General features: G+C 33.4%; 4 protein-coding genes and 2 long non-coding RNA genes across 6 annotated transcripts; 3 read left to right on the top strand and 3 right to left on the bottom strand.

Annotated features, from left to right (window-relative positions):
• Positions 1-23,259: 23,259 nt before the first annotated feature.
• LOC126671298 (uncharacterized) lies at positions 23,260-25,622 on the top strand. Its single transcript, XR_007638967.2, has 3 exons — positions 23,260-23,463; positions 24,975-25,050; positions 25,535-25,622. It is a non-coding gene; the product is annotated as an uncharacterized LOC126671298 (long non-coding RNA).
• Positions 25,623-30,641: 5,019 nt separating this feature from the next.
• On the top strand, positions 30,642-33,049 carry LOC130014613 (uncharacterized). The gene is made up of 3 exons (XR_007638962.2): positions 30,642-30,890; positions 32,402-32,477; positions 32,962-33,049. It is a non-coding gene; the product is annotated as an uncharacterized LOC130014613 (long non-coding RNA).
• Positions 33,050-43,033: 9,984 nt separating this feature from the next.
• On the top strand, positions 43,034-46,321 carry LOC126673664 (sec-independent protein translocase protein TATC, chloroplastic). Its single transcript, XM_050367891.2, has 4 exons — positions 43,034-43,357; positions 44,087-44,370; positions 45,387-45,677; positions 45,974-46,321. Exons 1-4 carry the CDS (start codon positions 43,072-43,074, stop codon positions 46,181-46,183), a joined length of 1,071 nt encoding a protein of 356 aa, XP_050223848.1. The 5' UTR covers positions 43,034-43,071; the 3' UTR covers positions 46,184-46,321.
• Positions 46,322-46,394: 73 nt separating this feature from the next.
• On the bottom strand, positions 46,395-48,666 carry LOC126673663 (uncharacterized). Its single transcript, XM_050367890.2, has 4 exons — positions 48,555-48,666; positions 48,365-48,458; positions 47,525-47,734; positions 46,395-47,215 (listed from the first exon to the last, which is right to left on the bottom strand). The coding sequence occupies exons 1-4, from the start codon at positions 48,627-48,629 to the stop codon at positions 46,500-46,502; spliced, it is 1,095 nt and encodes a 364-aa protein (XP_050223847.1). The 5' UTR covers positions 48,630-48,666; the 3' UTR covers positions 46,395-46,499.
• An 810-nt stretch (positions 48,667-49,476) lies between these two features.
• On the bottom strand, positions 49,477-53,414 carry LOC126675087 (protein DETOXIFICATION 14-like). Its single transcript, XM_050369667.2, has 7 exons — positions 52,993-53,414; positions 51,645-52,189; positions 51,481-51,567; positions 51,060-51,116; positions 50,718-50,956; positions 50,087-50,292; positions 49,477-49,986 (listed from the first exon to the last, which is right to left on the bottom strand). The coding sequence occupies exons 1-7, from the start codon at positions 53,221-53,223 to the stop codon at positions 49,927-49,929; spliced, it is 1,425 nt and encodes a 474-aa protein (XP_050225624.1). The 5' UTR covers positions 53,224-53,414; the 3' UTR covers positions 49,477-49,926.
• Positions 53,415-57,181: 3,767 nt separating this feature from the next.
• LOC126675086 (protein DETOXIFICATION 12-like) lies at positions 57,182-66,620 on the bottom strand. Its single transcript, XM_056104905.1, has 7 exons — positions 66,220-66,620; positions 59,706-60,250; positions 59,502-59,588; positions 59,357-59,413; positions 58,629-58,867; positions 58,238-58,443; positions 57,182-57,668 (listed from the first exon to the last, which is right to left on the bottom strand). The coding sequence occupies exons 1-7, from the start codon at positions 66,493-66,495 to the stop codon at positions 57,573-57,575; spliced, it is 1,506 nt and encodes a 501-aa protein (XP_055960880.1). The 5' UTR covers positions 66,496-66,620; the 3' UTR covers positions 57,182-57,572.
• Between the last annotated feature and the right edge of the window lie 5,469 nt (positions 66,621-72,089).

Genomic DNA, 72,089 nt, shown 5'->3' with positions numbered 1-72,089 from the left:
GATCACACAGCACTATTGCCGCCCAATAGTAAGCATGTTTCAATGAATCTAAATCGGTTTCAACACTGTGAATAGTTCATGCGATTTAAATTCAAAATAAAATAAAGCATTTGCAAATCATGTAAAGCAGTTCGCAATATTTTTAATACTAATATTTAGCAGTATAAGTTAAAAACACACTCACAGTACTCGCTTATTCCAAATATAAAAATATCACCCGTTGAAATATCAAAACCTTCGTTCGCCGGTTTCCGCGACAAAATTCGCTGGATCTAATTTAGAGATTAATCATTAATAAATGTATTAACTCTAAATTCTAGGATATACTCTAGACCGACTCAATCAAATAAACCACATAATCACATAACCAAATTTTATTCCAACTATCTCTTTCCGCGTCATCGTATTTTCTATACGATACACTCTATTCACATTAGTTTATTTAATTCATAAATAAACATAGAATTATAATTTCATTATAATTCTAACACATATTCAATTCACATAGTTTTCTAAAAATTCATTTTTAGAAAATCTCAACAAATATACCACAATTCAAAAATATCCACAAAAATATTTTTCCGTAAAATATTTAAAATAATTATTTTGACGGTTTTTAGTGAAAAATCACAAAATTCACTTTTAACACGTAAAATTGCCAAAAATCAACTTAAGGCAAAACGCATACCAAATCACATTTCACACTTATAAATTCATCACGTGAATTTATTCACCATTTTCGAGGTCCTAATTAATTAAAATTGGACACTAGCGAAAATAAACACTAATAATTCTACGGGGTATTACATTCACCCCTCCTTATAAGAAATTCGTCCTCGAATTTCAAAACAAACTATTACCTTGAGCAAACAAGTGGGGATATCGTTTCCGCATATCCGCCTCTGTTTCCCACGTACATTCCTCAATTGCACGGCTCCTCCAGAGCACTTTTACCATAGGTATCTCCTTACTGCGGAGTTTCCTAATCTGGGTATCCACAATTTCTACAGGTTCCTCCTCATATGATAGCTCCTCGTCTATCTCAACCTCCTGAGGTTGAATAAGTCTATGAGGGTCAGGAATATACTTCCTAAGCATCGACACGTGAAACACTGGATGTACCTGCGACATCTCAGACGGTAATGCTAACTTATAAGCTACCGTTCCTATTCGCTCAATAACCTCATAAGGTCCTGCATACCTCGGCGCTAGCTTTCCTTTCTTTCCAAATCGGATTACACCTTTCATAGGTGATATTTTAAGAAACACAAAATCTCCGACTTGAAATTCTATATCCTTTCTCCTCACATCAGCATAGCTCTTTTGCCGACTAAATGCAGTTTCTAAACGTTGCTTAATCAACGGCACTTTCTCAGACGTAATCTGTACTATTTCAGCTCCTGTTAACTTTCTTTCTCCAACTTCTTCCCAACAGATTGGAGATCTACACTTACGTCCATACAATGCCTCATACGGTGCCATTTCGATACTGGAATGATAACTATTGTTATATGAGAACTCTACTAACGGTAGATACTCATCCCAATGGCCTCCGAAATCTAAAACACATATTTTTAACATATCCTCCAAAGTTTGGATAGTCCTTTCAGACTGTCCATCTGTTTGGGGATGAAACGCCGTACTGAAATCTAAACGCGTTCCTAAAGCCTCTTGCAGACTTTGCCAAAATCGGGATGTAAAAACTGATCCTCGATCTGACACAATTGACACAGGAACTCCATGTAAACTGACCACTTTGTCAATATAAATCTGTGCCAATTTCGCTGCCGTATAGGTAACCTTGATCGGAATGAAATGAGCCGACTTTGTCATTCGATCAACGATAACCCATATCGAATCAAAACCTCGTTGCGACTTAGGCAATCCAACGACAAAATCCATGGTTATTCTTTCCCATTTCCATTCTGGTATTGGTAATTGTTGCAAAAATCCAAATGGTCTCTGATGTTCCAACTTCACTTGTTGACATATCGGACACTTAGCAACAAATTCCGCTATATCTCTTTTCATACCATTCCACCAATACATCTCCTTAACATCGTAATACATCTTGGTAGAACCAGGATGAACACTATACTTAGATCCATGTGCCTCCATCATAATCCTCTGTTTCAATTCCTCTACATTTGGTAAACATACCCTTGTACCAATTTTCAGAATACCACCTTTCAAATTATACTCAGAGTTCATTCCCTTTTGAACTTCTGCAATAACATGCTTTAGTTGAGGATCCGTTGTCTGAAGTTCCTTAATCTGATCATTCAATGTAGGTTTAATCGTCATTTGAGCTAATAAACTCCCCAAATACGAAACCTCTAATTGAACTCCTTGATCAAACAACGAATGCACTTCTCTAATCATTGGTCTCTTCTCAACTAAAGTAACATGAGCTAAACTTCCTGCTGATTTTCTGCTCAACGCATCCGCTACTACGTTAGCTTTGCCAGGATGATACTGTATCGTACAGTCATAATCCTTTAGCAACTCCATCCACCTCCTCTGCCTGAGATTTAACTCTCGTTGATCAAATATGTATTTCAGACTCTTGTGATCAGTGAATATTTCGCATTTTGCTCCATATAAGTAATGTCTCCAAATCTTTAATGCGAAAATCACTGCTGTTAATTCTAGATCATGGGTTGGATAATTAACTTCATGCTTTTTCAACTGGCGAGAAGCATAAGCTATAACTCGTCCATGTTGCATTAGTACACATCCTAACCCGATCCTAGAAGCATCACAATAGACTGTAAGTCCATCACTACCAGAGGGTAATGCCAGAACTGGAGCTGTTGTCAAACACTCCTTCAGCTTCTGGAAACTCACTTCACATTGATCAGTCCAAATGAACTTCGCGTTCTTCTGAGTTAGCTTAGTTAATGGTGCAGACAACTTAGAAAAGTCTTGCACAAACCGTCTATAATAACCAGCTAAACCCAAGAAACTACGAATTTCTGTTACTGAACTTGGCCTTTTCCAATTCATCACAGCTTCAATCTTTTTAGGATCCACCTTAATCCCACTTTGAGATACTACATGTCCCAAAAATGCTACTTCTTCTAACCAAAATTCACACTTCGAGAATTTAGCATAAAGCTGATGATCTCTTAAAGTTTGTAACACAATCCTTAAGTGTTGCGCTTGCTCCTCCTCTGTGCGCGAATAAATCAAGATATCATCTATGAACACTATCACGAATTGATCTAGAAACGGTTTAAAAATCCGATTCATCAAATCCATGAAAGCCGCTGGTGCATTTGTCAATCCAAATGACATCATCAAAAATTCATAATGACCGTATCTTGTTCTGAATGCAGTCTTTGGAATATCATCATTTCTGATCTTCAACTGATGATAACCAGACCTCAAATCAATCTTCGAAAAGTACCTCGCTCCTTGCAATTGATCGAATAGATCGTCAATTCTGGGTAAAGGATACTTATTCTTGATTGTGACCTTATTGAGTTGTCTGTAATCTATACAGAGTCTCATAGATCCATCCTTCTTCTTCACAAACAACACAGGTGCTCCCCAAGGTGAGACACTTGGTCGTATAAATCCACGATCAATCAAATCTTCTAATTGAACTTTCAACTCCTTTAGTTCTGCTGGTGCCGTACGATACGGAGGTATCGATATTGGACTTGTACCAGGAACTAGATCAATACAGAATTCAATTTCTCGATCTGGTGGTAATCCAGGTAACTCTTCTGGAAACACATCAGAATACTCCGAAACTACTGGTACATCATTCACACTTCCAACTTCCTTCTGAATATCTCGTACCAGAGCTAAAAATCCTTGACATCCTTTACTTAACATCTTTCTCGCTTTCAAAGCCGAGACTAAACTCTTTGGGGTTTCCAACTTCTCTCCCCGAATAGAGATAAGTTCAGTTCCAGGTGCATGGAACGTCACTATCTTCTCTCTACAATCCACATTCGCATAATGTCGCGACAACCAATCCATTCCTAGGATGACGTCGAATTCTAAGACATTAAGCAATAACAAATCCGCAAGCAATTCTCGCTCTCCAATTAACACAGGACACGACGGATACACTACAGTAACGTCTATGCTTTCGCCTACAGGTGTAGCTACTAACAATGGGTTTTGCAAAATCACAGGTTGAATTCCTAATTTTAATGCAAAACTCGACGATACAAATGAATGCGTAGCACCGGGATCAAATAAAATTGATGCATCATGCGAAGATATTGAAAATATACCTTGCACTACCGCATTTGACGCATTCGCCTCTTGAGGATTATTCGCAAAAACTCTAGCCTGACCTCCGCTAGCAGTTGCTCCAGATCCTCGTCCGACTGTGGTCCTTCCTCCACCACGATTACCAAATCCATATCCTCTTCCACGTTGTCCATTAAACACATTCTGGTTCTGTGCCTGCCCAGACACTGCAGGATATACAGGTCTAGGTTGTTGAAACACTTGTTGAACAACACTAGCACTTGAACCTTGTGGTCCAGACATAGGACATTCTCTAGAGTAATGACCTTGTTGTCCACATGTGTAACATCCTCTAGTTGCCCAATAGCATGCTCCAAAATGCTTTTTCCCACAAGTTGGACATAGTGGTACCGTTCCTCCTGAACTCCGTCCACTAGAAATTGATCCAGAGGTACTAAACCTCCTATCTCTTCTATATTTCTTAAACCCCTTACGATATGGTCCAGCGAACCTATTCGTATTTGAACTCGCAGTTCCTTCTCTCACTTGCTCACCAGGAACAGTGATCCTTACAAATTGGATCAAAGTAGTTTCCATTTGGCGTGCACTATCGATGATTTGAACCAGATCCTTACTAACATCAGATAGAAATCCAATATATTCGGGTCCTAGCCCCTTAATGAACCTTGAATTCACCCTATCTCTATCCAACATCAGATCAGGTGTGAATTACCTCAATCTTGTGAACTCCGTCACATACTCCTACACCGTCTTTCCCATCTTATTCAAATTCAACAACTTCTCTCGATAATTCTCCGTTACTGAAAACGGCAGAAAGAATTCCTTAAATCGAGTGACAAATTCATTCCAAGTCATCTCTCCCATACTTGGTTGAATATGCCCTTGAAACCAATCCTTCGCAGATCCTTTTACTGACATTTCTACCATCAGTATAGACTGTCTTTCACTAGCATTAAGACGTCTAGCATTCATTTCTACTTCCTCTAAGAAATCTAATGCATCGTTCGATCCATCAAACTTCATGGGCTTGAGCCTCATGTAATCCATAACGAGATCACGATCAACATTATCACCAACTCTCTGCTGTTGATAATCCAACTGCTCTCTGTGCATATTTTTCACTTCCGCTTGATTCGTTTGCATGGCAGCTATGCCAGCTAAAAATTGTTCGAAATCAAAGCCCGGAATATTAAAATTTGGCCCACGGCCTCTACCACGACCACGTCCACGTCCACGACCACGACCTTCCCCTGCTGCGGGTATCGCATCGTTATGAACGGACTCCTCATCATGAGCGTTCTCCTCATGAACATTCTCATCATGCTGATCAGCCATTCTGATCAAAGCACGTCGTCTATTAAGAATCTATCTAAGCGTTCTAATCGTATACTATCGCAACTAATCACCACAATCACACAATCTAAGCAAACATACAGACTCACTCCTAAAGCGAAGCTGAGAATATTTAAAAACAAATGATGACTTAACGAATGACATGACAGAAAAACTTATATGTTGCAGTAGACTCTATATTAATCTATCAATCCTTAGCTAGATTAATCTAATGCCATGATACCTAGGAATCAACAACATCATAGGGTTCCTTTCACATATTAGTATACCACCTTTAGTATCAACCACTTTTCGACTATCACTCAGTCAGTGGAAATGATACCAACTTTCATTACTCCTTTCACATATTAGTAATGGTTTAAGACTATAAACCATCACTTTGATATCAAACTCAACAATGGCCCACTTCACGACCATTGCTCTGATACCACCTTTGTCACGACCCGATCCTCGGCGTCGAGACCGGCGCTAGGGAATGGGAGTGGTTGCTCCGAAACCCGTAGCAAGCCTTAAAAATAAATTAAAAATCACTTAAATTTTTTTCGCGGAATTCAAATTATTTTCGAACATTTTAAAATCGCAGTTTAAAACATTCTTATAAAAATTACCATTTAAAACATGCACATAATTTTCTCTTTAATTATTGCATTTTAGTTTCAAAACCATTTCTCTATGGTTTATAATGCATCTCATCATGCATACCATCTTACTATGGTAATTACTGCATTTCACTATGCAGGCCATTTCTCTATGGACTTAACTGCATTTCATTATGCAGATGCGCTCGCCGCATTTTATACTCGTGCAGTCGCTCGGACTTTCGCACATCATTCACATATTACATATTATCATAGTTTAAGCGTTATAATAAAATATAAAGCATAAATAAGTCCAACGACTACTAAGGTATCACCGTTCATTAATCTAACTACTGCAACTCTAGACACGTAAAGGAAAGTCATTCTCACTTTATTCAAGCCAGGGATTTCCGGAACAAGAAATTGGAAATCCACACCTCAAACTACTCGCCTGTAAAAATATTAAATTCAACGGGGTCAGTTATAAAAACTGGTGAATGCGTACAACATGTACTAATAAACATTAATATGAAAGCAATGCATTCCAGATTACCGATTCATATGAAACCCTAACCATGATTCATGTTCCTCTATGCTTTCAAAACAGGAAACATAAATATTCCACATCATTTCATCATATTCGGGTTAACCTTTTATGGCCGTATTTATTCATTTCTTTTTGTACTCTAACCCGTCAAATCTGATCATTCATCTTTTACGTATGTGAAGGTCTTTAGACTCTTTTCACCATACAACAGATTTCGGCAGTACATATATACCGTCGCCATTTCACTTTTTATAAGGTTCAACCTCTCAGATCTCGGCAGTTTCTCTTTACTGCCTTTGGTCGTCTATATTCCGTTGCCTCTGAATATCTGTTCACACAGAGTCTAGGCCGTCGCCTGACTTTCCAGGCCGTCGCCAGGATTCACACAGTATATTCACATGCAACCCATTCTAAATGCAATACCGGTGATCACACAGCACTATTGCCGCCCAATAGTAAGCATGTTTCAATGAATCTAAATCGGTTTCAACACTGTGAATAGTTCATGCGATTTAAATTCAAAATAAAATAAAGCATTTGCAAATCATGTAAAGCAGTTCGCAATATTTTTAATACTAATATTTAGCAGTATAAGTTAAAAACACACTCACAGTACTCGCTTATTCCAAATATAAAAATATCACCCGTTGAAATATCAAAACCTTCGTTCGCCGGTTTCCGCGACAAAATTCGCTGGATCTAATTTAGAGATTAATCATTAATAAATGTATTAACTCTAAATTCTAGGATATACTCTAGACCGACTCAATCAAATAAACCACATAATCACATAACCAAATTTTATTCCAACTATCTCTTTCCGCGTCATCGTATTTTCTATACGATACACTCTATTCACATTAGTTTATTTAATTCATAAATAAACATAGAATTATAATTTCATTATAATTCTAACACATATTCAATTCACATAGTTTTCTAAAAATTCATTTTTAGAAAATCTCAACAAATATACCACAATTCAAAAATATCCACAAAAATATTTTTCCGTAAAATATTTTTGACTCGGGGCTCGGCCCCCCCTTATTTTCTGCCAAAAATATTTCGGCACTAACTGCTGCCAATGAGTTTAGGACTGAGCCAACATGCTCTATCCCCTCTACTCATATTCCGTTCACCATATTCCGGTGGTTTTGGCCGGAAAACTCAAAAACGCTAAAAACGCTTAAAAATCCATTTTAAGCCATTTTAACACCGAAATTCACCAAAAATAATTTCAAATACATTTTTAATTTCCATCTTGTAAAAACAGCAGCCCATAATCTTTAATATATTATTTTCCATTATTTTAACCATTAAAACCGAAATAATGATTAATAACCAAAACCGATTATTAATCCTTCAAAACACTTCAATTAAATCACTTAAATTCCATAAATAATTATCATATGTATTTCCAGAAATTTTTCATGAATTATTTCTGTCCAGAAATTAAAATGACAGTTTTACCCTTTTTAACAATTTTAACCGAATAAACAATTATCAAAATTTAAACCCGGTTACTAAATCGCTAAAAATTAACCATCAACCATTTAATTAATATCAACCACAAATGTAACTCATCCAAAAATAAAATTATTTCCAGAAATTAAAAAAATCCCTTTATTTACCATTTTTAAGCTATTTTTAAGCTTTAAAACAATTAAAAATCGAAACCCAACTAATTAAATTAACACCCGAAATGTTTAACATTTTTAATCCACAAAAATTTCACTTTAAAGCATATATAAATCTCAACATATAGATCAGACCAGAAATTAAAAATAATTAATTTAATTTCACGGAAAAATTATTTAAAACCGAAACCCATTAAAACAATTACTAAAACTAGTTAACTAACCATCAAACAACAATTTTAAACCATCCTAAGCATGTTTCTAGAACTCAACTAACATCAGCAAATAAAAGTAAGGTTTTGAGCTTGAGATTTCACCTTGATTCAACATGCAATTATAGATTAACAATCTACACGATATTCCCGACAATTTCCGTTAAGAAACTTTTGAGAGAAAATAAAAGAATAAAGCTTGGTGTTGTGAGTTATGGTGTATTCGGCACCCACAAAAATGAAGAAGAAGATTGAAGACTTGGGCACCAAGTTTATGTAGAGAAAATATCTAGATATTTATTTAAAGTTTCAATTATTTACAAGTTTGCCATTATGGCATTCTTGTAAATAATTCGAACTCTAGGAGCAAAATAATCTCAACTTTACCAAATATTCAAAAACATTAAATCATATCATATGGGCTGAATTTAAAATATTTTTGGGCCTCTAAAAATATTTAAAATAATTATTTTGACGGTTTTTAGTGAAAAATCACAAAATTCACTTTTAACACGTAAAATTGCCAAAAATCAACTTAAGGCAAAACGCATACCAAATCACATTTCACACTTATAAATTCATCACGTGAATTTATTCACCATTTTTGAGGTCCTAATTAATTAAAATTGGACACTAGCGAAAATAAACACTAATAATTCTACGGGGTATTACATTCACCCCTCCTTATAAGAAATTCGTCCTCGAATTTCAAAACAAACTATTACCTTGAGCAAACAAGTGGGGATATCGTTTCCGCATATCCGCCTCTGTTTCCCACGTACATTCCTCAATTGCACGGCTCCTCCAGAGCACTTTTACCATAGGTATCTCCTTACTACGGAGTTTCCTAATCTGGGTATCCACAATTTCTACAGGTTCCTCCTCATATGATAGCTCCTCGTCTATCTCAACCTCCTGAGGTTGAATAAGTCTATGAGGGTCAGGAATATACTTCCTAAGCATCGACACGTGAAACACTGGATGTACCTGCGACATCTCAGACGGTAATGCTAACTTATAAGCTACCGTTCCTATTCGCTCAATAACCTCATAAGGTCCTGCATACCTCGGCGCTAGCTTTCCTTTCTTTCCAAATCGGATTACACCTTTCATAGGTGATATTTTAAGAAACACAAAATCTCCGACTTGAAATTCTATATCCTTTCTCCTCACATCAGCATAGCTCTTTTGCCGACTAAATGCAGTTTCTAAACGTTGCTTAATCAACGGCACTTTCTCAGACGTAATCTGTACTATTTCAGCTCCTGTTAACTTTCTTTCTCCAACTTCTTCCCAACAGATTGGAGATCTACACTTACGTCCATACAATGCCTCATACGGTGCCATTTCGATACTGGAATGATAACTATTGTTATATGAGAACTCTACTAACGGTAGATACTCATCCCAATGGCCTCCGAAATCTAAAACACATATTCTTAACATATCCTCCAAAGTTTGGATAGTCCTTTCAGACTGTCCATCTGTTTGGGGATGAAACGCCGTACTGAAATCTAAACGCGTTCCTAAAGCCTCTTGCAGACTTTGCCAAAATCGGGATGTAAAAACTGATCCTCGATCTGACACAATTGACACAGGAACTCCATGTAAACTGACCACTTTGTCAATATAAATCTGTGCCAATTTCGCTGCCGTATAGGTAACCTTGATCGGAATGAAATGAGCCGACTTTGTCATTCGATCAACGATAACCCATATCGAATCAAAACCTCGTTGCGACTTAGGCAATCCAACGACAAAATCCATGGTTATTCTTTCCCATTTCCATTCTGGTATTGGTAATTGTTGCAAAAATCCAAATGGTCTCTGATGTTCCAACTTCACTTGTTGACATATCGGACACTTAGCAACAAATTCCGCTATATCTCTTTTCATACCATTCCACCAATACATCTCCTTAACATCGTAATACATCTTGGTAGAACCAGGATGAACACTATACTTAGATCCATGTGCCTCCATCATAATCCTCTGTTTCAATTCCTCTACATTTGGTACACACACCCTTGTACCAATTTTCAGAATACCACCTTTCAAATTATACTCAGAGTTCATTCCCTTTTGAACTTCTGCAATAACATGCTTTAGTTGAGGATCCGTTTTCTGAAGTTCCTTAATCTGATCATTCAATGTAGGTTTAATCGTCATTTGAGCTAATAAACTCCCCAAATACGAAACCTCTAATTGAACTCCTTGATCAAACAACGAATGCACTTCTCTAATCATTGGTCTCTTCTCAACTAAAGTAACATGAGCTAAACTTCCTGCTGATTTTCTGCTCAACGCATCCGCTACTACGTTAGCTTTGCCAGGATGATACTGTATCGTACAGTCATAATCCTTTAGCAACTCCATCCACCTCCTCTGCCTGAGATTTAACTCTCGTTGATCAAATATGTATTTCATACTCTTGTGATCAGTGAATATTTCGCATTTTGCTCCATATAAGTAATGTCTCCAAATCTTTAATGCGAAAATCACTGCTGCTAATTCTAGATCATGGGTTGGATAATTAACTTCATGCTTTTTCAACTGGCGAGAAGCATAAGCTATAACTCGTCCATGTTGCATTAGTACACATCCTAACCCGATCCTAGAAGCATCACAATAGACTGTAAGTCCATCACTACCAGAGGGTAATGCCAGAACTGGAGCTGTTGTCAAACACTCCTTCAGCTTCTGGAAACTCACTTCACATTGATCAGTCCAAATGAACTTCGCGTTCTTCTGAGTTAGCTTAGTTAATGGTGCAGACAACTTAGAAAAGTCTTGCACAAACCGTCTATAATAACCAGCTAAACCCAAGAAACTACGAATTTCTGTTACTGAACTTGGCCTTTTCCAATTCATCACAGCTTCAATCTTTTTAGGATCCACCTTAATCCCACTTTGAGATACTACATGTCCCAAAAATGCTACTTCTTCTAACCAAAATTCACACTTCGAGAATTTAGCATAAAGCTGATGATCTCTTAAAGTTTGTAACACAATCCTTAAGTGTTGCGCTTGCTCCTCCTCTGTGCGCGAATAAATCAAGATATCATCTATGAACACTATCACGAATTGATCTAGAAACGGTTTAAAAATCCGATTCATCAAATCCATGAAAGCCGCTGGTGCATTTGTCAATCCAAATGACATCATCAAAAATTCATAATGACCGTAACTTGTTCTGAATGCAGTCTTTGGAATATCATCATTTCTGATCTTCAACTGATGATAACCAGACCTCAAATCAATCTTCAAAAAGTACCTCGCTCCTTGCAATTGATCGAATAGATCGTCAATTCTGGGTAAAGGATACTTATTCTTGATTGTGACCTTATTGAGTTGTCTGTAATCTATACAGAGTCTCATAGATCCATCCTTCTTCTTCACAAACAACACAGGTGCTCCCCAAGGTGAGACACTTGGTCGTATAAATCCACGATCAATCAAATCTTCTAATTGAACTTTCAACTCCTTTAGTTCTGCTGGTGCCGTACGATACGGAGGTATCGATATTGGACTTGTACCAGGAACTAGATCAATACAGAATTCAATTTCTCGATCTGGTGGTAATCCAGGTAACTCTTCTGGAAACACATCAGAATACTCCGAAACTACTGGTACATCATTCACACTTCCAACTTCCTTCTGAATATCTCGTACCAGAGCTAAAAATCCTTGACATCCTTTACTTAACATCTTTCTCGCTTTCAAAGCCGAGACTAAACTCTTTGGGGTTTCCAACTTCTCTCCCCGAATAGAGATAAGTTCAGTTCCAGGTGCATGGAACGTCACTATCTTCTCTCTACAATCCACATTCGCATAATGTCGCGACAACCAATCCATTCCTAGGATGACGTCGAATTCTAAGACATTAAGCAATAACAAATCCGCAAGCAATTCTCGCTCTCCAATTAACACAGGACACGACGGATACACTACAGTAACGTCTATGCTTTCGCCTACAGGTGTAGCTACTAACAATGGGTTTTGCAAAATCACAGGTTGAATTCCTAATTTTAATGCAAAACTCGACGATACAAATGAATGCGTAGCACCGGGATCAAATAAAATTGATGCATCATGCGAAGATATTGAAAATATACCTTGCACTACCGCATTTGACGCATTCGCCTCTTGAGGATTATTCGCAAAAACTCTAGCCTGTCCTCCGCTAGCAGTTGCTCCAGATCCTCGTCCGCCTGTGGTCCTTCCTCCACCACGATTACCAAATCCATATCCTCTTCCACGTTGTCCATTAAACACATTCTGGTTCTGTGCCTGCCCAGACACTGCAGGATATACAGGTCTAGGTTGTTGAAACACTGGTTGAACAACACTAGCACTTGAACCTTGTGGTCCAGACATAGGACATTCTCTAGAGTAATGACCTTGTTGTCCACATGTGTAACATCCTCTAGTTGCCCAATAGCATGCTCCAAAATGCTTTTTCCCACAAGTTGGACATAGTGGTACCGTTCCTCCTGAACTCCGTCCACTAGAAATTGATCCAGAGGTACTAAACCTCCTATCTCTTCTATATTTCTTAAACCCCTTACGATATGGTCCAGCGAACCTATTCGTATTTGAACTCGCAGTTCCTTCTCTCACTTGCTCACCAGGAACAGTGATCCTTACAAATTGGATCAAAGTAGTTTCCATTTGGCGTGCACTATCGATGATTTGAACCAGATCCTTACTAACATCAGATAGAAATCCAATATATTCGGGTCCTAGCCCCTTAATGAACCTTGAATTCACCCTATCTCTATCCAACATCAGATCAGGTGTGAATCGACTCAATCTTGTGAACTCCGTCACATACTCCTGCACCGTCTTTCCCATCTTATTCAAATTCAACAACTTCTCTCGATAATTCTCCGTTACTGAAAACGGCAGAAAGAATTCCTTAAATCGAGTGACAAATTCATTCCAAGTCATCTCTCCCATACTTGGTTGAATATGCCCTTGAAACCAATCCTTCGCAGATCCTTTTACTGACATTTCCACCATCAGTATAGACTGTCTTTCACTAGCATTAAGACGTCTAGCATTCATTTCTACTTCCTCTAAGAAATCTAATGCATCGTTCGATCCATCAAACTTCATGGGCTTGAGCCTCATGTAATCCATAACGAGATCACGATCAACATTATCACCAACTCTCTGCTGTTGATAATCCAACTGCTCTCTGTGCATATTTTTCACTTCTGCTTGATTCGTTTGCATGGCAGCTATGCCAGCTAAAAATTGTTCGAAATCAAAGCCCGGAATATTAAAATTTGGCCCACGGCCTCTACCACGACCTCGACCACGTCCACGACCACGACCTTCGCCTGCTGCGGGTATCGCATCGTTATGAACGGACTCCTCATCATGAGCGTTCTCCTCATGAACATTCTCATCATGCTGATCAGCCATTCTGATCAAAGCACGTCGTCTATTAAGAATCTATCTAAGCGTTCTAATCGTATACTATCGCAACTAATCACCACAATCACACAATCTAAGCAAACATACAGACTCACTCCTAAAGCGAAGCTGAGAATATTTAAAAATAAATGATGACTTAACGAATGACATGACAGAAAAACTTATATGTTGCAGTAGACTCTATATTAATCTATCAATCCTTAGCTAGATTAATCTAATGCCATGATACCTAGGAATCAACAACATCATAGGGTTCCTTTCACATATTAGTATACCACCTTTACTATCAACCACTTTTCGACTATCACTCAGTCAGTGGAAATGATACCAACTTTCATTACTCCTTTCACATATTAGTAATGGTTTAAGACTATAAACCATCACTTTGATATCAAACTCAACAATGGCCCACTTCACGACCATTGCTCTGATACCACCTTTGTCACGACCCGATCCTCGGCGTCGAGACCGGCGCTAGGGAATGGGAGTGGTTGCTCCGAAACCCGTAGCAAGCCTTAAAAATAAATTAAAAATCACTTAAATTTTTTTCGCGGAATTCAAATTATTTTCGAACATTTTAAAATCGCAGTTTAAAACATTCTTATAAAAATTACCATTTAAAACATGCACATAATTTTCTCTTTAATTATTGCATTTTAGTTTCAAAACCATTTCTCTATGGTTTATAATGCATCTCATCATGCATACCATCTTACTATGGTAATTACTGCATTTCACTATGCAGGCCATTTCTCTATGGACTTAACTGCATTTCATTATGCAGATGCGCTCGCCGCATTTTATACTCGTGCAGTCGCTCGGACTTTCGCACAACATTCACATATTACATATTATCAGAGTTTAAGCGTTATAATAAAATATAAAGCATAAATAAGTCCAACGACTACTAAGGTATCACCGTTCATTAATCTAGCTACTGCAACTCTAGACACGTAAAGGAAAGTCATTCTCACTTTATTCAAGTCAGGAATTTCCGGAACAAGAAATTGGAAATCCACACCTCAAACTACTCGCCTGTAAAAATATTAAATTCAACGGGGTCAGTTATAAAAACTGGTGAATGCGTACAACATGTACTAATAAACATTAATATGAAAGCAATGCATTCTAGATTACCGATTCATATGAAACCCTAACCATGATTCATGTTCCTATATGCTTTCAAAACAGGAAACATAAATATTCCACATCATTTCATCATATTCAGGTTAACCTTTTATGGCCGTATTTATTCATTTCTTTTTGTACTCTAGCCCGTCAAATCTGATCATTCATCTTTTACGTATGTGAAGGTCTTTAAACTCTTTTCACCATACAACAGATTTCGGCAGTACATATATACCGTCGCCATTTCACTTTTTATAAGGTTCAACCTCTCAGATCTCGGCAGTTTCTCTTTACTGCCTTTGGTCGTCTATATTCCGTTGCCTCTAAAGATCTGTTCACACAGAGTCTAGGCCGTCGCCTGACTTTCCAGGCCGTCGCCAGGATTCACACAGTATATTCACATGCAACCCATTCTAAATGCAATACCGGTGATCACACAGCACTATTGCCGCCCAATAGTAAGCATGTTTCAATGAATCTAAATCGGTTTCAACACTGTGAATAGTTCATGCGATTTAAATTCAAAATAAAATAAAGCATTTTGTAATACCCCAAAATATTGAAGCATTTAATTGGACTACGTGTCCAGTCCTGTTTCGCCAGGGTGGCGATATTGGAAATAATTTTCGAGTAACTTAATATTTTATTTCAATTCTAAAGTTAGAATTGGAATTAGAAGGAAAAATGTCAAGAAAAGCTCGAAATAAGGTACAGGGACTAAAGTGGTAATTTAGCCACTACGACTTAAAATGGAAATTATTTCGCCAAGGTCCGCGAAATGTTTTATAGTATATGTGGTAAAAGTCTCGAGTCAATCGGTGACCTTTTAAAATCTGGACGCGGATGCGTTTTGGGCTAAATTGCAATTTTGTAAAGTTCAAGGACCTAATTGTAAATTAGCCAATTAAGCCTCGAGAATAGCAATTGAAAGATTATTGACGGAAAGTAATAATCTTGTGTTAGTATTATTTATTGGAATATAAATAATACGTAAGTAATTGAGTTAAAGTGAATAATTAACCATTTGGTTAAATTAGAAAGTTTAAAAGAGAATTGGTTTAAGTTAAAGAAATTAAGGACGAAAGTGGTTAATTAGCCAACATATATATATGAATTCCTTAAGAATAAGGAAAGGTTAAGATCAGAAGAGGAAAGAAAGAACAGACGAGAGAAATGTGGCGATCGACTTCGATCCGTCGCCGTTTCACCGTTTTTCGTCCAAATCGCGAGTTCTTTATATCGATTCGTTCAGAATTCGATTCTCTATCATCTTTGAGCTTCAAATCAAGGTAAGCTTGACGTTTTAGTTGCTGAAATTGAAGAATATAGGGCTGCCATGTCGAGATCGAATCGTATCAACCGTAGTCACGTTATTTTTGACGTTTTTGATGATTATTGAGTTGAATATTGTGTTATATTGATGTAGAAACATGTCGAAATGAGTTAGGGATGTCGGGAGCATGTCGAGATGATATTTGGGGCTGTTTTAAGGTGTCGCACGACGTGCGACAAGGTCTCACGACGTGCGACATAACCTCGCGACGCGAGCGGACTTGCGATTGGCATAATTTCTTCGTTCGGACTCGGAATTGAGCGATTCTCGTTGCGTTGGAAAGAGGAAAGGATTTTCTATCAATCCTAAGCATCATATCAAGGTAATATTGCTGATTTGGATGTTAAAATTTGAGGTTATAGGCTGTTTCAACGAAAATGTTACGCTCGAATCGCGTACGTCGGAATTGAGACGTTTACGGTTGATTTCGAAGTGATGAAAGTGTTTATAATGTGTTTAAATGATCTAGGTATGTGTTGGAATGAATTTGGAGTAATTTAGAGCTTTGAAAAAGGTCTAGGAGCCTCAAAAAACGCTGCTTCCAAAGTGCGCACGACGTGCTGCACTTCAGCACGTCGTGCTGGTGCGCGACGTGCACCACAGGGGTGCACGACGTGCACCAGTGAAGGGCACGTCGTGCCCTTCATGAAAAATGAAGGGCACGATATGCCAAGCAGGCACGACGTGCCCTACTTCGATTGTGACCTCCCTGGGACTTCCGGGAGCGAAAACTGGCTTCCGATGGCATGATACGGGTGTAGAACTCTGACAAATGTCTTAAAATGAATATTAATAAGACATTATAGCAATGAACATTAGCATGATGAGTAATCAAGATATGAATAGAGATCTTCAAAGAAAGATACGTTTAGAGAACGACAGTTATGTTTCGTTCTTTTATCGTGATAGGTATCTAGTGCAGTTTTTAAGAATAGGATTCTCTAAGTATATATTTTAACAATAGAATCCTATGATAGATGTGACAGACTATCGAGTTACGAGTATGAAGAACCAAGAAGCTCGACGAGGATTGACGGACCAGTCTCCTGGAGCTTATGTTTGGATATAAGGGATAGCGGTCACTGTGAGTGGCAATTTACTTTTGCGTATTATTATAAAAGTTATTTTCTTATATTATGAGTATTGATATTAAATATCTCGTATCTATATGATTTGCTCGTATAAACGGTTTTGTTTGATAGATTTGATTATATGAATGTTGTTGTATTCATTGTTTTGGAGATAAGTGTCTAATGTGCGGTCCGAAGAGACCAACTACCTATTGGGTGTCAATAGGCTACATGATCATTGGTGAGTCAGTCTAGAGTACTTGACTTTATGATTAAGAATTAATATATGTCTATGCATAATATATTATGAATTTGATACGAGAGTGAACTCGGCTACGGTGTAGCCTGGAAGTCCCCGTATCTAGTGGGCTGGGCCCACCAGTGGCTGGGCCACCAGTGAGTTGGACTCACACTTTATGATTTCGATACGAGTGAGCACTCGGCTACGGTGTAGTCTGGAAGTCCCCGTATCTAGTGAGTTGGACTCACACTTTTGAAATTAATAATGTTTGCTTATATCATACGTTTATATACGTATTAAGCGTGTAACGCTATATTTTGATAATACTATAAGTAACTTGCAAACTCACTCAGTATTTTCCCAAATACTGACCCCTCACTCTGATGTTTGCAGGTAGACAGAGTCGGATCAGACAAACCAGCTCCACTGTGCCAGAAGTCATTGGACTTGCACAAGTATGAGTTCTTAGAGCTGCAGTAGTCAGTAGTTGTTAGTATTAGATAGACGCTTCAACTTCAAATGATATTTTATATTGTAGACTCTGATATAATACTTTAATATCTATAAGTGTATTATTTAAAAAGAGTTCTTCCGAAAATGTTTTAATATATATCATATATTATACTTTTAATTGCGAAAAATTATTAGTGGTTTTTGGCTTGCTACGGGTTTCGGAGCTACCACTCCCATTCCCTAGCGCCGGTCTCAGCTCAATAATTTGGGTCGTGACAATTGTGGTATCAGAGCAGTTGGTCCGGTTACCTCTGCTAAGATGTGTTTGTTGGTTAAGTAATCTAGGAACTACTGCAGCTATAGAGTTGAGCTTTGTCTGATCCCAGTTGTTTACGTTAAGTGTTTTGTGATATGTATAATAGATTAACTTGTGAAATGTTTGGTTGACTTTCGTGACACGTATATACGAGATAAATATACGTATAATTTTGTTTTCGATAAGATGTGCTTGCATGATATGAGATTGATTTGTATGAATTGAATCAGATACATCGGTTGGCTTTGCTATCGATGTCAGACATATCCGATACATCGGTTGGCTTTGCTATCGATGTCAGACGTATGAGATACATCGGTTGGCTTCGCTATCGATGTCAGACAGATAAGATACATCGGTTGGCTTCGCTATCGATGTCAGACAGATAAGATACATCGGTTGGCTTTGCTATCGATGTCAGGGATATAGGATACATCGGTTGGCTTCGCTATCGATGTCAGACGAAAGATATTAAGAATAATATGCTTTTTGAAATAAAGTTTCTAGGAGAGGTATTGCCTCCTATGAATAGAATATGATTGATGTGAATGTGATTTGATGTTAGATATATAGGTGTTTAGCATCAAATAACAGGAGAGATGTTATTGGATTCGATCGATCGAAATTTTAGAAAGAGTGAGAAGAAAGACTACAAAGTTATAGAAGTTGAGGAACTTTCCAGAAGCAGAGTTTAAAGGTCTAGAGAACTTACAAAACTCGAAGTTTATAACTTTTAAAAGTTATTTGTTTAACGATTCTAAAAGCATAATTGTGCCTAGACCCGTAATAGCCATTGATAATTGCCACGACATTGATAGAAATGCATCACTACATACATCAATTCATGCATTAATAGAACATGCATCATATGCATTATGTTCAGACGAAGAGGTGAGATGTGGCAACTCTTTGGGGATGAGAGACGTCATCACCCTAGTGCACAATTTTGCTAAGATTTAAATGAAATTTTTAAATGAGTCGTTTTATTTGAAAGAGTTTTCAAAGAGTTTTGTTTTTAATGTAAGTATACCTAGACCAGAACTCTGTAAAGGAAGTAGAGTGCTCGCGAGCAAACTGTGATCAAGGCTAGGAGGCGAATGAATAAGTATAATTGTGAGAACATAGGATTTGTGTCTCTAGTTAATAAACTTAGCCTTGACTAAACAGGCTAGTACACAGTTAGAATAATATATGTGTTCGATTAATAATGTATAGAACATGTATGATGTGATTTGATACTGATAATGTTTGATTAAGTCCATGTGAGCGGAATGCTCGCAAGACTTAAGATGCGATATGTAATCAAGAAAATCTAGGGGACACTGATTTTCTTGAATCCAGTCAACATAGATGCTTATAGCTACGATAGTAATATGTGTTTAACATATACAACGCGAGTATATGTTTTGGCAATTGGCTAGTCTATGATGAGTCAGAACACTCAGAAGACTAGCAATAAGAGACGTATCATAGAAGGTAAAAAGGGAGGAGACATTTCTAAAGTCCAACGTACGTGGAAATCGATTAGACGTGAAGATTTGTAAGGATTATATTTTAAGGAATTTATCAGTATTCCTTTATATAATCGCTATACTAGGAACGAAGAACTGCGCGAACGCGTGCTGTTGCACAGCAAGTATATGAGGCGCGAGAGGAAGATTGAGGTGACAAAGGCAAATGCAACCTAGTCCAATTGGCCTGCAAAGGTCAGAAATACGATGAAGGTCAACGGAAACCTAAGAAGATAAAGTGGGAATGTACAGGCATCGAGAGTGCCGCAGTAACCCAACGTCATTATAAATCAGTTAGCCGTAAAAGCAACTGATATAAGGAATTGTGTGCCAATGATAGGACGATGGATATAAAGATAGTATCAACGTGAAGAAAGGAACACATGTAGAGATTTGATGTTTGTATACTTAAGTTAAGACTAAAAGCGTTTGATGGATCAAGCGGTATGCTAAATCCACTAGGAAAGTAAAGTAAGATGCTCGTACACATAGAGTGGATGATGGACAAACAGTAATGTCAATAAATATGTCGATGAAAGGTTTAACCTATAATTAGTTCCGACATGCAGTTAGAGCGGTGAAAGACCAAATAGCATGAATTAAGTTTGAGACCCGATTTGGGAAATTCTTTCAACTATTAGTTTCGGTTAAGAATAATTGGGAAAGATCAAGGTACAAACGTAATGGATGTTTGTGGAGTGTTAAACCTTGAACTTCAAAGTAGATCAAATGAAAAGTAAAGGGAATAACGTGATAGATATAGAAGATCGATTATGATCCTTGAAGGATTAAGATGTATTAGACACGATCAAACTTGTTTGATATGTTTCCAGAAGAAGATCCTAGGGAAGAGGACTTCAGGGAAGAAGAATTATTAGACGAGTTCGATGTCGAGAAGTACCTGAGCGGGTATTTCAGGTCCAACATACGGAAATGTCGCAATCTAAGGAAGGATACAAAGATAGCCAACGGTCAAGTACAAGTGGCTCTGAATCAAGTTAGAAGGAAAATGCGCTCCTTTTTACGAGGAATGCTACCAGTGGAACGGTATTCCACTTACTTTCTGCGTAGGATGAAGAGATTGCCAAAGGTACATGACGTATATGATAAAGTATAAAGACGCAAAAGTAGATTGTGAATAATAAGAAATTAGTTAAAGTAAACAGAGTTAAGGAAAGTACGGATAACCTGTGTATGTCGCAAGGAACTTGATAAGAGTTATTGAGAAATGAAAAAGAGAAAGTCACGTGGAAAGATGACGAGAGGATCAGATGAATTAAATTCTATGTAGTCGTCAATGCATAGAAACAAAAAGGGATAAAGATGATAGAGTCATATGAAAGGATCCACTGACAGTTAAGATGTTGATAAGGGTACAATAGGACGATATGTAAATGATCGAGAATGCACTACGTCGATAATTCAAGCAAAAGAATTGTGACCCATTATTTAATTAGTAATCGACGTTCAGAGTGCCGAAACAAGAAAAATCAAGAATACGAGATGCGATAGAGGTGATACCCGCATATGATCGGCTTTACAGACGGCCATGATAATATATATACGATTGAGAACGCACTACATCGAGAAATTTAGACGAAGAAGGCCACAACTCTCTATTAATGATCGATGTTGTGGATATTAAAAGCAAGTAGTACACGATGTACAAGATGCGCTGAAGAGAAAAGCAAAGAATGTAATAGAAGGAGATTAAGAAACACGATAAAAGCGTGAATAAGGAACGTAAGGAGAACACCATAGGATATTAGCACTTAAACTATTAATCCTATGGACGCAAGTACAAGAAAGTAGCGAAGAAGTGTACCTACGATATGGATAGAAGTAGGAATAACAAGTGAAATGGAAAGATCATGAATAGTAATGAGAAGTAAGTTTAGTACTACGTGATAGTAAAGGGAAATGATTTGAAAGCTAAGAGCCAATTAAGATTGAGAATTGGAAGGAAGGAATAGATAAGAAAAAGTTAGATTATGATGAATAAAAAGATCAAATATGGAGCAAGTAACGATGTCATCAGAGGACATTCTGATGTAAGTATATAAGTAGAAGAAGATTAAGATCCTCATTTAAGGACTATAAGCAAAGAAAGCTTACCAGAACATTGGTCACACGCTGTCTTATTAAAATAAGAATTCAACGACCCTATCTGGCTGAAAACCAGATTAATGAAACAGATTGATGTAAGGTAAGAAGAGACAAGGAGTTTCAAAGAATAGTACGTCATGCTTAAAGGAAATAGATCAATGAATATGCAAACGGATAAAGAGGTATACGAGATATCAAGATGCAAGAAGAAGATTAAGTAAGTTTTACAAGAAAAGTGAAGACCTCATAAGGATATGTCCTAAGGATTCACCTCATGGATAACCATGATTAACGACGATAGCGAAAGAATCTTCATATGAGAAGTGAAGTAACGAGACAAAAAGAGAATGGTGGATAATGGGATAAAGATCCCAACATAATGATAAATAAGAATCAGGCCGTGATGACGGCCATATGGAAGAAACTACAAGAGTAAAGAATTAAGAACGACGAATCGTAGATACATATGAATGCGACTATTGTCGTCATAAAAGGGAGATGTTGAATGACAAAGATTATCATCTTTAGTAGTAAGACGTCATTAAGACGAACTGCCATTGGATAGCTGTAATACCCCGTGTTTTCAAACTTGATTTCTCAGTTCGGTTATCCGTTAGAAATTAGTTATTTTCTAGAATTCTTTGTTCTTTTGTATTTCAGCATGTTCTTGTTATGTTTCCGACTTGATTCTGGATTGTTATACGCTAGAAGTAACACTTATGATACCTTGATAGTGTCTTTTTGAGTGTCTCATATGTATCCCATGAGTCCTTATGTGTTCGATGTTCATTCAATTTATTTTTGGGTATTAATCAAAACAGCATTCACATATTTTCCAAAACTGCCATGTGTTAGTAAAACGTTGATATCTCACAATTGAACGGTCGGATCGGGCTCATCTTTGGATATGCTGTTCATAAGAGGAATTACTAAAATCTGGTCGGTTAGATTGTTATTTGGAGGTCCCTAACTCGAAATATACCTATTAAACCGTGGGCTTCAATCGAAGCCCATGTAAAGCCCACAATAGTCTATAAATAGACCCTCTAACTAATGTGATCAGCCTCTTTTCGAACCCTAAAACCTAAAAACGATTTATTACACTTATAGACCTATATTTCTTCATTCCAAAACGTTCGGGTTCATTTCATTACGCTAAGTGTGTGATTTTATGTTCCTCTCGCAAGATTTAAGTGCGTTCTTCGTCGCGTTCATCGGTGGTGTGTTGGTGGCTTCACTTAGTTTTGGTCCAGACCTTTATTCTTGATCTATTTTCATCATACATCAGTTCATACATCAATCTTAGGTATCTTATCCATTTCCTTTTGATTTATGATTCACTTGTTACGTTTGATGCGTAGAAACATGTGATTTAGGGTTGTAAATTATTGGATTCAATTGATTGTTAGTTGGTGTTGTACAATCTGAGTATATTAAGTTTTATAAAATTATTCATGAATATAATCTGATCCTAAATGAATTAAGAACAATTTGGTGTGATTAATCAACGATTTGCCGAAATCTAGACTTGTACAAATTTGATTCGATTAACGATTTGTTCAAGTATTGATTCTGAGTTATTTGAGTTGTTGGGTGTTTTTATATCAATAGCTACTGATCTAAAGATTTTTGATTGAAAATAATAATTAAAATGGAATTGGGTTGTAAAATCTCCACGGTTTGCGAAAATGGCAATTTTAAGGAAGTTGAACGCTACGAATACAAAACGGGTATGAAATGCTTTACCTACTGATCTAATATGTTTTAAGTGGTGTTTTAAAGGTTTTAGATTAGTAGCAACCTGATTTGATTCAGAGAATTCTTATTTGCTTCAGTTGGCTTGTTTAGGCAATTTTTGACAATATTGTCAATATTATTGTTTAAGTGTTTTTGGCTTGTTTTAAAACTGATCTTAAGTTGTTTTATATGTACTTATGGGATATACTACTGATCTAAATAAATTTTCGAGTTAGTATCTTATTTGTTTTGGTACGTGTTGGCGTATTTTGTAAACTAGCTAGTTTTACGCTAAAAAGCTATGTTTTCGGATTCTTTGATTTGTGGTGACTTAGGATCTGATTTGAATTTATATTATATGTTAAAGAAAGTTCATAATCTGATCTAAGGTGTTTTGGTTTGACTTTCACGATTGGTCTTGTCTTGAGCTAGGTGGTATGAATGCTTAATTGGCTAATTTATGAAAGGTTTGCTTGATTGATACCAAATGTTTTGATATGACATGTCTTATATCAAATATGATTACTAAGCATGCTAGGGCTGCTGTATATTGACTTTTGACTTATTTGGTTGTGTTTATCCTTTGGGGACTTTTATCGAACACTTTATAATCATGATGCTGTACTTGGATTTTAATGTTTGATTTGAGTTCCCTTGTTTTATAAATTGAGACTTTGGTATATTTAAATGATTCCGGACTTTAAACGAATTGTTTTACTTTGGTTGGATGTTTGGTTTGGGTTAGACTTGGGTCGCCCAATTTGCGAGTATAGGCTTGGCAGTTGTGATAACTCGGCTAGCTCACCACTTTGGTTTAAACTTAGTTTTATGATTTTAACTAAGTTATTGAAAAGATCTCCGAATTATGTTTTCAAAGTGGGAACTCAATTTGACTTAAATATCGTATGACTTCGGTTATGTTCAGTATGTATGACTACTCTACTTTTGTTTATGCTTTGGATATGGATTAAGTAAGTGTGTTTGCTTTGTCTTGGCTCGTTGATGTTTGTGCTAGTCATATGTGTTGTCTAGTACTCTTTAGAGTTAGGACATGTTTTAATTCTGATTTATATTGTCTAGACTCGTCGAATGTTCGTGCTTCGGAGACGAATCAGGATTAGTTTGCTTGCCAGGTTATCACGTGGATTAGCAAGCAGTGAGTTTTTACTTACTATTTACCGCTTTATTAAGTAAATTGTTATTTTAATATTAAATATATATACCGTACGTATATTGCGAACTATTTTTATATTATGGCTCTTAGTTGGAACATGCTACCTAATGGGCATCATTAGGACTGCGTGCGCACCGGTATTGATCTGGGTAAGGTATACATGGAAATGTGGTAACTCGGTGTGAGCATAGCTCTCGGGACCAGGTAGAGTAACTCGGTGTAGCTAAGCTCTCGGGACTCTGGTATAAGTGTGGTCAGTGGTAACTCGGTGTAGCTCAGCTCTCGGGACCAGACCTATTGGATTATGATTATTATTTAGAATTGTGGATTAGGGTTCCAACTATTATCTATAATATCGTTATTAAATGTTTTAAACGTTTTAAAGGTTTTCCACTTAATAAATGTAAATAGTGGTATGAACTCATCTCAGTATATCTGACCCCGTTGTTTTCCCAATTTTTCCCAGGGTTATGATCTGAGAGAGTCTGGTGATCTCCGCATTTACTTTTCCTCGGAGGTTCCATTTATTTTGATAAACTGTCAAACTATTTTATTCTTAGACCGCAGTAGTTGACTAGACGTCTTTATTAGTATTACAGTTGTTTGTCGGATTGATCTGACTAGTTATATTGCTCTGGCATGTTATGTAGTTATTTCGGATTATTTATGTTATGCCTATTTTTTTTGACTCGGAATTGGATAAGCATGTTATACTATCTGTTGAATATTATATCTGTTAGATTTAGGCTGAAGTCTCGGTTGCCCCCGAGCATTGGTTTTCTGCAGGTTTATGTATTTATGTGTTAAATGATAGGCTAGCTACGGGTTTCGGTACTACATTACCCATACCCTAGCGCCGGTCGCGATTCATGAAAATGGGTCGTGACAAACTTGGTATCAGAGCGTTGGTTTCAAACCAAGGCCTTGTGCATGTTATTTGTTATGTGTTTTTGGCATGATAAGTTGATGTGGTGTCTTAGGAACTACTGCGGAATTAGGATTCGTGTCTTGTCTTTTTAAAACGTCATCATTTGTTTTCAAACTTTCAGCCTACATCCTATAGGTGATGTCTGTCAGTCTTTATTTGGTATTGATGCTATGATTTTACTAAAACTCATACTTGGGTATGATGTTGTTTGATAAATTTTTACTTTATGCCACTAATGAATTAATAACGATGGATTATTTGGTAGTACATTTTGGCTTTGGCCGTAATTGTTGGGTGCTATATACGCCAGTACCTATGAGGATACATTTGGGCGTTAGTCTTGTTTCCTAATAAAGAAATTTTAGGTTAAACTTTTAAACATGTTTTATGGTCATATATGCTCTAGGACCACATGTTCTTTAAGGGTTTTCATTAAGAAAAGTGATTTTTCTTAAATTGTGTTTTGACACAGAACCAATAGAGAAGTTTGAGTAAATTCTTTAAAAGTTGATTTTTGGTTAAGTTGCTAGTAAAGAGGATTTTTATTCTACTTTGAATTTTGGGATTTACGGAATGGATGTTTGAGATTAAAGATTTCTCACTTGAGTTTTAAATTACCGTTTAGCGGTTGGTTTGCGTTGAGCTCTCAATTTTGAAAGGATGAAATTTTTATTAAAATGATTTTTACGGATGGCAAATATTTTGAATATGTTTTATAAACGTTTGTTTTGGGGTTCGACTTGGGTCACCCAAATTTAGGAGTTAAGCTTAGTAGTTGTAATTTTCGGCTAGCTCGATGATTTTAATGAGTTGTGATACTTGGGTATCCGTTTTAAAGCAATTGGTTATAAGAAGAGATTTTTACAGATAGTGATTTTGTTTAACCGTAGGGCTCAACTAAAAGATTGGAAATTTTGTAATTGACTTTAAATTTCAAAATGAATTTTGAAGCGTATTTTTAAAATATGATATCATTGCAAGTTGATTTTAATACAAAGGTTCAAGCTTGTTGTAACATGTCCTGATTTCGTCCATAAAATATGTTGGGGTTAATTTTATTTAATGGCATGCTTACGTGGTTTATAGTTGTAAGAATCATAATAATTTTGGTTTAATTGTGTTGAATATCTTGCAAGTTTGGTTGGACTAAGTTGATTGTTTTTGTTTCTCTTCGTGTGGAGTATCACGTGAGATGATTTATTCACGTAGTCAAGGTTGACTTACCTTGATGTATGATTCGTGGATCAAAATCTTTGGGTTTCGATATCGAGAAAGATGAGGGAAATATTCCCTTGATTTTGCTGATGATTTCTGATTATCCTAAAACGGATATTGGAAACTCTGAACCGAGAAGATAGACTGGTGTATTAATACATTGGTGTTTCCATCAAGTCTGAGGATGCGATGCAAGAGCTGGCGGTAAAAAAACTTTAGGAACGTATTTTGATGTGCTATTTTCTTTGGTTATGCTCAGTCTGGATTGAGGTTAGTTAGATACTTTTTATATTAGAGTTGTAATGAAGTTATTAGGAGGAGTTGTTGTATAGCATCGAATATTGCTAGGTTGCAAGTAAGGAATTGGAGAAATATTTTTAGGTTATCGAGTGCACATCTCACAGAGTGTAACGTCTAGCAAATATTTTATTGAGAAATTGATTTCAAAAGTTTAATTGTTAAAATATTTGAAATATTTTCAACACGTAATTGTGCCCAGACATATCATGAACATGCATTTTGAATATCACGAATAGGTTTGCATTGAACACTGAGTATGTTCACTTAATAAAAGATAAATTAATAGTTGATACATGCATAATCGTACATGCATCACGTGCATAGAAATGATTAGGGTTGGATGCGACTCTTTGGGGATGAGAGATGTCATCACCCTGGCGCACAATTATGTAAAATGGATTTTATCGATAAAGTGTTTTGAGAAAGATGTTTTAAAACGAACTCGCAAGTCACATTGTGATATATTTATTTATAAAGTTGTTGGATTTCAAATGATTTTGAAACTTTTACCGAAGGATAGCTAGACAGATACTCTGTGATGATGGTGATGGTTATTGGACATTTACATTGTGGGTGATTGGTCTGTAGAATCAGAATCTTGTGTTTATGAGTAAGAATGATTTTGAGGTTGCGCTCGAGATATAGTTGTGCCAAGTGCGGTTTATGGTTAGATTCAGATTAGGGAGTGTTCATGATAATTTCCGATTTGTGATTTAAGGATTTGTGGATTAAGGATGTTGGTTATGCTCATGTGTGTGTATATACTACGTTGTTAAAAGAAACTTTATCTTTCCAGATTTGAAATTGTCCAAAGTATTTTGCTGTATTGATATAATGGTATGTTTATAAACAAGAGTTTTACATTGCTGATTTTACCTTTCTGAGGAAAGGGAGAAATTTTGTCAAAATTGATTCAAAAGGGATAATAAAATTTTCGCTTGAGCGATTTCTTCAAATTGTGTTTTTGTTTAGGATTTAGAAGCGACTTAAAATTTTGGGATGTTTGAAACATTAATGTGTATTTTGAATACGGAGGATTTTGCCACAGTTGGCTTTTAAAGTATAAACTATTTAAAAAGTGTTTTAACAAGTTTGATTTTAAGAAAACATAAATTTTAACAGTTGAACTGTTTTATTAATTTGCAAATGTATTGAAAGAAAGGGAAAAAAATTCAAATTCAAATGTGGAGGTTTTGAAAAATTTCAAGGGTTTGCAAAACTAATGGTTTGTATTAAAAGATTTTATACCCCCTGTGGTTGGTTTTTAGCATAACTAACAATTCGATCGTAGTAAACTGTTCGTAGTGGTCTCTCGTTGTATACGAGGTTATAGTCAATTGATTGAATAATTTTGAAAATTTGAGTTTGATTTGGATATATGAGATTATGAGAGAATCAGGAATCACGGTTAATAGGTTTCGACAACCATGATTGGTTGATCAGTTTTATTAATGGATGGTATTATTGTAATGTTTGTATATCGTTTTGATCATTGTGAGAGACAAAAAGATTTGTTTAAGTTGTGAGATGCAGTCAAAGTTCAGTTTAGTTAGGGCATAATGTTTCTAAATGATTGAAGGAATCATTGTAATTGAGATTGTTTATTACCAATCTGGAGATTCAATTATTATGAGTTAAGTTCACGTTTTCTGGGAAAAACGGTATGCGTCTTGGTGTTTTATGATTCACAAGTTAATGGTATTATCAAGTTGGTATTAATCGTTAGGATTGGATGATTATTATAGTGTTTGTTGTGGAACCGAAATATTATCTGAAGTTTATTGGGTTTTGTTATTGATTATTTTGTTATCGAGATATTATAAGTGGAAGTAATTAAGTGTTGTAGAACGCAAGAATTTATCAACTTGTGTTTTTCAGTATTCCTATTTTGATGATAGGATTTGGAGTTGTAAGAAATGTAGTCGAGCTTAGTGCTTGATCTTGTATTTTATATTGAGGATTTTATAATAGATAAGTTTCGAGATGGTTTTAGAAGCCACTCCGGTATAGAATAATTGTGACTCTCAGTTGAATAATAGTTGTTATTTCTCGTTGTGTTGAACGAGTATTAGTTGGAGCACCAAATTGTTAGGTGCAGAATTTGGTGCATATGTGTGTTGTGATCGCTTATATTGCGAATCAGTGTCAATTTTGAGATTCGAGATTTCGTTCTTAATTATCCTTAGTATTTCAGTCGAATTTTATGCGGGAGAGTTTGTTTTTCCTTCTTTGATTTCACCTATGAGGGATGTTATCGTTTTATGTTAAGAGAAATTTAGCATTGAGATTATTGTTACCATTTAAGTTTGTTGATTTATATGAGTGGTGGTTTTGAGTTATCATTCGAGGAGCAACCTGTTAAGTTTGTGGTTACATAAATGCGTAAGTTGATGAATAACAGAATTACTATGATTACAGTTTCGGTTGGTTACTTGGTTGAGGAATTTTCTTAAGAGATAGAGTTTGTTATGCAATTTTTTTATTTTGCTTTCCTTGATTTCTTTGGGTATCATGATTATGTGTTCTTACGTTGGTCATGTACGTTTTGTTTGGTTTGCTATTTAGTTTTATGTTATGTTTAACTTCAGTTGTTTTTGTTTTAAATTCGAGGACGAATTTTTTTTTTTAGTTGGGGAGAATGTAATACCCCGTGTTTTCAAACTTGATTTCTCAGTTCGGTTATCCGTTAGAAATTAGTTATTTTCTAGAATTCTTTGTTCTTTTGTATTTCAGCATGTTCTTGTTATGTTTCCGACTTGATTCTGGATTGTTATACGCTAGAAGTAACACTTATGATACCTTGATAGTGTCTTTTTGAGTGTCTCATATGTATCCCATGAGTCCTTATGTGTTCGATGTTCATTCAATTTATTTTTGGGTATTAATCAAAACAGCATTCACATATTTTCCAAAACTGCCATGTGTTAGTAAAACGTTGATATCTCACAATTGAACGGTCGGATCGGGCTCATCTTTGGATATGCTGTTCATAAGAGGAATTACTAAAATCTGGTCGGTTAGATTGTTATTTGGAGGTCCCTAACTCGAAATATACCTATTAAACCGTGGGCTTCAATCGAAGCCCATGTAAAGCCCACAATAGTCTATAAATAGACCCTCTAACTAATGTGATCAGCCTCTTTTCGAACCCTAAAACCTAAAAACGATCTATTACACTTATAGACCTATATTTCTTCATTCCAAAACGTTCGGGTTCATTTCATTACGCTAAGTGTGTGATTTTATGTTCCTCTCGCAAGATTTAAGTGCGTTCTTCGTCGCGTTCATCGGTGGTGTGTTGGTGGCTTCACTTAGTTTTGGTCCAGACCTTTATTCTTGATCTATTTTCATCATACATCAGTTCATACATCAATCTTAGGTATCTTATCCATTTCCTTTTGATTTATGATTCACTTGTTACGTTTGATGCGTAGAAACATGTGATTTAGGGTTGTAAATTATTGGATTCAATTGATTGTTAGTTGGTGTTGTACAATCTGAGTATATTAAGTTTTATAAAATTATTCATGAATATAATCTGATCCTAAATGAATTAAGAACAATTTGGTGTGATTAATCAACGATTTGCCGAAATCTAGACTTGTACAAATTTGATTCGATTAACGATTTGTTCAAGTATTGATTCTGAGTTATTTGAGTTGTTGGGTGTTTTTATATCAATAGCTACTGATCTAAAGATTTTTGATTGAAAATAATAATTAAAATGGAATTGGGTTGTAAAATCTCCACGGTTTGCGAAAATGGCAATTTTAAGGAAGTTGAACGCTACGAATACAAAACGGGTATGAAATGCTTTACCTACTGATCTAATATGTTTTAAGTGGTGTTTTAAAGGTTTTAGATTAGTAGAAACCTGATTTGATTCAGAGAATTCTTATTTGCTTCAGTTGGCTTGTTTAGGCAATTTTTGACAATATTGTCAATATTATTGTTTAAGTGTTTTTGGCTTGTTTTAAAACTGATCTTAAGTTGTTTTATATGTACTTATGGGATATACTACTGATCTAAATAAATTTTCGAGTTAGTATCTTATTTGTTTTGGTACGTGTTGGCGTATTTTGTAAACTAGCTAGTTTTACGCTAAAAAGCTATGTTTTCGGATTCTTTGATTTGTGGTGACTTAGGATCTGATTTGAATTTATATTATATGTTAAAGAAAGTTCATAATCTGATCTAAGGTGTTTTGGTTTGACTTTCACGATTGGTCTTGTCTTGAGCTAGGTGGTATGAATGCTTAATTGGCTAATTTATGAAAGGTTTGCTTGATTGATACCAAATGTTTTGATATGACATGTCTTATATCAAATATGATTACTAAGCATGCTAGGGCTGCTGTATATTGACTTTTGACTTATTTGGTTGTGTTTATCCTTTGGGGACTTTTATCGAACACTTTATAATCATGATGCTGTACTTGGATTTTAATGTTTGATTTGAGTTCCCTTGTTTTATAAATTGAGACTTTGGTATATTTAAATGATTCCGGACTTTAAACGAATTGTTTTACTTTGGTTGGATGTTTGGTTTGGGTTAGACTTGGGTCGCCCAATTTGCGAGTATAGGCTTGGCAGTTGTGATAACTCGGCTAGCTCACCACTTTGGTTTAAACTTAGTTTTATGATTTTAACTAAGTTATTGAAAAGATCTCCGGATTATGTTTTCAAAGTGGGAACTCAATTTGACTTAAATATCGTATGACTTCGGTTATGTTCAGTATGTATGACTACTCTACTTTTGTTTATGCTTTGGATATGGATTAAGTAAGTGTGTTTGCTTTGTCTTGGCTCGTTGATGTTTGTGCTAGTCATATGTGTTGTCTAGTACTCTTTAGAGTTAGGACATGTTTTAATTCTGATTTATATTGTCTAGACTCGTCGAATGTTCGTGCTTCGGAGACGAATCAGGATTAGTTTGCTTGCCAGGTTATCACGTGGATTAGCAAGCAGTGAGTTTTTACTTACTATTTACCGCTTTATTAAGTAAATTGTTATTTTAATATTAAATATATATACCGTACGTATATTGCGAACTATTTTTATATTATGGCTCTTAGTTGGAACATGCTACCTAATGGGCATCATTAGGACTGCGTGCGCACCGGTATTGATCTGGGTAAGGTATACATGGAAATGTGGTAACTCGGTGTGAGCATAGCTCTCGGGACCAGGTAGAGTAACTCGGTGTAGCTAAGCTCTCGGGACTCTGGTATAAGTGTGGTCAGTGGTAACTCGGTGTAGCTCAGCTCTCGGGACCAGACCTATTGGATTATGATTATTATTTAGAATTGTGGATTAGGGTTCCAACTATTATCTATAATATCGTTATTAAATGTTTTAAACGTTTTAAAGGTTTTCCACTTAATAAATGTAAATAGTGGTATGAACTCATCTCAGTATATCTGACCCCGTTGTTTTCCCAATTTTTCCCAGGGTTATGATCTGAGAGAGTCTGGTGATCTCCGCATTTACTTTTCCTCGGAGGTTCCATTTATTTTGATAAACTGTCAAACTATTTTATTCTTAGACCGCAGTAGTTGACTAGACGTCTTTATTAGTATTACAGTTGTTTGTCGGATTGATCTGACTAGTTATATTGCTCTGGCATGTTATGTAGTTATTTCGGATTATTTATGTTATGCCTATTTTTTTTGACTCGGAATTGGATAAGCATGTTATACTATCTGTTGAATATTATATCTGTTAGATTTAGGCTGAAGTCTCGGTTGCCCCCGAGCATTGGTTTTCTGCAGGTTTATGTATTTATGTGTTAAATGATAGGCTAGCTACGGGTTTCGGTACTACATTACCCATACCCTAGCGCCGGTCGCGATTCATGAAAATGGGTCGTGACAATAGCAGTAAGGAACTAGAAGTTCAAATTGATGAAATCAAAAGTAAGGTTGACAGTGTTAACTGACATCAACGGGTAGGAAGTACATAAATTGAAATAACGATTTCATGTGCTGACCAGTGTTGTAAGATGAACACGGTATCCCTACTAAATTCTAGATGTAAAAGAGATTAAGGTAAGAAAAGAATATGAAAATTCGAGGACGAATTTTTATAAGGGGGGAAGAATGTAATACCCCAAAATATTGAAGCATTTAATTGGACTACGTGTCCAGTCCTGTTTCGCCAGGGTGGCGATATTGGAAATAATTTTCGAGAAACTTAATATTTTATTTCAATTCTAAAGTTAGAATTGGAATTAGAAGGAAAAATGTCAAGAAAAGCTCGAAATAAGGTACAGGGACTAAAGTGGTAATTTAGCCACTACGACTTAAAATGGAAATTATTTCGCCAAGGTCCGCGAAATGTTTTATAGTATATGTGGTAAAAGTCTCGAGTCAATCGGAGACCTTTTAAAATCTGGACGCGGATGCGTTTTGGGCTAAATTGCAATTTTGTAAAGTTCAAGGACCTAATTGTAAATTAGCCAATTAAGCCTCGAGAATAGCAATTGAAAGATTATTGACGGAAAGTAATAATCTTGTGTTAGTATTATTTATTGGAATATAAATAATACGTAAGTAATTGAGTTAAAGTGAATAATTAACCATTTGGTTAAATTAGAAAGTTTAAAAGAGAATTGGTTTAAGTTAAAGAAATTAAGGACGAAAGTGGTTAATTAGCCAACATATATATATATGAATTCCTTAAGAATAAGGAAAGGTTAAGATCAGAAGAGGAAAGAAAGAACAGACGAGAGAAATGTGGCGATCGACTTCGATCCGTCGCCGTTTCACCGTTTCTCGTCCAAATCGCGAGTTCTTTATATCGATTCGTTCAGAATTCGATTCTCTATCATCTTTGAGCTTCAAATCAAGGTAAGCTTGACTTTTTAGTTGCTGAAATTGAAGAATATAGGGCTGCCATGTCGAGATCGAATCGTATCAACCGTAGTCACGTTATTTTTGACGTTTTTGATGATTATTGAGTTGAATATTGTGTTATATTGATGTAGAAACATGTCGGAATGAGTTAGGGATGTCGGGAGCATGTCGAGATGATATTTGGGGCTGTTTTAAGGTGTCGCACGACGTGCGACATAACCTCGCGACGCGAGCGGACTTGCGATTGGCATAATTTCTTCGTTCGGACTCGGAATTGAGCGATTCTCGTTGCGTTGGAAAGAAGAAAGGATTTTCTATCAATCCTAAGCATCATATCAAGGTAATATTGCTGATTTGGATGTTAAAATTTGAGGTTATAGGCTGTCTCAACGAAAATGTTACGCTCGAATCGCGTACGTCGGAATTGAGACGTTTACGGTTGATTTCGAAGTGATAAAAGTGTTTATAATGTGTTTAAATGATCTAGGTATGTGTTGGAATGAATTTGGAGTAATTTAGAGCTTTGAAAAAGGTCTAGGAGCCTCAAAAAACGCTGCTTCCAAAGTGCGCACGACGTGCTGCACTTCAGCACGTCGTGCTGGTGCGCGACGTGCACCACAGGGGTGCACGACGTGCACCAGTGAAGGGCACGATATGCCAAGCAGGCACGACGTGCCCTACTTCGATTGTGACCTCCCTGGGACTTCCGGGAGCGAAAACTGGCTTCCGATGGCATGATACGGGTGTAGAACTCTGACAAATGTCTTAAAATGAATATTAATAAGACATTATAGCAATGAACATTAGCATGATGAGTAATCAAGATATGAATAGAGATCTTCAAAGAAAGATACGTTTAGAGAACGACAGTTATGTTTCGTTCTTTTATCGTGATAGGTATCTAGTGCAGTTTTTAAGAATAGGATTCTCTAAGTATATATTTTAACAATAGAATCCTATGATAGATGTGACAGACTATCGAGTTACGAGTATGACGAACCAAGAAGCTCGACGAGGATTGACGGACCAGTCTCCTGGAGCTTATGTTTGGATATAAGGGATAGCGGTCACTGTGAGTGGCAATTTACTTTTGCGTATTATTATAAAAGTTATTTTCTTATATTATGAGTATTGATATTAAATATCTCGTATCTATATGATTTGCTCGTATAAACTGTTTTGTTTGATAGATTTGATTATATGAATGTTGTTGTATTCATTGTTTTGGAGATAAGTGTCTAATGTGCGGTCCGAAGAGACCAACTACCTATTGGGTGTCAATAGGCTACATGATCATTGGTGAGTCAGTCTAGAGTACTTGACTTTATGATTAAGAATTAATATATGTCTATGCATAATATATTATGAATTTGATACGAGAGTGAACTCGGCTACGGTGTAGCCTGGAAGTCCCCGTATCTAGTGGGCTGGGCCCACCAGTGGCTGGGCCACCAGTGAGTTGGACTCACACTTTATGATTTCGATACGAGTGAGCACTCGGCTACGGTGTAGTCTGGAAGTCCCCGTATCTAGTGAGTTGGACTCAGACTTTTGAAATTAATAATGTTTGCTTATATCATACGTTTATATACGTATTAAGCGTGTAACGCTATATTTTGATAATACTATAAGTAACTTGCAAACTCACTCAGTATTTTCCCAAATACTGACCCCTCACTCTGATGTTTGCAGGTAGACAGAGTCGGATCAGACAAACCAGCTCCACTGTGCCAGAAGTCATTGGACTTGCACAAGTATGAGTTCTTAGAGCTGCAGTAGTCAGTAGTTGTTAGTATTAGATAGACGCTTCAACTTCAAATGATATTTTATATTGTAGACTCTGATATAATACTTTAATATCTATAAGTGTATTATTTAAAAAGAGTTCTTCCGAAAATGTTTTAATATATATCATATATTATACTTTTAATTGCGAAAAATTATTAGTGGTTTTAGGCTTGCTACGGGTTTCGGAGCTACCACTCCCATTCCCTAGCGCCGGTCTCGGCTCAATAATTTGGGTCGTGACACATTTGCAAATCATGTAAAGCAGTTCGCAATATTTTTAATACTAATATTTAGCAGTATAAGTTGTAAACACACTCACAGTACTCGCTTATTCCAAATATAAAAATATCACCCGTTGAAATATCAAAACCTACGTTCGCCGGTTTCCGCGACAAAATTCGCTGGATCTAATTTAGAGATTAATCATTAATAAATATATTAACTCTAAATTCTAGGATATACTCTAGACCGACTCAATCAAATAAACCAAATAATCACATAACCAAATTTTATTCCAACTATCTCTTTCCGCGTCATCGTATTTTCTATACGATACACTCTATTCACATTAGTTTATTTAATTCATAAATAAACATAGAATTATAATTCCATTATAATTCTAACACATATTCAATTCACATAGTTTTCTAAAAATTCATTTTTAGAAAATCTCAACAAATATACCACAATTCAAAAATATCCAAAAATATTTTTCCGTAAAATATTTTTGACTCGGGGCTCGGCCCCCCCTTATTTTCTGCCAAAAACATTTCGGCACTAACTGCTGCCAATGAGTTTAGGACTGAGCCAACATGCTCTATCCCCTCTACTCATATTCCGTTCACCATATTCCGGTGGTTTTGGCCGGAAAACTCAAAAACGCTAAAAACGCTTAAAAATCCATTTTAAGCCATTTTAACACCGAAATTCACCAACAATAATTTCAAATACATTTTTAATTTCCATCTTGTAAAAACAGCAGCCCATAATTTTTAAAATATTATTTTCCATTATTTTAACCATTATGACCGAAATAATGATTAATAACCAAAACCGATTATTAATCCTTCAAAACACTTCAATTAAATCACTTAAATTCCATAAATAATTATCATATGTATTTCCAGAAATTTTTCATGAATTATTTCTGTCCAGAAATTAAAATGACAGTTTTACCCTTTTTAACAATTTTAACCGAATAAACAATTATCAAAATTTAAACCCGGTTACTAAATCGCTAAAAATTAACCATCAACCATTTAATTAATATCAACCACAAATGTAACTCATCCAAAAATAAAATTATTTCCAGAAATTAAAAAAATCCCTTTATTTACTATTTTTAAGCTATTTTTAAGCTTTAAAACAATTAAAAATCGAAACCCAACTAATTAAATTAACACCCGAAATGTTTAACATTTTTAATCCACAAAAATTTCACTTTAAAGCATATATAAATCTCAACATATAGATCAGCCCAGAAATTAAAAATAATTAATTTAATTTCACGGAAAAATTATTTAAAACCGAAACCCATTAAAACAATTACTAAAACTAGTTAACTAACCATCAAACAACAATTTTAAACCATCCTAAGCATGTTTCTAGAACTCAACTAACATCAGCAAATAAAAGTAAGGTTTTGAGCTTGAGATTTCACCTTGATTCAACATGCAATTATAGATTAACAATCTACACGATATTCCCGACAATTTTCGTTAAGAAACTTTTGAGGGAAAATAAAAGAATAAAGCTTGGTGTTGTGAGTTATGGTGTATTCGGCACCCACAAAAATGAAGAAGAAGATTGAAGACTTGGGCACCAAGTTTATGTAGAGAAAATATCTAGATATTTATTTGAAGTTTCAATTATTTACAAGTTTGCCATTATGGCATTGTTGTAAATAATTCGAACTCTAGGGGCAAAATAATCTCAACTTTACCAAATATCCAAAAACATTAAATCATATCATATGGGCTGAATTTAAAATATTTTTGGACTTTTAAAAATATTTAAAATAATTATTTTGACGGTTTTTAGTGAAAAATCACAAAATTCACTTTTAACACGTAAAATTGCCAAAAATCAACTTAAGGCAAAACGCATACCAAATCACATTTCACACTTATAAATTCATCACGTGAATTTATTCACCATTTTCAAGGTCCTAATTAATTAAAATTGGACACTAGCGAAAATAAACACTAATAATTCTACGGGGTATTACATCGACCAACAACAATCTGCCGAAAGTTCTTGCCGCAATGAAAACCATCACACAGCTTGGAGGTTGAAGATAATTAAAACGATTGTTTTGACAACTCAAAATTGCTTCTGCCATTTTACTCAACTGCTTGCATTTTTTATTTATGGTTTGTACCTGTGCAGTTAAATCAAACCAGTTTACTTTGGTTAGCTAGATTCATCCAATTCCAAGTCAGTTTTTTTTTCAACTCGAAACGGTTCCAAAGGTATTTAACCCTTCTGAATCCTTTTTTGTGATTTTTTTTTTTTATCAAAATCATACTTTATATATCTGGTTTGGTTCAAATCATATAATCTTCGCAAATTTTCTTTAATTTATTAGAAATGGCTGTTTCAGATAATTTAAGTTTTATCACTAATTTTATTAATGTGATTTTTGATGGTTCTAATTATAATTTATGGGGTCAAAAAATGTGTAGCTTTTTAAAGGAGCACCTTTTTGGCATATTATCACTAGAGATAGTGTCAAACCTACTAAACAGGTTGATGAGACTGAAAATAAATTTATTGAGAGATTTGACCAATGGAAAAGCAAACTCCACCAGATTCTCACCTGGTTTTGTAGCACATGTTAGCCTAGTATTAAATTGGAATTTTTTCGTTTTGATAGTGCTACAGATAGTTTGGGATTTTTTAAGAAATCGCTATGCAATGACAAATAATGTTAATCAATTCCGACTTTATTATCGTCTTCATCAGATGCAAAACCAACATAGTTAGACTTTTCACAATTACATTTTTGAGTTACAAATTGTATGGGATCAATTGGCAACCTGCTAGGTAGCACGGATACGGACACGGAAAAACGGGACACTTGGAAACGGACACGGCGAAACGGTCTTATTTGAAGGTTTCCTATGTTAGAATTGAAGTTTTGTGTCCGAAACGCCAAGTGTCGAAACGTTTCCGAAACGGTAAATGTTAATTGAGTGAAGTGTCCGTGCTAACTAGGCAGCCTGTGTTCGTGTTTGGCCTAATATAGCTTCTGCAACGTTTTATGTGTTCTTCATGATCGTTAACGTGTATGATATACTTTATGACGCTTCGTATTGAGTTTGAGTCTGTTTCTGCCTTCTTCTACATCATATAGTCCACTACTGATACAATCATTCGAGATGTTCTTTTTGAAGAAACTCGAATTATATCATTTGTGTTGAACAATTTGTCCCTTCCACAAATATTGTTATTGTTGTTTCAGATAAATCATCTAAAAACAGTTCTTGCAAAATGGATTTTATATAATGAATTTTTGCGGTTATGAAAAATGGGCTTTACAAACTAAGAAGTTAGTATGAAAATTCAATTGTAAATCGAGGTTTAAAAGATACAAGATTGTACAATTAAATTGATTATGCAAAAGTGAATTAGTTTTCAGCAAAATTGTCAAATTAAGATAAATGTTCATACTTCAAAAGTTTTGGATAGAGTTGTAATTTGTCAAAAATATTTGGCCTTTTTAAACCATTAGGTCAATACTGACTAGGATGAGATAATTAAATTGCAATTCTTTTATGCCATCTTGGCATGCCACTTATGCGCAATTAAATCAAGTTTGATACAATGGGCGTAATTGTAGTGAAGTAATGAAACCAGGATAGATTTGTAAACTTTTAAAGCTCTGGTTAAATTTATAAAAAGTCAAAACTTCTTGGAGCTATTAAACCTTGTTAAAATTGAGTTAAAATTACTGTCAATTTTTAAAATTATAAATTTTTGTTTGATTTATGAAAAGTTGGAAAAGAAAAAGATTTTTCTATCCATTAAGCCACCTAGAAAATTGAAGTACTTTCAAGCTTTAGAAAGTTGAAGGTTTTGGATGCAACTAACTTATTTATGAGGATCAGATGTTTTTTTATTATTATGCAATGACATTACATGCTTTAGTTTTTTTTTACACCGTCAAAAACAGACAAATTAACCAGAAATATAGTAGGCAGGCATGTATGCTTGTATACAACCTTATAATTAACTAATTTATAGTTTTCCAACTCTCAAATTTTAACACCCACTAATACTGAAAAAATAACTGATTTTCACACCTCTTTTTGGTAACAAAATAACAAAGAAATTAACTAGCAAAACTAATTTTATCATGTAAATTATCATTATATATTCTTCTTAAACCATTCTCTTTAAACAAATCAAATACACAATACAAACTCTTTCACAAGCACTCTCTTCTTTTATTAATTGTCATTATCAATTTATAATCATATATCAACTGATAATCATCAATTGATAATTGTTTTAATTATGTATAAACCAAGCAAGAAATGTATACATTGCATTACTGTACTTATTCTATTATTATCGGCTCGACCATCGATAGCTGCTGAGAAATCTATGATAAAAAAGGTATGGAATTATTTGGTGCCAACAATTAAAGTGACAATTACGAATAATGCAACACATAATGTAGGTATTATGTGCGGAGCTAAAAATTATGATGATCATCTGAATACATTAGAAACAGGACATTATATATCATGGGAATTACGAGATGTAATGTTTCCGTTAGCTTGGTGTTATGCTCATATTAATGATACGAATTACGGAGTGTTTTGGGCGTATCAAGTGAGATTGCAATGTAAACAATGCAATTGGATGATTCAAAACGATGGTGTTTATCTTATTAAAAAGGGCGGACAACCACCGGAAATTCATACTCTGTTTATTGAAGGAGAATACTTTTAATAATCTAGATTTGTATTATAGACATCAATGTAAAATAGATTGTAGAAATATTTTTAATTCTATTGGATTCTTTTATTTCCGTGTTTAAGATTTTCTTTGTGAACATTTTATCAAATCGATCATAAAATATTGCATCAGAAATTAAAAATTATTTTCACTACAGACAAGTTCTTGATTCACAATTATAATTAATAAAAATTTGATTCAGAAAAATTTGAGATTTTCAAGTCAGGTGAAGAGAGTTCCACCATTTTAAATGGCCTAAATAGAAAAGTGAGTTGTAAGCAGATAAAACGCGGTTGGATCCAAAACAAAATAAATTAAGGATTGTTTCAGTCCTTAAATTTACGGGGATCTCATAAATTAGAGAAAATATTATAAAAAGAACACTCTAACTTTAAATTTATTTGCAAAAAGTACCTCACATGTAGAAAGATAAATTTAATACTCTCCTTTTCTTGGATTTTAAGTTTTTACTGCAAGAAAATAATATTTTTATGCGACTTCATTAAAATCCCAAAACTACATTGCTAACCTGCATAATGGATCAAATTATTTCATTAATGAGTTGGACATAAATTTATTACTATTTTTATCAAAAATGTATGGAAGTTGTATACTAAAAGATAAAATTGAAAAGGCTAATCACTTAAAAATATTCAACTCTTTTGATTTTATTTTTTTTATGATCTCATCTTTTAAAATTTTCAATTTTTAATTTTTTTTTAATTTTTACTTTCAATTGTAGCTATTTGCCAAATTGGAATGAAAAAAAAAAAATTCAAATGTGTCGTTTATATTATTTATATTGTTCTAATTTGCATTTTATCATAATAAATTTTAAAAAATAAAGTAATATGAAAGGTTTATTTAAACATGTTTCACTCTAATTTAAACGAATGATTGCAATTGAAAGTCAAAATTAAAAAAAAAGAAAGATAAATTGATGATTTTGAAAGATGAGACCATAAACGAAAAATAAATAAATAAAAAAAATATTTCTAAATGATTATACGATCTCTAATGACAGACATCTAAATGAAAATTGGTGACTCCTCTTTTTCAATGAAGTCACCTAAATGCATTTAGATGACTCCCTTCTTTCCTTTCTCATAGAAAATGATGATGAATAATTTTCTTCATCATTTCACTTTCTGATTATGTTATTTTGTTAAATTATAATCTAACATTAATAGTTCCCCATTTATTTAATTGAAGGCTTAAGTATTAAATGTTATAGACTAAGTTTACAAAAAATAATATTGAATATATTAATTATTTATTTTCCATAATAAAATATTAAAATTAATATAAAGATATTATATAAATAATTTTACAAAATGATAATATAAAATTATTATATAATTAATTTTACGAGCAAATAATATGAAAACATTACATAAATAATTTGATAATACAATAGCATAAAAACATTACATAGATAATCTTATGAAATAATAACTTAAAAACGAAACATACTACGAGATTACATAATCAAGATATAAAACCCATTGACTTATATTTTTGCTAAATTTAGTTTTTTTATGGTGACAATTAAAATATATTAATACAATTTTTATTTTAGCTAATGTTATCATATTTATTGTTTCAATTCGAATAAATTAATATAATTTTCAGTAATTTTAAAACAAATCAAAATTTCAGTAATGCAAGGTCTTAAAATGAAAAAAAAATAACATTTTATTTTTTAAAATATAAAAAATAATATATATAAAATTTGGATGAATATGAATTCAGATAAGTTAATTTTTATGTTTACAATTAAAAATGATTAAAAACAAATATGAAAAAAATAAAAGAATATGAAAATATCAGAAGGAGAATCTGTAAATGAGAGCCAACCATTTGCAACCGTTTAAATTTGAAGAAACTAATCGATGATTGAATCATTTTATTTTGTTTCTTCATTTCATTTTATTTTAGATAGAAAAAATAAAAAATGGGAAGCAGTGCAATTATCCCTCATTTACAGTTCCACGGTTGCTTCTGTAAGCAGCAGCTCAGTTTTATCAGAAACCATCAGCAACAGCAGAAGCTTTCTTATTTTCAAATTTCATCTTCAAGTAGGAGAGGGAGATTGAAATTATCGGATGTGTCGCGGAACACCAGACGGGTCGATAGACTGCTTTGTTCGGCCGCTGTTGATGATGATGTTAGCGAGAAACAGCAGCAAGACTCTCCGACTACGACTAGTAGGAGTAGCTCAGCTCTCCAGGATAGGCCTGGTATGATTAAATTAAATTAATTCAGGGTTTTGATTTTCGGTTGCTTTATTTAATGACGAAATCAATAGTGTAATTTTGCTTATATTATCAGTAATTGTGGTTAGGTTTATGGAAGGTTGTAGTTGTTAGAGTTTCATACCCAAGAAGTCAATTAATTCAAACTCAATTGCCGCACGGATTTGGTCTAGTGGTCTAACTCTCAGCCATCTGGGCGCTATGGTCGCGCCCTTTCTAATAAATAGAGTGGCTGGTATTGGAGGACTCGTGGTCATTATAGTCCGGAATTGCCAGGTATGTGGGCTTGCGGGCGGTCCACATTCCGGGGTTTGACAGTGATCGTGAGATTTGGCTCGGGGGAGTGAGTCCTCGTCACAAAAAAAAAAAATTCAAATCCAATTTTTGGAACTATGAAATTTGTTACATGATTTAATTTCTTTCAAAATAGCCTCTTTTTTTTTCTTTGAAGTTGAATTGAAAGAACAGTTACATCCTGAAACATGAGAATTGGCTAACTATAATTGTATTCAATTGGTTTTCTATATGACATCATTTTGCGAGAATTTCATTCTGTGGAACACTTGCACGTGTTTTATTCATAACAAGACCTATACACAGTTGATACTTGTGCGGTTTTTGTCATTTTCTTTGTACATATTGTAGTCACGTTTTTCAGCGAAGATTGTGCCATTAGTGTTATTATTATTCTTAACATAACGGATATTATTGAAGGTTCACAAGGAAATGTTGGTGAAGATGCAGAAGGAAGTTCTCTTTATAATTTCCTGTATCCTAGTAAAGAGCTTCTTCCAGATGATGAGGAAATGAGTATATTTGATCATCTTGAAGAGCTGCGCCAGAGAATATTTGTGTCAGTTTTGGCTGTTGGAGCTTCTATCATGGGATGTTTTGCATTTTCTAAGGAACTCATTATGGTTCTTGAAGCTCCTGTTAAAGCACAGGGTGTGCGATTTCTGCAACTAGCTCCTGGAGAGTTTTTCTTTACAACTGTCAAGGTTAGATTGAATAAACATATCTTGTGCATTTGAAATTTTGCTTGAAATGTTATCAGTTACCATTATCTATTGCTATACACAAATAATTCTTTCATCGTCATGATTTTTTTATTACTTAATTGACTTTATTGTCTTGTTCACAATGGTGTGCCACTAATAGAATTTAATACCCTGTACAACGCCCTAGATTAACTTAAGAAATAAGTCACGGTTTTGAGCAGTCTATTGCATTTTAGATGTGGCATCCAGCTTATGAGAAGTTATAGAAATAGAAGGCTCTTCTGATGGCTGATTTCTGCGCATAACTGATTCACTCCTAAAAAATTTAATTTGTCCTCTTACTAAGCGGTTTTGTTCATAAACAATTATGTATCGAAGTGGCTTCTCCAGCAACATGGGTCAAAAATATCCAATAGGAGGTCTAACTGTCGTTTTCCATTTGATAAAGAAACTAACAGTAACCTGTTGACATTTAGAACTTAAAGACTTGGTAAATTCAGTCTCTGTTTGAATATTGGCCGTCTTTTATCACATTCAAGGCTGTGTCTTTGACTCTGTCACTGTCGTTTTCTCTATCCGCAATTCACAAATAAGATACTCAAACCAAGCATCCCCTTTTGCAGAAAATTGCTAATGAGTAACTATGTTTGTTAAAGGGTCCCCCACCTTGCTGTATAATGTGGTATGTTTAGTGGGGAAGGAACTATAAAGCATTTGAAATGGTGGAATATCTGTTAGCAATTTTGATTCTGATGTCATGAGTTCTTATTTGTTTCAATTAGTTGCAACTTGTGACATAAATATACTAGGACTAACTAACTCACATCCAATTACTTCACTCTTTTTATTAGCAAAATCCTTATTACATTCATTGTTTAATTTGTTGATATGTCATCAGATTGTTTATCAATAACTGTAACACAGTTGATTTACACTGTCAGGTTCAAATATTCTTTTCTTTTAATTAGATATCAAGTGCTGTTGCCAATATTAATATCACCTTTGGTGCCCTGCAGGTATCAGGATACTGTGGCCTTCTTTTGGGGAGCCCAATCATTCTTTACGAAATTATAGCGTTTGTTCTTCCAGGTTTAACTAGAGCAGAAAGAAGGTTCTTGGGGCCTATTGTTTTAGGCTCCTCGATACTTTTCTATGCAGGAATCAGCTTCTCCTATTTGGTTCTGATCCCAGCAGCGTTAAACTTTTTTGTTAGTTATGCAGAAGGGGTTGTGGAATCTCTATGGTCCATTGACCAATACTTTGAGTTTGTGCTTGTGCTCATGTTCAGCACAGGCCTCTCTTTTCAGGTAAATCTTCTCTGTGCTTTCCTCCTTCCCCCTCCCTATCACGTCTTCTTCGTTATTACTTACTGCAGAAAACGTGTTTATCTGCTACATTAGCATGCACCATTAAGACCTGAGTTCGAAGAAAGCTTCATGTCTTGTTCTTTCAAATGAGATTTCGTTCAATTTTTTCTTGAAGTTTTTTTCCTCGATTAATAAATTATTTGAATATGGTACTTGGGTTGTTTTTTCGTAGATTTATGGTTAACATTGGATAAGATTCCCTAAAAAATGTGGATTAAAACTATCTCATGTTGCAGGTTCCTGTTATACAAGTTCTACTTGGACAAGTTGGTTTAGTGACAGGAGATCAAATGCTGTCAATTTGGAGATATGTGGTTGTTGGGGCAGTTGTTGCAGCTGCTGTACTTACACCATCAACCGACCCTCTTACTCAGGTGCTTCTTGCTGCACCCCTTCTTGGTCTGTATTTGGGCGGTGCATGGGTCGTCAAGCTTACAGGACGATGAACATTTTGTCATGCCTAGATTTGTATAATTGTCTAAAGAATGTAAAATATTAGTTGTTTGATATCAAAGGAAAAGGCGATCAACTACGATATGTTTGATTTGTAGTATCAATAGTATCAATAGAATGTAATTCTCTTTTGCCTGGTGTGATGATTCTGTAACTCCTGTTATAAGATTTACAAGATGGTCCGCAAAAACCTTTTAAAAAAATCATTATCCAATTCCTTGCTTCTTGAAACTGCCATTTCCTTTCCCTTTTACAATAGCAAAGAAAATAATGACAAACTATGAATCAAAACCAAATATTTTAATTTCTCTAATTGCTGAGGGCAACATTTTGCATTTTAGCTTCTATATCACTAGTATAGGAGCTGTCTAGTTCAGCTTCCATTTGTTTGATGGAACTCTTCAGACCAGTGCACGCCTGAAGGAAAGTTTCCGAAACACTTTTGAAACTTTCTACAATGGCCAGCATTTCACCCGTTATACTTGATATTTTTTCCAAAGCTGCCTTTATAGCGGGAATTTCCTGTGGAGGATAAAGGGAAGCTCCAAGCTCATCAATCTGCTCACTGATTTCTTGAGATAGCTTCAATAACTTCTCTAATGCGTCCACAAAATCTCCTGTGTCATTAGGTTTTTCCTGCTTAAGCAAACCGGTGATCGTACGGATTAGTTCCTTTAAAACAGCAACCGTCTCAGATACGACCCCAGCTCCCGATTGAGCAACTTTCATCTCCTCAGGTGATAAGTCGTTTCCTAGATCATCATCACTTAGATTATCATCACCAGGGAGCCCAATTTCTTCTTGTGGAGAAGAACCGTCTAACGCTTCATCTGTCATATTAGAGGGAGCTGGTTTGAGCTCCTTCATCTCACGAAGAACATCTTTCACGGAAACTGCAACTTGCGTCATTGATCGACCAATGGCTGTAATATTTGTAGAAGGTGTCTTCTTAAGAGCAGAGCATGCCTCCCATACTGCACCAGCTAACTGAGGAACCACGAGTTTAAAGTCTACTTTACGGGATCCTGCAGGTTTTCAATTCGGCAAAAATAAAGAAACTAAGAAATTTAGTTTTAATGGGAATGAATAACATGAGAAAAGAGATATCAGAGTATTTAAATGGTGTGTAACATAACCTAAATGATAAACCTATAATCATAATGTATCTTAAAATAGAAGAAATTTATTGTTTATGCACTAATGAAAACCATTGATATAAACATACTTGCTCATTTTTTGAGTATGTTCTCATGGAATATGTAGGCGATAAGCCCGAATTAAGAATTATTTTTACAAATGGTGTGTGCGCATGTCCACATGGGTAGATAGGTTACCATATGAAGACACAGTTTCCATCATCAACTTAAAGCAGGAATCGACAATTTGTTTCACGGATGCATGAATATATGAAGAAAGAGTAGGTCCAGCACCCACTTTGCTACCATGAGAAATCAAAAGGAAACCCTGCAGCGTATTGAAATATGTTTCCATGTTCTCCTCAATTGCTTTAACTTCTGGTTTTTCCCCAACCCAAATCATTCCAACTGCATAGTACGGGGAAAATAATCAAACAATTGGACCTTAGCCACTATGCCTTGTAGAAACAAAAATGGGCAACTACGAAATCCAGCATTTATTATTACTGCCAAGCTTTATCTAAACCTGCAGATTTTTCACCAGAATATACTGAATACAAACTTCAAGCTCAAATGATCGTCATCTTCTAAGCATATATTCACCTACTCGATTAAATTCATATGACTGACTATTACTATCTTCCTTTTGTGACCAAAAACGAAGACAAACAGTTCCAAGCACAAACAGTATCATAACAGCCATATTTCCATGACAAACACTAGCAATGTCCAATCACATTTTTAAGTTCTATATTCATCGGATAACCCCTTCCCATAAACACATTAAAGAAACCAACTTCAATTTAAATCATATCCAACAACCTTTATTGCACGGAAACAAAAATCCTAAAATTGAAAATGTCGAAAAGAAAAAATACAAAATAACATTTTTTTTATAAAAATAGGTTATAAATATAAAATTTTGAGAGTATCAAAATTATTCCCCGAACGAAAAAATAAAACACCGAAACATAAGACTCGACAAGTTTCCTATAGCTTATAGCATCTTATTCACACATTACAAAAAAAGAATGATACCAATAGTAGCTTGCTTAGAGACTTGATCGCCCATTTTGACAACTTCTTCCCAGCTCACTTTTTCCAGTGATGAAGTTGCTGTCTCATCCAATAACTATTCAATTCACATAAATAAACAAAATCCATATCAAATTTCAATTAAGTTTCTATAATTTAGAAAAAAATCAACACAAATATAATAATAAATTACCTGAAAGGTTTCGTGAATAGAGTTTATATAAGAACTAAGAATTTGATTTAGTCTCTCCTTCTCTGCCTTCCCCATTTCACTCTGAGTTGAGCTGAGCAGCTTTGTTTTGAATTGGAATTTGGGGGTTATGAGGGTTTAATAATCTGTGATAACTCAACACGACGTCGTTTTAAGAAACATGGGTTGGGTTGGGTCTGTCCATTTTCAGAATTAGTTTAAGAAAAAAGTGTTTTCAAAATTAGTTTAAAAAAAAAGTGTTCTCAAAATTGAACCCGTGGTTAATTCAGTGAGACCACTGGTTGTCGATTCAATCGGTTAAACCGTTGGTGTTGAATAATATATATATAAAAAGTAAATTTTGAAAATAATTTAATTCGGACCAATAGTTCAATTTAGTTTTATTCATTTCGACCGAATTTTCAGTTTTTGAGATTAATTAGACCAAATTGCCGGCTGGTTTTTGATTCAATCAGCCGGTCTAGTCCGATCTTTTAATCACCGGCCCTATCTAATTTTTTTTCTTTAAAAGACTTATTAAGAGTTGAGAATGCTATTTGAAGAATTTAAGGTTAGGATAGATTCCATGGATTTATTTCTAATATCATTTGATCTATTTTTTTAACCGCAATATCATTGTAGTATGTTCATTGAAAGCTTAGATATGTTTGGTAATATAAATTTTCCAAACATCATGCATTTTCAGATTTATAGTTACTGTTAAGAAGTTTTACAACTCGGTTTTGAGTAGGTTCAAATTCTTTTTGCTAATGCAAACTAATAGACTATAGTTTATTCTATTTGTTCAAGAATAATTATACAACGCAACGGTTGCGCCACATCATTCATGCAAAAAACCAATGAGGCGTTAGTCATGTGCAAATGTTTAATGATAAAAAAATAAACAATAAATAAAAATTCCATATCGCAAATAATTATTGACTTGTAAAAATTACGTGGCACATCCGTTGTGCGGGATAAACACTCTTTGGTCAATCAACATCTATACTACGCGAGAACTTTTCAAATCCTTCATTTTAGAGTTTCATTTCCATTTATTCTTAAAAAAAATAAAAAAAATTCACTGTCTTTTTTGTTTCTATAATTTTTAGTATTTCTATTTCGGTGGTATCTCATGCCCCATGAAATTCTTATTCAGATTTGGTCCACAAACGATGCATGAATCTAACCAATCAAATGTTAAAATATGTTTCTCTCGCTTCTTATTTTGCAAGCAATTAATTGGTTTAAGTCCATGAATCTTTCATGGACGAGGTCTAAGTAAGAATCTCCCGCTATGCCCCTACTCTGCCTGATCAACGCTCTGCTTATGCTCATTTCCAATGCTAAAACTAAATGGAAAAGGGCACTATGATCAACACTCTTCTTCTACTAGAGATGTTCCCTCAAAAATCCTCTCCCTTGCCTTTTTCGCCTGCAAAATAGTCAAACACAGGCTTAAAACTCCATAAACTAAAGAACTTGGTTGGTTTAATACTGTCTTATGAAAATTTCTTAAGAGAATAGAATTGAACCTGTTGTTCCCAATTAGTACAGCTTGTTATGATTGCAAGCAAAACAATTTGCACAAATGAACCAACTTGTACTCCTATCCAAAGACCTCTTCCATTTAACTTTAACCAAAATCCTAAAATTGCTGCTATCGGAATTCCGCATATGTAATATGCCACCACATTTACATATGCCCCTAGGTTCTGCCACCCACATCCTCTTGCAATGCCTGCATGCATATACATATATATATATATATATATATAGTGTATGAGTTTCAGATTTAGGCACTTTTTAACCTATGGGGCGCATAAACAAAACATTGAAACGGAAAACTGTAAAACTGATATATTTTATAAGAAGATGTTGTAAATATAGAGTTTTGGAGTTTAAAAGGCGTTTCCAATAATGAAATGCTGAAAAGTATGATTCGAAAAGTTTCCATACAACATAGGTATTAACTATCAAACGACAGGAATTGGAACATAGCGAAATGAAAACGAATACAATGGACTAGTAATTTTGTAAGTTTCCAGGTTCTAGACGTAGGAATCTTTTTCCCCAGAATCACATAGTTTAAGGTGGAAATTTTGATTGGAAGAAGTTTACGCGCATCATAGTTTTAGGTAATTTAAGAAAGTTTGAGTAATTTACCTGCAAGGGTTCCTTGTAAGCTGTCCAATATGACAGATAGAGATATTAGAGGAGCCATAGCTGTGACATATTCCACAACTTCTTTCTCATAACTGAAAACATAACCGAAAACATGCCTTGCGGCTAACAGGATTGCGCTTACTATAACTGACTGTATTATTGTAACAAACATGGCACACCACACTGCTATATTTGCTGCTCTTGCATTTCCTGCTCCTAATTCATTTGATACTCTAGTACTGTACCAGACAAGCACAATGATAGATCATAGAATCTATTAATCTAATACGAACAAATAATAATAAATGTGAATCAGTACATTTAGCAGGTGTTGGAACCAACCTTGCTGCTGCACCTACTCCATCTGGAATGGTATAGAGCGTCGTGATGGTTGCGAGACTGTGGATAAAAAAATTGTTCAGTTTAGAAGAATTAAGCATAATGGATTCTTATAACTCAGAAACTTTAACTTAGTAGTTTTGTTTCTGCTTAAGTGGCTCCGATATGTTGCAGGAAGGGAAGCGCTGAAACAAAAAACGACGAAACGAAATCTTAAAAATATAAAGTTTCGGAGTTTAGAAGCATTTCTGAAACAGAATATGCCGAAACCTATGACTCGCGAGTTTTACGTGCAACGCCAACTAAACTCAAATTTGAGACTTTAAAGTTCTCGGGATGACTCCAATACCTCAAATGGTTCAAATTAACAGCTTTTATTCGTAATGTCAAGATATATACAGTAAACTAAGAGATGATAACATACCACACTGAAAGAACAGAAGTCTCGAGCCTTGGATTCGGCAAAAGCCCAGATAGCATTGTAAGGAGCTCAAATGACCACCATTCCAGGCTGCAATTAAGTATGTCTAAAATTCAGGTAATTAATTACAAGTACATATACAACTATCTACAAAGTAAAGAACATACCAAATCATTACAGCAGAAGGGATAGCAAGACGAACAAACTCTCCAATTCCTTTGAACAAATCCATCGACACAGGGACACGAGTTTTCTCACAACTAGAAGAGAACATCATGTATAATCCAAGTAAAATCACATTCATCCAATACGAAATACCAATGGAAAAAGCAGCACCAAGGTTACCAAATCCAGAACTGAACACTAGAAACCGGCAGAGAAGTATATGGAAACAAACAGTGAACAACGAAGTTACGATCAATGGAAATGTCAAACTCTGCATCTGAAAGTATCGAACGAATGCTTGAAGAGTTGCATAGCCAAATAGTGCAGGAATAAGACATGTTGCAAACTTAGCAGCTTCTTGTGAGATTACAGGGTCTTGTCCTATTAAAACAAGAATTTTTCCCATATACATCCACAGTATAGAAAGAGGTATACAAACAAGATTGAGTGCGAACGTTGCACTGTAAATTCGAATTCCGAATTGTCGGTATTGCTTAGCTCCATAAGCTTGTCCACATAGAGTTTCCAGTGCACTTGACATACCAAACTGTTTAGGCAGTATAAGAGCAAATCTAGTTAAGCAAACTCATGACATACCAAACTGTTTAGGTATCACAAGAGCAAATCTAGTTAAGCAAACTCAAGGATAATGTGTCTCAACAAATGTCTATACATTTAAAAGTTATTACAGTTGAAGCTTCAAACTTTAAAAAATAAAGATTGCTGGTAAATGCTTAACTGAAACAACCACTGATTCATCTAAAATTTACCTATAAAGTATGGCCTTGGTCAATTAGAAAACAACTAGGTTAAAATATTTTGCAGATACCGAACTATAGATTTTTACACTTCGGTAACCAAGGATTCATTTGTTATATTTTAGTAACCTAACTTTACTTTTATTACAACGAAAAATTACTCATTTAATTCAGGCGAATTTTTACTACGCGGTAATATAAAATTGTTTGCTAACCCAATGTTGCCACATAACACCACATAAGCAACACAATAGAAAAAAAATGCACATGGAGGATCATATCATTGCAAAAAACGACATACTACGGAGAATCATACTATTGAAAAATCGACACACGGAGGAACATACTATTGAAAAAACGACATACGAAACAACATACTATTAAAAAAGAACAACTGTATCAAAAATAAAAGTTCAATTATCAAAACATAACGAATGAAACATTGGTTATCAAAGTGTAAAAAGCCTATAGTTCGATAACCATGCAAAAATTGAATAAAATTTTACCATAGGCCTAATCATTCACAAATCTTATCAACCATCATCAAAAAAACTATATTTCAAAATAAATATAGGAAGAAATGAAATCATACAACGAGACTGAAGCCGGTGACAGCGGAGAAGGAGATGGCAATGGCGGTGCTGGAAAGAGAGAGCTGGCCGAGATGGCCGACCATCATTAACGCAATAACTTGCAAGAAGTAGTGTGATAAATTAACAGCCACCATTGGAGCTGCTATCAAACTCATCTTCTTCACTTCTTCGTTCAACACTCTCCATCTTATGCTTCTCTTTGCTTCTCCCACCAGCAATTCTTTCTCCATTTTCGTTCTCTGTTTAACTGTTTTATTGCACCAAATCAATGGCCACCATTTATAAATACAACTCAACTCAAAAAATATTATTAAGAAACTTAAAAACCCTCCACCTTAATTTCCAATTTAGTTGTACTCTCACCTTACAAATTTTTAGTTTTTTATCTAAATTTACACCTTTCATTTTCCAAGTTTCAATTACACTCTCAAAACTCTTTTAAATAAAAAAGATTTAAATAAATACTTTACACTTCGACAAATATTATAATAAGAGATAATTAGGAAAATACCTAAATAGTGAAAATATTTGCATTTGTTAACTAAAAAATCCCAACTTGATTTCTCTACCCTAACATATCAGGTATTTATTTTTTTACTCTCCTATTTATTTTTATACTCCATTTGTACTTTACATTCTTTTCTTCTTCTTCTTATTCGTCTTCTTCTTCTTCTTCTTCTTCTTCAACTCATTCAAAAAAAAAACTATCAATTCAGTAATTTAATTCAAAATCTTCAGCTCATAGCAATTAAACAAATTAATTTCTCTAATTCTATCATTATTTTTTAAAAATTTATTGTAAGTTTCAAATTTAGTTTCCGATCCGCTCGAATGTTTAATTCGTAATCAAATCGCTTCAAATTTCACTTCGAATTCAAATCCAACGATCATAACTTTCTCCAAAAACAAAGAAAACTCTAAATTATTAATTTATTTGTTCTCATTAAAAATTTATTAAAAACGGTTTCAAACAGTTTCAAATGCAGTTGCAATTGCAGTTTCAAACGGTCTCCAAAAGTTTCTAAAACACAGTTTTATTATCATTTAAAAAACGTTTATAAAATGGTTTCAAACAGTTTACAAGCGTTTCAAACAGTTTCAAAAAACAGCTTCAAACAGTTTACAAGCGTTTCAAACAGTTTTTTTTTAAGCTTCAAACAGTTTACAAGCGTTTCAAACAGTTTCATAAAACACAATTTGCAACCTTTATCTAAATACAGTTTCAAACAGTTTACTAAGGTTTCAAACAGTTAAAATATATATTTTCAAACAACTTATAAAAATTTCAAAAACAGTTTATAAAAGTTTCAAACAGTTTACAATGGTTTTAACCAGTTTCAAACGGATTTTAAAAACAGTTTTAAACATTTCATAAAAAAATTAAATTAGTTATAAAAACGGTTTAAAACAGTTTACAAAGTTTTCAACAGTTTATAAAGGTTTCAAACAAACAATTTACAACGATTTCTTAAAAACAGTTTCAAACGGTTTACAATAGTTTCAAACGTATGAACAAAAAATTAATACATAAAAAAATAGAAAGAGGAAGAAGAAGATCCAGAATAAGAGGATATGACAGTGACGATGGCGTAATATTCCGTTGCTTCAAATTCTCTGAGACGAACACGATGTATTTTTTCATCTTTGATTTCTTATTTGTTTCAGATCTCTGATTGTTTGTGTTATAAATCGAATATATTAAATAAATTATAGGGAATTTAAATAGAATTTGTTAAGATATTCAATGGAAGAAAATGAAAAAAAAAAGGTTGCAGATGAAGAGAAGAAGAAAAAGACGAAGATGAAGGAGAAGGAGAAGGAGGAAGAAAAAGAAAGATAAAAGAAAGAGAGAGAAAAGGAAGAGAGAGAAAAAAAGAAAAAATGAGGTGTGTATGTGTGTATATGAAGGAGAGTAAAAATACAAATAAATTAAATTAAGTTGGGAGTACAACTAAAAACAATAGAAAAATGAGGTAAAAAAATAAATTTTTAAAATTGAGATATTCATTGCAAATAAATTAGAAAAAAGAGTCTTTTGTGCAATTTCCTCTTATAATAATACTCACTGTTAAAATAAAATAAAAAACCATTTTCACTAAAATTTCAAAGTTAATAAATTTCACATTAAATATAAATCAATTAAAAATGGTATTAAATAATTTTAAAAAATATAAAATAATTTTTTAAATTTAAAATTAATTTTTAAATTTTGAATCGAACCATATCTCATCTCTTTACTCCGCAAAATTAAATTAATTAAATTTTATAATATTTCTAATTTAAATTTAATTGAAAAACATATTCTATATCCTCCGATTTTAAGCTGAACCAAAATATCTTATAAAAAATTTAAAAACCGACCACCAAAAAAACTTCCGGCAATCTTCTCCATATGTTCTTCTTATGGAAGAACAGCCGGAGTTGTTCCTTGAAGAACAACCCAGGTTGTTTTTTCTTGAAGAATAACCCAGGTTGTTTTTCCTCAAAGAACAGTCCAGATTTGGGATAGAAGAACATCCCGACTTTTTGTTAAAAAACTGTAAAAATTTTGTTAAAAAATTGCTGAAATTTTTGTTAAAAACTGTAGAAGAACATTTCCTTTTTAATGTCAAAATTATAAAGTTTTCTTTAAAACTATGTAGTTTTAATAAATTAATAGAATATTTTATATTTACTGACTATGAGAAAGTTCGGGAATTTTAATTGAGCATTTTATACGTAGGGTGAGCAAAAATATTGGTCGGCCAAATTAACTGATGACCTTTTGACCGCTTCACTTCAATAATAAATTTACGTTCGGTCGGTTGGGTTTTGACAAAAAAAATTTAATGGTGATATGTTTGGTTTGAAATTTAAAATTATTCAAATCAATGGTAGTTAAAAGATTAAATTATATTAAAAGACAATAGATATATAAGATATGATTTGTTTTAAACGTTAAACGTTTTTTTTATAATATATGAAATATGTGATAAAATGTTTATAGTTCTAATTAGAAAAATACATTATATTTAGAGGTAATTTCTTACAGTATATTATTTCGTATTTTATTCTCAATTTTATATTGTTTTTATATTTACAAGTCGTACCTTTTTTTAAACTAGAAATACCTTTTTTTAATTTCAAAAATAACTTTTATCACTTTTTATTGATTTATGCTTTATTATAGATTTTGTATAGTGTTTTTTTGTTTTATTATCGTATTTTTATAGTGTATTTATGATGTTTTTTAGTATTAATTATAGTGTTTTTATAGAGATATCTATGGTGTATTTGTACATAGTGTTTTGTAGTGTTTTTTTATAGTGTATACTATAAAAACACTGCAAATACGCCATAGATATACTATAAAAATACCAAAAATACACTATAAAAATACTAAAAATACACTATAAAAATACCAGAAATACACTATAGTGTAAATACATTATAAAAACACTGCAAACACACCATAAATTAATTCGTTGTTTACAAAATCAGTAGCATAAAAATAAAAGAACAAATATATTAAGAAGAGAAAGACAAAATAATTATATAAACAATACAAAAATTCTATATAAAAAAATAGATATACAATAATCTATTTACAAAAATCTAAATTATTATAAAAATCTAAAAAATTAAAAAAAATCTACAAACAATATCGAGAATTCCATCGGAAGAAACGCGGTGACGAGAAAATTAATGGAAGAATCGCGGCAATTAGAATTCCACCGAAAAAAACGCGACAGTGAAAAAACCACGACGAGAAATCCATCGGAAGACGGGCGACGACGAAATGGAAGAAAGTGATGTGCGGCGGAAGTAGACAAACAGAAAATAAAATTGAAAGAAGTGACGAACGGAAGAGAAGGAAAAAAAAGAGAAAATTTTGAGAGAAAGAGAAGTAAAGAGAGAGTGAGCGGCTCTGTGTTTACAAAATGATATAACATGAATTTAAATTTTTTATATATAATCGACTAGTTTTGTAAATATATTTTTAAAAAGGTACAAACACGATGGAAAAATGTGAAAAATGGATAAAAAGATATAAATAAATTTAAAAATTAGATATTTTAAAAATAATTTTCTATATTTATATTAACTTACCTTATTCAATAATCCGTAGTTATAAAATATAACTTTTAGATTTACTAATAATTTTTTTATGTAAATAAATACATTATAATTTGATTTAGATTTCAAAAATTAATTTAAATAATAAATTTTATATTAATTCAAATAAACATTGAAGCATTATTAAATCCCTTACAACAACATACAACATTATATCATCAGTTTATTCTACTGTCATTCACATCAATAGATTTTCCACTGAAGATTTTCTTTCAAATAACCTCTCACTTGCCATCCTAGCCTACAACATGAAAAAAAAAGAAAAATGGTAAAATATCTAACTAATAAAGAAAATTAAGGGTTAATTTCTAAAAAAATCACGAACTTTACACGAAGTTTCATTTTAATCATGACCTTTAAAAGTTGTCATTTAAAGGCACGAATTTTCATTTTATTTCAAATCTATCACCAAAGTAAAATTCGGTGTATTTTAGCTGATTAAAAATTCCTAATCCTAAATACTCTAACCGAAAGATAATAAGATTTGATGTTGATTAATCATCAATAGATTTTCCACTGAAGATTTTCTTTCAAATAACCTCTCACTTGCCATCCTAGCCTACAACATGAAAAAAAAGGGAAAATGGTAAAATATCTAACTAATAAAAAAAATTAAGGGTTAATTTCTAAAAAAATCACGAACTTTACACGAAGTTTTATTTTAATCACGACCTTTAAAAGTTGTCATTTAAAGGCACGAACTTTCATTTTATTTCAAATCTATCACCAAAGTAAAATTCGGTGTATTTTAGCTGATTAAAAATTCCTAATCCTAGATACTCTAAACGAAAGATAATAAGATTTGATGTTGATTAATAACTTGGGTCTTTTATTAATGATTTAGTGAAGAATTTAGTCAATATAAATACACTGAAATGATGAATTTGAAACAATATGAAAGTTCGTGCCTTTAAATGACAACTTTTAAAGGTAATGATTAAAATGAAACTTCGTGTAAAGTTCGTGATTTTTTTAAGAATTAACCCAAGAATTAATAACCAATGATAATGGTATAAACGTTACACAATATTCTGTTAAACCGTGGACAAGCGCTCACTCTTCTCTAATTATCAAAAAATAAAGAAATTAATAATAGATCTATTTCAAATAAAGAATGGAATATGAAACCTGTTTATCCCAATTCGTACGGCTTGTTATTATGAAGAGAAGCAGTGTCTGCAAAAGGGCACCAATTTGAATGCCGATCCAAAGTCCTCTTCCTCTGAGGTCAAACCAAAACCCTAAAATGGCAGCAGCTGGAACACCACAAAGATATAATGCACCTAGATTCACATATGCTCCTATATGTTGCCACCCACATCCCCTTGCAACCCCTGCTAACCACAAAATTAACCAAAAAAAATTTGGAATTTTATTTCATATTTATATTGACACGATTAATAAACAGATCGTGTTCGTGTGAGCTCTAATTCTATTACTAGAGTGGTCGCGAATGCCTCTAAATATGCTCATGAAAGTGATCGTTGTAGGTGAAAAGTACAAAAATATGAATTATGACCTGAAAAGATGCCCTGTAAGCCATCTATTATTACAGACAAGCAAATCAATGGAGCCATGCTAGAAACAGCGTCGACCACCTCTTTCTCGTCGCTGAAAGTGTAACCGAACACATGCTGAGTCGCGAAAAGTGTAACGCTCACTAGAATTAACTCCGCCGCTGTAATGAACATCACTGAATACGCTGCGTTTCGAGCTGCTTTTGGGTTCCCTGCTCCCAATTCATTTGATACTCTAGTACTACAGATGAAAGACAATAAATTTAAAGGATCAAAGTGTTATTTCGGTCTTTAAATTTGTGGAATAAATTTTTATTAATTAAATTTAGCGTATTTTGATAATTTGGTTCATTACCATTAAAATAACTTTAACAATATTTATTTCAAAAAAAGAACAAACAAAAGTTTAACAAATTCAATTCATGTGTTTTCAGAATTTGTAGAGAGAGCAGCTGGGAAAATATTAAATATACATATATTATAATTGACATAATATATTAAATAAAAGTATATTAATGTTAGCATAAGATATAAAATAAAATTTTTTATCTCCATTATTGCAAGAATACATAAATAAATAAATTTTATTTTATTTTTGAGAGTCGTGGATTAAATTATTAAAATAGACGTTTATAAATCTAAGGAGCAAAATTACCTATATTCAATTTTTCAATTTGTAGTAATATAAGTAAGAAACAATTAATTATAGATGTTTAATTGACAAGATTACCTTACTGCAGCACTTAACCCATAAGGAAGTGCAAAGAGAGTCGCAATTGTTGTAAGACTGTTTTGCATTGCACGAACAATCAACAAATTAATACTATTTCAATTTGTAGTAAAACTCTATCAATTGTAAATCAGATCATTCTTACCACACCGATAGAACTGAAGTTTCGAGTTGCGGGTTTGGTAACAATCCTGACAGGAGGATTACAATTTCATAGGACCACCATTGTAGGCTATAACAAACATCAGATTAGTATAATCTTGTCTCAGGTTTCAACAGAAAACATAAACAAAAAAAAAAAAATTCAGACCCTGAAATAATAGATTCAGAACAGTTCAGAGACAGTTACCAAATCATCACAACAGACGGGATAGCGAAACGGAAGAACTCCCCAACTCCTTGGAACACTTCCATAGAAACCGGAACTCGAGTTTTTGCACAAGCAGAAGAATATCTCATGTACAACACAAGAAAAACAACATTCAACCAATTCGAAACACTGATCGCTAATGCTCCTCCGAGGTTTCCGAGCCGCGACTCGAATACTAAAATCCAACTCAAGGGTATGTGAAAAGAAAGTGTTACTAAAGTGGTTATGAGCATAGGAGTGGTTAAGCTTTGTGTCTGATAGTATCTAGCAATTGGTTGGAAAATTGCATAAGCAAAAAGTGCAGGAACAAGCAATCTTATAAAGTTAGCAGCTTCATGAGCTATTATAGGATCCTGACCAATCAAAATGAGCAGCTTCTCCATGTTCATCCATATGATAGACACACCGGAAGCTACTAATATCAGAGAAAATATAGCACTGTAAGTCTGGTTTCCAAGTTTTCGGTATTGCTCCGCGCCGTACGCTTGCCCGCATAGAGTTTCTAGTGCACAGGCCATTCCGCTCTGTTCGGCATTGTTACAGAATATAAGATTAGTCGCATTCAGGGGCGGACCTTGGCGTAGAGTACTTTAGGAGGCTAAGTTGTAAATAAATTCTTAAATACGGGTTTTTGATAAATTTAATAAAATAAAATTTTAAACAATTTAAAGGTAATAATTTATAACACCAAATAAATAGAAAAATGCATTATAAAAAATATAATAATAATTTTATGTGATCATTCTACGCAATGGTAATGCTACATCATTTATAAAAAGAATGAAAATTTGAAACCCTATAAGATAAGAGTAACTAAGTCCTTCCTTCATGTTTTAAGTATATACTCCCGTTTCAATTGAATTATCCATTTTACATTTATCACACAGTTTAACAAAAGCAATCATTGTTATGTATTTTTCCTTACTTTTCTTATTATTATCCTTATTTAATATAATCTCCACTTGCAATTTAATTTCAATTTACTCATTAGTGTACTTTAAATAAGGATAATATAGAGAAATTGAGTATAAAATTGTTAATTTTTAAAATCGAATAAGAATTTTGGGACAAAAAAATTTCTTAAAGTGGACAACTCTATTTGAACGGAGGGAGTATATTTTTGTCTCTAACATTGTTCCAAATTAGGTAGCACTTTATTGGTCAATTAAAGGTAGATATAAGTTGACTTGATCAAAGAATCAAATAATTAAAATAAATTTTATTTTAATCTCTGAACTTATTTTTTAAAAAATTTCAAAATTATAAAAATAAGATAAATTTAAAAAAATTATTTATATAATAATAACATTTTATTTTTATTATTTTAAAAACAAAATTGTATTTGTTAAAATAAGGAATTGACTTTTTTAATAATTAAATATTATTTATTAAAAACTAAAAAACATTTCTTTCAGTATATTTGATGAAAAATAAAATTTTACCCACCGGTATTTAGGTTTTCTTTCGTACCCTTCATACCAAATAAAATACTTTTGAAAAATTATTTTGTACTGTATAATTTTTTTACTCATATATAGGTTATCCTAAAACTATCCTATTTTCAAAAAGTAATTATAAAAATTTGGATGATGAATTGTTAATTATACTCGGCATCCACTTTTATAAAATATTTATAAAAAGACATTTTTTTACCCAACGTTTACTCACCATATAAATACACCATAAATATACTATAGTTACACCATAAAAATATTGAGGAAGATCAATCAATATTATGCTAGCGAATCATGTATTGTGCTAAATAATTATACCGGTAAAATTCACAGGACATATTGGAGGGTCACAAGCGGACCATTTAAGTACCAACCTCCTAAAGAGAATTTAACACGATATAACTAACTTCACAATAGATAAATCCAGATAGCATGAGCATTAGCTAATAAGTCAACAATAAAAAGACCACCAAAATTTAATGAGATTCGGCCAAAAGAACCGGCTTACATCTTCGAGCACTATCAAAATAATCCACTAAAGTTTGTAAAAGAATACAAATTAGAGAGGAAACAACCTAAGCCTTAGGTGTTTATTATGCTTGTTGTGGGATGAGTTTCAATAGAGAGAGGAGACTCCTTTATATAGGCTAAGAAAGTCTCTCGCACTTCCATTACTAAACAATGTGAGAATTTTACACTATGTATATAGCTCAACAATTATAAGTCCATTTTTTAAACAATGTTAGACAAGTCTAAAATGAGCCATATCCAATAAATCTCCATGTCGGCGAATTTTCTCTCTACCATCTCAGACTATCTTCAGTATATAGTACCTTCAAGTGCGCTTTAAAAGCGCCAACTCTCAACTGTAGCAGTCAAGTACATACACATAACTAATGTAGGATGATCCCACTTCAACGCTCTCCCTCACGCATAGCATGACCGAGCAAAGCAACCAATCCCCCCTCATACATCGCGTGGGCCGGGCCAAATTCAAATCTCAAATATTGATAATACTAATTAAATTTAAATAATGTTTGGTTAACTGTTTTCATAATCTTTGTCATCATATCAGCAGGAATTTTTATGGTCAAAATATTTTGAAGTAGGACTCCATCTTCTTCAATAACCTTTAGTACCAAATGATATCGAATATCAATGTGCTTCGTCCTTGCTTGGTAAACTTGGACCTTTGCCAAATGGATAGCATTTTCACTATCACAATGTATCTCTACATTCTTCCCATCAATTTTCAATTTACCAAGCAACCCATGAAGCCAAATTACTTCTTTAATAGCCTCTACACTTGCCATGTAGTCTACCTCCATGGTAGGCAAAGCAAATATTGATTGTAAGGTAGACTTCCAACTAAATGGCTCCTTTGCTAGTGTAAGCACATAGCCTATAGTCGCGCCATTTATCAACATAGTCCGAATAATTGTAGCAAACTATATATTGACCATCTTTCTTGTCCTGCCCAAATATTAGAACAATATCCACAGTATTTTGAATATACTATGGAATTCAATTTTCTTCTCCAGCCACCTTGAATCCCTCTAGCAGAGTCATATTGATTCCCCCATTAAGAATCTATGTAAAACACTTGTTTTACGTCCAACTGAAGTAGTTCCATATGCAACTGTGCTACTAAGATCAACCAAATTCTAATGGAGGAATGTTTAACTACTCGAGAAATAGCCTCAATTCCTTCCGTTCAAACATAGCTTTTAGCCACCTATTTTGCCTTATGGCCAACATCATCCTTCTTCATACATCCAATTACAGAGACGTAGTCCCTCAAATAATCCTTGAATTCCAAGAACCATCAAAATATTTCCACCATCACGCCCAAAACGGCTATGCCAAAGACTGATTTCTTTTGATATCATCACAAGAAGCTACTGCAGCTGTCTCAATAATTGCATTACCCTGATAGTAATACAAGTTATTGTTCTTGCGAATTTCTTTCATGATAATATGTGCACCAGAAAATACCTTCATAACTCCATTTACTGCAGTCACACCAAAACTCTTTGATTCCAGGACTCCTAAAAAAATGAGTTTCTTCGTCAAACTCGGCACATAACGAACATCTTCCATAATCCTTATTGACCCATCATGGTTCCTCAACTGAATTGAACCAATTCCTTTTGTCAAACAAGGATTGCCACTTGCTGTGTAAACAACTCCACCTTCTAGCTTTTTGAAGTCAACAAACAATTTCCGATTGGGACACATATGATGACAACAACCCGAATATAGAAGCCATACAATAGGAGTACCGATGATACAACAACCAATGAAAGATCTGAATCTTCATCGTCACACTCAACTACATTCGAAACAAACTCAACGTTTTCTTTATCAATCTTGCCTTTATTCTTCAATTTGAGACAATTCCTTTTCCAATGCCCTTTTTCTCGACAAAATGCACATTCATCTTTTTCTGGTCGGGATTTTAATCTCGATTTCATCCCAATTACTTGGCTTTCCAAACGGTAACAACCAAAACTTCTGCTGCACTACTAGTGTTTTCTTTGTTATCTTTTTTTCTCAATTCATAACTATATAATGCAACGCAAACTTCACTAAGAGACAAACCAACCTTCCCATGAAGGAAAGTAGTTTTAAGAAACTCAAACTCTTCAGGAAGTAATTCCAACAACATCAAAAAAAATCTTCATCATCAAACGTCACATCCAAATTCAAAAAAATTGGCTACTAATTGATTGAAATTTGTGATGTGCTCATTCATAATAGTACCTCGGAGAATCGTAAACCGGAACAACCTTTTCTTTATGTGAAACTTATTCTGACTATTCTTTTTTTCAAGAATTTTTCCTCCAATACTTTCCACAATCTACTTGCAGATGTTTTTTTTAGAAAGGATTTTTTTGCTCTCTGAAAAGGCATGACCGAATGGTACCGCATGCTAAACGATTGATGCTACTTTATTCTCTCTCATCAACATCTTCTGGTTTCTCCTTTTCAATAGCGACATCTAGACCTTGCTGAAATAAAGCGTTTAGAAGCTCACTTTGCCATATGCCAAAATGTCCTATAACATCAAAAATCTTCACCGCAATTCTTACATTTGACATAGCCATCCTTCCCGAGGAAGAAGCTATCAATGTGGATATACTTTTATTTCTCGACATTTTTGCTCCAACTTTATTTAATAGCTCCTCGATACGCCAAGAGTAAAACTTAGCTTTGATACCAATTGTTTTTGCGAAAGCTCCATCAGTATTATACTAGCGAATCACGTATTGTGCTAAATAATTATATTGGAAAAATTCTCAGGAAAGATTGGAGGGTCACAAGCGGATCACTTAAGTACCAACCTCATATACATAATTTAAAATTATATAACTAACTCCACAAAAGATAACTCTAGTAGCCTGAGCATAAGTTAATAAATAAATAATAAAAAGTACACCAAATTTTAGCGAGGTTCAGCCAAAAGAACAAGCTTACATCCTCAGACACTATAAAAATACTCCACTAACGTTTATAAAAGAATACAAACTAGAGAGAAAACCAACTAAGCCTTAAGAGTTTATTAGACTTGTCGTGGGATGAGTCTCAATGGGTAATGGAGACTCCCTTTTATTGGCTAAGGAAGTCTCCAACAATGTGAGAATTCGACACTATGCATATAGTTCAATAATTACAAGTCTCCTTTCTAAACAATATGGGACGAGAAGTTTAAATTGAGCCATATCCAACAAAAAACACCAACAAAAATTAAAAAAAATACTCCATACATGATATTTTTTAAAAATAAAAAAATAATAAAATAAAAATAAAAATTATGCGATGCAATTATTTTCGAAAGGTGGATGCAATTAAATTTTTTAGAAAAGGTGCCATGACATTTTGTTTTCTTATATATATCATACCAAATAATAATGTTAATAAAAAAATTATTTTGTACTTTATATATTAACTCGTCAATAAATATTTTTAAAATATAAAAGAGACTTAGTTAATTAGACTTTATTTTAATTTTTTTTACTAATTATTATTTTTTATAATAAATCAATGAATATTTATGATATTTTATTATTATTTATTTTTAGTTATTAAATATTCTAATGTATACTATATATAAAAGCACGGATGGGAAGGGGACATGTAAGTTTACATTAATGTTTTTTTTTTATTTTATAAAATATAATTAAAAAATTAGAAAATTATTAAAATTATTATTTAATTGAAATAAACTACTCATAACACTATGTTAAGATAATTGTCCAAAATTTTAATTAAGATAAAGTATTTAATATAAATTACTAATTTAATTATTATTTAATATTTTATATTTATATTCTTTATAAATAAAATAAACTATTTTTAATTTACTATTGTTTTAATAATTATTATTTTATATTCAAAAATAATTTATAATTAAATATAAATATAATATTTGAATTATACTGCGAGCAATGTGTGAAACACGTAAAGCGGTATTATTACTATATATGGTTTGCTGATTTGATGTTCGAATAATAGTAAAATTATTCAAAATTGTGATAAACGGAATGACACTAGCAAGCGCAACCACATGCACTTCACTATATAATCTACTAAATTACAAAATTACTCCAACTAACTCTAGTGGTCATACAGTCACACACAATTATTTATCTAATATTGTTTTATCTTCTTGCCCATATTCTGAAAATTTAGGTGCGATAGCAATAGTTGCAGAGAATATGGTTTAAGATAAGTTTCATGAAGTTGAGTTGAGATCTTATAAAAATTTGAAATAGTGTGATTTTACATTGATAAATTTCAAAAATATTACAAATAAATTTAATGAATCTTAAAAACAAATTATTTAAACATTTATAATAACCGTCTTTGATTTACTTTAGAATTCATTTGCAATTCTATTTTTTTTCTATGAAATTAACTACAATTACTATTATTCCTAGCATTGTTGATAGAATTTGGAAATAAACTCCATAATGTGAGATGACACTTGTTTTAAAAATGATGACATAAATTTAAAAACAATAATACTTTGAACTTACAAGAACACTGAAGCCAGTAACAGAAGACAGAGAGACGGCTATGGCGGAGCTAGAGAGCGCTAATTCTCCGAGATGACCGACCATCATCATCGATACAACGTTGATCAAGAACAAAGATAGATTCACAGCCATCATCGGCGCTGCTATATAACCTAATCTCTTTGCTTCTTCAATGAACTCATCCCATAATATGAAATGATGTTCATCATTTTTTATCTTTTTAATAGATAATAATGATTCTTCCATGCTCATCATATAATTCTGTGTGTTTTCCATGGATCCTTCTTCTCTCAGAGTGAGTGAGTGAGATATGAACTACTCTAGCACCATTATTATGGTGGTGGAACACATTAATATTAAAGTTTTCTTACTGGACAGAATATAGTGTTCTTTTTAATATTTTTTTATCTGAGGAAAGTTTTCTTTTTAATTAGGTTTGTCATTTCTTGGATTTCTTTAGTTATGTATACGATTACTTTTGGCTCGTCTAATTTAATAATAAGATTCTGTTTGGTTTTACATGTTTGGTTCAGAATCGGGATAGATATTTTTACGGTTATTGAAGTATAATTTCTCTAAAGAACGGTTATCGAATTATAAAAAATTGTTAAATTATGATTTTTCTACAAAACGATTATCGAATTATCAAAAATTAAATAATAATTACCTAATTACTACGATTTTTTTTATAAAACGGGACTAAATTATATCTTTTTCCACAAAAATGGTCCCATACAAAATACAATTCGCTGACTGTGAAGATATTTAAGTTATTTAGGATCAGATTAGAACCTAACGGGTCAAAACTGAAAATAAAAACTTAATATATCATGCCATACATGCAAGACTAATTACCAAATTATTTCTTTTACGTACATATTAACCATGTAATGTATTATATATTTAACCCGCTATTAAAATTCGTGATAATTTCCTGAAATACATGTTTTGATAACTTATTTACACCTTTACCTGCCAAATTTTGATTTTTCTTTTTTACCTTTTTTTATTTACGAAAAATATCTTTTTGTTTTTTTAATTTCAAAAATAACTTTTTTTTCGGTTTACAATTTCGGTTTTTGTTTTTTTTTTGTTCGGTCGACCAAACCGACCGGCAATTTTTTTATATAGTGTAAGATTAGTGTATTTAGTGTATATATAGTGTTAATTTTTATTATTTATAGATTTTTTCTGGATTTTTTTATAGTGTAACAGTAGTGTATATATAGTGTTTTTATGGTGTTTATATAGTGTAAGATTAGTGTATAAGTAGTGTATATATAGTGTACAAGTAGTGTATATATAGTGTATAAGTAGTGTACTTATGGTATTTTATAGTGTTTTTTGTGGTTTACACCACGAAACACTGCAAATACACCATAAACACTGCAAATACACCATAAACACTGCAAATACACCATAAACACTGTAAATGCACCATACATATACTAAAAAAGGGAAAAAATACACTATAAATACACCAAAAATACACTAAAACGTAAATATATTATAAAATTACTACAAATGCACCATAAATCAATTTTTTTTCTTTACAAAATCAGTAGCAATAAACAAATTTATGAATAAGAGAAGACAAAATAAATAATTATATGAATAATAGAACAATTTTATAAACAAAAAATTATAGATCTACAATAATTTATTTACAAAATATTTAAATCATTACAAAAAAAACCTAAAAAATTACACAAATCTAAAAATAAGTCGAGAAATCCATAGCGCGAACGGAAGAGACGAACGGACTAGCGCGAATGGAAAAGACGAACGGAAAAACGACGAAAAATCCATCGGAAGTACACGAACGGAAGCGCGACCGGACAGACGGTCGAAAAAGACAAACGGAAAAGTAATCGGAGGAGATAATATGAAAATCAAATGAAAAAGAAGAAGAAAAGAAGAGAGAAGAAGAGAGAGAAGAGAGAAAAAAAAAAGGTGTTATGTAAAAATTTAACCTAAAATGAGATACAACTTCTTTATATAGTGGGTATTTTTGGTAAATAAGTTAGCTTATTAGGTAATGTAGGATAAGAGGAAAAAATGGACCAAAATGGTGTAAATACTTTACCCAAAACAGGTATTTGAAATATAATCCCTTAAAATTCACCTCTTTTTAATATATTAACCAGATGTTTATTATTTGGGATTATATTCCAAATACCTTTTTTTGGCAAAGTATTTACACCATTTTGGTCCATCTTTTTCTCTTATATACATTACCTAATAATCTAACTTATTTACCAAAAATACCCACTATATAAAGAAGTCTTATCTCATTTTAGTTTAAACTTTTACATAACCACCTTTTTTTCTCTTTTCTCTTTCAAAGTTCTCTCTTTTTTGCTTCTTCTTTTTTTCTTCTTTTTTATTTGATTTTCAGTTTATCTCCTCCGATTACTTTTCCATTTGTCTTTTCCGTTCGTCTTTCCGGTCACACTTATGTTCGTCTACTTTCGATGGATTTCTCGTCATTTCCGGTCGTTTTTCCGTTTGTGTTTTCCGTTCACGTTAATCCGTTCGTCTCTTCCGTTTGCGCTATGAATTTCTCGACTCGTTTTTAGATTTGTGTAATTTTTTTAGGGTTTTTGTAATGATTTAAATATTTTGTAAATAAATTATTGTAGATCTATAATTTTTTGTTTATAAAATTGTTCTATTATTAATATAATTATTTATTTTGTCTTCTCTTATTCATAGATTTGTTTATTGCTACTGATTTTATAAAGAAAAAAATTGATTTATGGTGCATTTGTAGTAATTTTATAATATATTTACGTTTTAGTGTATTTTTGGTGTATATATAATGTATTTCTGCCGTTTTAGTATATTTATGGTGCATTTATAGTGTTTATGGTGTATTTGCAGTGTTTATGGTGTATTTGCAGTGTTTATGATGTATTTGCAGTGTTTCATGGTGTAAACCACAAAAAACACTACAAAATGCCATAAATACACTAAAAATACATTATATATACACTATATATACATTATATATACACTATATAAACACCATAAAAACACTATGTATACACTACTGTTACACTATAAAAAAAATCCAGAAAAAATGTATAAAAATTAAAAATTAACACTATATATACACTATATATACACTAATCTTACACTATATAAAAACGTTGTCGGTCGGTTCGGTCGACCGAACCAAAAAAAACCGAAAATCGAAATTGGAAACCGAAAAAAGGTATTTTTGAAATTAAAAAAATAAAAAAGTATTTTCGTAAATAAAAAAAGGTAAAAAGAAAAATCAAAACTTGGCAGATAAAGGTGTAAATAAGTTACCAAAATATGTATTTCAAAAAATTACCACTTATTATTTTTCTAAATTAGCATATCACGTGGCATAACTTAATATTTAACTCAGATGGGGCAAAATAGTTTTTGGCCGAAAAATATGTTATGCTATTTTTCCCAAATTCTTAGGTAGAAAAGATTTTTTTTTGTTATAATGACATATTATTTGGTATAATTTCTTTTAAAATTCATTTTGCCCTTCCAAAATTAAACACAATTACTGAATTTCTAAATATAGATGATACTTGAAATTGATGTATATAGTTTTGATAACCGGAAAAATATTTGTGGGAGGAATAGAATCCACGAGTCAAACACATATACCATTTTAGCTATAGATGATGACTATTAAAAGATGAAATAAAAATAAAAAATAAAATGAGAATCCATCATTTCTCTTGCTAATTGTAGACATCTCTTTTTGAACAAGTAGAAAAGTTATGAAAGATTAGAGTGTCCAATGATAATTTTTAGAGACATCCATTTGGATGACGAGCGAGTGATATGCATGGTATAATTCAAGGAATTAGATCGACGTGCAGTGACAAACTTGAAAGTTTAATTCGTATTTGTCGAATTTATCCGTAAAAAAGCTAAAGAAATTATAGATATAATCTAACGAATTGTATTGATTCCAATGCTTTATAAATTATTGGATCAATTCGTAGATTTAATTGATCTAAATACAAAAATCATAACCTCAATTATCCTAAAAGTCATTTGATACTTTTAGGGATAAAAAACATTTTTACTACTTTGCTTTTCATGACACATACAAATTAATCCAAAATCAATATTTATTTAATTAAAAAAATCAATTAATCTAGCTAAACCCTCTAAATCTAACACTATAAATAAAACATGAATAATTAATTATAGAAAAATTTGAATTTTTCAATGATTGGATACCGTCTATTGGTGGTGGTTTATGGTTGATTTGGAACCCTATTCTGTTGAATAATGTGGCAATTCTTAAAGGTTCTTGGTGGATACTATGGATTTTGTGGTAAACAATATTTTCTCTCATCATATTCTTGTTTATGCGAGTAATATTGTGGCAGAGAGACTATTGTTATGGCAAGAGCCGAGTATGTTGATGAATTTATGGGTACTGTTATTATTAGCGAAGATTTCAACAAAACTTTATCTCTGGAGGACATGCAGAATGGATCAGGTTTTTGCATTCTATGCTGGAATTTTGGGAGTTTGTGAGTAATAATGAATTGTCCGAATTACCTCTTTAGGGAAGAAAGTTTAGATGACTGAATGCTCATTTCAAGTCTCGCATTGATAGATGCTTGATTTCAGCAGCATTATGCATTTTATGGCCATTTATGTCTTTGTCTGTATTATTTGGAAACCTATCTAATCATGTGCCTATCTATTTTGGAACGCAGAGAAACGGGCAGAGACAATTTGGATTCAGAAATCCTGTTTGAAGTGGACAGTTGAGGGGGGAAAAATTCAAAAACAATTCCATAGTGTCGCCTCTAAACACTATAGGAATAATTTGATTTCTTCGGTTTAGGTGGAAGAAAATTTATTTTTTGAGCCTAATGACATCAGACTTCATATAATGGGTATTTTTAAATCTCTTTATAGGCGGTAGGATTTCTCGAACTTTGACTTCTCAAAATTGGATTTTTGCCGAATTATAGAGGCCCGGGCTGCATTATTAGTGGTTCCTTTCTCTGAATATGAAATTTTTGCAGCTCTTTCTTCCTACAGTGAGAGTAAAGCTCCGGATCTGGATGGCTTCAACTTCTATTTCTATAGGCGTGCTTGATTCTTTATGAAGAATGTTTTTTAGGATTTTTTACGATGACTTCTATAGGTCTAATTCCTTACCTAAAGGAATCAATAGTTTTTTTTATGGTATTAGTTCCGAAGGGGGAAGGGTCGACTAATATTCGAGATTATTGGCCTATTAGTTTGGTCAACGGATTTTTCAAGCTCCTATTTAAGACACTGCCTCTAAGATTTGCTTTTTTACTTTTTCAGGTGATTTCAAATTGTCAGCATGCTTTTCTGAAAGGAAGTATTATTCTCGAGTGTTCTATAATCGCCAATGATCTTATCCATTTAGCGACTAGGGAAAAGGAGCAGTTGTTAGTTCTGAAAATTGAATTGCATAAGACCTTTGATAGTATTGATTGGAACTATCTTATCTCGGTTATGCACCTTATGAATTTTCTAAGAAAATGTGTAGATTGGATGTGTGTGCTTATTTACTACAACTACTTCTATTTTGGTTAACAGAAGTCTCGTGGAGCCGATTTATCTGAGGAGAGTTTGTTAAGGAGACCCCATTCGCCTTATTTATTTTTTATTGTTGCGGAGGGGTTAAAGTGTATTCCAGATAAATTAGTTCAAATAGGGTTTACAAGAGGGTATAGTTTTACAGAGAACAAGGATTTGATCTCACTTTTTCAGTTTGCGGATGATACTTTATTATATCTTCATTATGATGTGGATCAGCTGAAGAATGTATTTTGCATTATTATGAGCTTGTTTCTGGCCTTACTGTTAATTTCTATAAAATC

The sequence above is a fragment of the Mercurialis annua genome, linkage group LG3, assembly GCF_937616625.2.
Source record: "Mercurialis annua linkage group LG3, ddMerAnnu1.2, whole genome shotgun sequence".
NCBI classification, from domain to species: Eukaryota; Viridiplantae; Streptophyta; class Magnoliopsida; order Malpighiales; family Euphorbiaceae; genus Mercurialis; species Mercurialis annua.
The sequence above is the reverse complement of the archived record's forward strand: the minus strand, read 5'-3'. Positions and strand labels throughout refer to the sequence as shown.

Coding starts and splice junctions, on each gene's coding strand:
- LOC126675086 (XM_056104905.1), bottom strand. CDS start 66,495: ATGGAAAACACACAGAATTATATGATGAGCATGGAAGAATCATTATTA. Junction 59,414..59,501: donor ACTTCAGTTCTATCGGTGTG/GTAAGAATGATC, acceptor AATGCAAAACAG/TCTTACAACAATTGCGACTC. Junction 58,868..59,356: donor GGGTTAAGTGCTGCAGTAAG/GTAATCTTGTCA, acceptor TTTCATCTGTAG/TACTAGAGTATCAAATGAAT.
- LOC126673663 (XM_050367890.2), bottom strand. CDS start 48,629: ATGGGGAAGGCAGAGAAGGAGAGACTAAATCAAATTCTTAGTTCTTAT. Junction 48,459..48,554: donor CTATTCACGAAACCTTTCAG/GTAATTTATTAT, acceptor TGAATTGAATAG/TTATTGGATGAGACAGCAAC. Junction 47,735..48,364: donor CTCTAAGCAAGCTACTATTG/GTATCATTCTTT, acceptor CGTACTATGCAG/TTGGAATGATTTGGGTTGGG.
- LOC126675087 (XM_050369667.2), bottom strand. CDS start 53,223: ATGGAGAAAGAATTGCTGGTGGGAGAAGCAAAGAGAAGCATAAGATGG. Junction 52,190..52,992: donor TCACCGGCTTCAGTCTCGTT/GTATGATTTCAT, acceptor CTGCCTAAACAG/TTTGGTATGTCAAGTGCACT. Junction 51,568..51,644: donor CCTTCTGCTGTAATGATTTG/GTATGTTCTTTA, acceptor ACTTAATTGCAG/CCTGGAATGGTGGTCATTTG.
- LOC126673664 (XM_050367891.2), top strand. CDS start 43,072: ATGGGAAGCAGTGCAATTATCCCTCATTTACAGTTCCACGGTTGCTTC. Junction 43,358..44,086: donor AGCTCTCCAGGATAGGCCTG/GTATGATTAAAT, acceptor ATATTATTGAAG/GTTCACAAGGAAATGTTGGT. Junction 44,371..45,386: donor TTTTCTTTACAACTGTCAAG/GTTAGATTGAAT, acceptor GGTGCCCTGCAG/GTATCAGGATACTGTGGCCT.